The sequence below is a fragment of the Mirounga angustirostris genome, unplaced genomic scaffold, assembly GCF_029215605.1.
Source record: "Mirounga angustirostris isolate CCGP_5_RB_7025 unplaced genomic scaffold, mMirAng1.0.hap1 SCAF_7, whole genome shotgun sequence".
In the NCBI taxonomy this organism is placed as follows: domain Eukaryota; kingdom Metazoa; phylum Chordata; class Mammalia; order Carnivora; family Phocidae; genus Mirounga; species Mirounga angustirostris.
The window spans coordinates 108,787,429-108,859,517 of NW_026991715.1; the positions used below are offsets into that span (position 1 = coordinate 108,787,429).

Here is a 72,089-nt window from a genome sequence, read left to right on the forward strand (position 1 = left end):
AAAATATTTTTAAGTCTAGCAAAGCAAAACCCACATATAAGCCCACAGCCCAGGGGAAATCACTGGCAACATGTTGGTGTATTTTCTTCTAGTCTTTTTTCTATGTATGTTTTACATAATTGAGATCATATTGCACATTCAGCAGTTTTATTTTTTGTTTCCCCACCTTAACACTGTATTATGAGCACTGTCTCCACATCATTGCAAATTCCCTTCCCACAGTAAGTTGTGTCATCTAGTGAGCACCTACGGTTTGCCTTACTTCACAGCTGCCCACATTCTGTTTGTGCTATATTGCATTTCCCAAAGGACTTTCATGGAGAAGGACAGATGTGATGATCCCCAGTTGGCAGCTGAAGAACTGAGGCTCCCAGTTCAGTTAATTGCTCCAGGATGCCGGGGCAACAGAATCAAGGTGAGAACCCAGGTCATACCCCTCCCATTCCAGACCCTTCTACCACCCCACAGGAGACACAGCACACTTTGAAATGCAACCCTCCACCCCCTGCTCCACCAGTCTGACAAACTCAGACAACTATGTTCAATCATTCCAGGGTCTGGAAACATCCAAGTTCATGGAGAGAGGTGGAAATTAGCAGCCAAAACGAAGGCAGAAGGCAATTTTCCTGGCAACATGACTGTCATCAGTCACAAGTACTGAGCTCCCAGAACAAAAGGACCCTGACCTGGGGACTAGAGTGGAAACAATAAAGGACAAGACATGTTCTCTGTCCCAGGGAACAAAACTCCCTACACTAGCAGTGTTCTCATCACAGACCACTTGCCTGTCCTTTACCTATAGCACAGGTAAAAAGGGTAAAGGGTTTGAGGTCAAAAGAGTTAGGTTCAGATTCAGGTTTGCCTACTTCCTAGCTGTGTGATGTTATGCAAGTTACTTCACTTATCTGAGCTTTACTGTCTCCATCTATAAAATCGTGAAAGGAAAATACTTGCCTGAGAAAATTCATTATGCCTTTGAGAAAGTTCCTTTGCCTCTCTCTGTGTCGGTTTTCTCATCTGTAAAATGGAGATGATAACAGCACTGACCGTTAGGGTTATTGTGAGGATTAAGTGAGTAAATGCACACAAAGTGCTTAGAACAGTGCCTGACAAATAGTACACACTGAATAAACGTTTGCTATTATTATCATTGGCACAGAATCAAGAGAAACACTCTTCGAATCCCACACACAAAACGAAGAACAAATGATACCCTAATCTAGAGATGAGGAAACCAACTCTCAGAAAGATGAGGTGTTTATCTGGAACCCTGATGCTAGCTGATGGCAGCTCCCGGACCGCTATTCCAAAAGCAAACCTTCCCTCTCCGGGTCATATTCTAGCTGTCGCAAGCTATCAGCCTTCTGGCCAATTTCAGCCCACAGGCGTGTTTTGTTTGGCCCACACAGTATTTTTTTTAACTGAATTTAAGTGTGATTAGATGGGCCTAGCACACACTTGTGAGGGTCAGGCCTAAGCCCTCCTCTGGTGTTTGTTACTCACAGCCAAGCAGCCAACTACCCTCATGAGCATAGGCTCATATGGCGCCAGTCACACAACACATGGTATAGACAAGTTCTGGAGACTAAAGATGAGCACAGGCCAGAAGGGCAGGGGAGAGGTAATCAGGGAAGCCTTCCTGCAGGTGGCTGTACATGAGCTAAAACTTAGAATTAGGGAGTGGGCTTTGTCCAGAATGGAAGGGAGGGTATGAGGTAGGGCAGATTACTTTAGCATTTGGGGACTTTCAGGGATGATGAGTTTCCTTGGCAGCGCTTCCCCAGGCTTTTCCCTTAGTCAAGAAGAGAAAAGAAATAAGCTGCCCCTTATTTCAGATGAGGCCATGTGACTCAGGAGGTCCAGAGTCAATACGCATTGTCAGTGTTTGTTGATGAATTGATCTGTGTCATCATCCCTGAGTACTCAGCACCATGCAAGGCACCTGGAAAGAGATGTGATCACATGAGCCGAAGTATGAACTAGGGCTCCTGCCCTCGGTGATAATAGCAAGAATAATAAGGATAATGGCAGGGTCTGTAACAGGCTTTTGTTGTTGTTGTTGTTGTTGTTGTTTAGGGTGGCACTTCCCAAGGTAAATTCTCCAGAATGTGAATAGGTAGTCTACCAGGATGGAATCTGTCACCAAACCATTTGGGAAGACATTGGGTTTAAGCAATGTAAAATAAACGTTTTGCTGTGGGATAGCTCGGGGTTTTTACCATTCATGGTGAATCTCTCAGAAAGAGAACATTCCCCAAACTCATATAATACAGAGCAGATCTGAGCTGGGTATTTGTGGAACTCCCTTTGAGAAACACTGACTCCCTTTCTGGGAGTGGTATAGACAAAGGGATGTAGGAAGAGGTCTGCCTCCCCGCTCTGGCTCTGCTGCTACTTCCTATGGAAACAAGAAAAGTCTCTTTTCTTCTCTGGACTTTAGTTTTCCATTTAAAAAAAGAAGTCTGAATGTTCAGGAAGGTTCTTCGTATCCTGGCAGTTTCTAACATTTTATTGATTTATTTGAAAGAGAGAGAGAGCACAAGCAGGGGGAGCAGCAGGTAGAGGGAGAGGGAGAAGCAGACTCCCCGCTGAGCGGGAGCCCGATTCAGGGCTCGATCCCAGGACCCTGAGATCATGACCCGAGCTGAAGGCAGACGCTTAACCAACTGAGCCACCCAGGCATCCAGGTGCCCCAGTTTCTCACATTTCATACCTCTCTGACAGAGGATGAGTGCTGGTCACAGGAATGAGGTGGGAAAAGGCCATGGCAAGCTGATGAAGATGCCTGACTATGTGTCCCAGCAACAGTCACTAGATCAGAGAGGTTTGCCAACTCCCACAGGGTCCCACAGCACTTGAGTTTCTAGATCTGCAACACATGGTAGGAAGAGAGAACCTCAAATAATGTGAGTGGCCTCATTACTTAATGTGGATAAAGTGCATAGAGATCAGTAGATAAAGATGAGGAATAGCCAGGCTCATTTTGTGTGAGTAGCAATGCCTGATGTGTTTTCTGCCAGCCTCTAGGGTGATGGGGCTCCCGGGGGGCCCCTCAACCAAGAAAAGCAGGAAATGTTCCGGCATGCCTGCCACTCTCCTGCAAGAGACCCTCCGGCGACTCTGTAACACAACAGGAATAAACTCCAGACCTGTCACCTCAGCCCGCAAGACCCCATGTGCTCCAGACTCCATCCACCTCTGACTCTTCCTCTCTGCTCCCCTACCCTGCCCTTGCCCTGCACCAGCTTCTCAAACACATGGAGCTCTCCCCAGCCTGGGGGCTCTAGGGCACAATTCCCATGGCCTAGACCATGTGGCCCCCAACACACACACACACACACACACAAACACCATACACTTCCCATCCTTCAAGCCTCAGTTTAAGCTGCACCCCCTTCTCAGAGAGACCGCCCTAGATCGACTTGGCTGGAGTACTCCATGTTCTTCATACCACAGATCACAATCTCTGACTTTATGTGCTTATCTCCTTTTGCCCATTTTCTCCAATAATGTATAAACTCCATGGGACTGGAGCTTGTGGCTGTTTTGTTCACCCTGAATTCCCAGTCCCAAGTAGAGTGCTTCACACGGTAGGCACTTAAAGTTTGGTTGAACGAATGCTATGTGGCCTCTGGCAAGTCGCTTCCCCTCTCTGGGCCGCTGTCTCCCCACGTGTGAAAAGCAGTGCTTGAATGAGGTGCTGCTGAGAACCTCTGCAGTTCTGACGGTGGTTCTGTGACTAATATCTGGGCCCTGGGCCCAGGAGTGAGTCTGGTATGCTGCATTTACCACAGCGCTGCACACGGCGCGCTGCTTTAATCAGGCGGCAGACACCCTGTAATTTCATGTTTGCTGTCCCTCCTCCCCAGTCCCTGGGCTGGGAACAATGCTGTCAGATTTCCAGGATGATCCCTGCACAGCCAAGTGGGAGAGGATGTTCAGTCTGAAAACTCAAGGGCCAAGAAGACTTGTCACTGTCGTGATAGGAAAGACTGGACTCTTTGGGAGTGTTCAACAAATCCTATAATCTCTGGGTAGAAGGGACCCTCCAGGACGCTTGGCCTGGCCATCTGCCTTAAAAGTAACTGCCCTCTAAACCTTGCTCAGTAGTGATCATGATCACCCAGATTCCACTTGAAGTGCTGGGAACAGGGCCCTCACTGACTCTTAGGGCCGCTCATCTCACCAATGAATAGTTTTAGGAAGCCCTTTCAGCAGCATGGTGGAACATGAGGCAGTGTAGCATTAGGGGCAAAAGTCTGGGCCTGACGGGCCCGGGAAGAATCCCCGCTCTGGCACCTCCTTGCTGTGTGAGCTTGAGCAAGCCATGAACTGTCTCTGTGCCTCCATTCATCTTCTGCAAAATAGGGAGAACCCTCGTTGGGCTGTTGGGAAAATTACAAGCATTAATGCGATTATGGCGATACAAGCATTAAAGGCGATACATGTCTGTTTTTATTAACTACTACCTATGAGAGTTCTCCTTGTTATTATTGTTTTTAGATCTTCTTGGACTCTGTTCTTGGGATTGGTAGATTTGTTTGCAAAAGAGACAGCGGGGCCCAGTCGAAAGACACAGGGCTGGGAATCCAGAGGGGTGGGCTCGCTGGTAATTATGAGAATATTTACTGTATTTACTTTTCCAGGCTTCGGGACCTCACCTGAAAAAGGGAAAGAGAATAATCCTTGTCCTGCTTCCTGTCGTAGAACTGATGTATAGGTCAAATGAGAAATAAATACGAAGGCTTTGGGAAGTGAAAAAATGCTCTGTGGATGTGAGGGATTTGTCTAATGTTGTTGGAGAGCACTTTTGTCTTTTAGCAAGGCACATCAGCTCCCAAACAGCAAAATTGGCTAAACTCAACCTATTTGGCAAACAGTGTGTTTTTGATACTTGTTGTGAATTTGAAGCTAATCCCTTCAGAATCTTCCTTCATTAATGCACTGGAGCAAACAAATTTGAGAAGGATTTATTTATAAGCATTTGGTACATTCCTACAGGATGCAGGGCTCGGTTTGGCAGATTTCTGACATCTTTGTTTATTGTTGTAATTATTATTTCTTCAGTTTCTCTTCTTCTGGAATCTGATCGGAAGGATCCAGGTGGGGTGCACTCACTTTGCAAATGTAGGCAGGACACAGCAGCTCTCCATAATTTCAGGAAGTCTGGTGTGACCTCTTTCAACACCTGTCATGTCAGTGGGCCTACAGCGGGAAGAAGCCCCCTAGAATCGGTCTTACTGTACAGATCAGAAACAGAGGCTCAGAGAAGGGAAGGTACTTGCCCAAAGTCACACAGCTGGTTCATGGCAGAGGCTTGACCAGGTAACCAGGTCTCTTGACTCCAAACCCCATACTCCTTCCAACAGTTCTATGGAATCTTGTGATTTCTCTAAATTAGCTGATTGTGTACCAAAATCTTACAATTCACGGGGGTTCACATTTGTCAAAACTCATTGAACTGGGGGTGCCTAGCTGGCATGGTAGGTGGAGCATGTGACTCTTGATCTCAGGGTTGGGATTCAGGCCCTGCTTTGGATGTAGAGATTACTTAGAAATAAAACCTTAAAAAAAAAAACACCCAAATCCTCATTCAACTGTACACTTAAAACCTGAACAGGGGGCGCCTGGGTGGCCCAGTTGGTTAAGCGACTGCCTTCGGCTCGGGTCATGATCCTGGAGTCCCGGGATCGAGTCCCGCATCGGGCTCCCTGCTCGGCGGGGAGTCTGCTTCTCCCTCTGACCCTCCCCCCTCTCATGTGCTCTCTCTCTCTCTCTCATTCTCTCTCTCAGATAAATAAATAAAACCTTTAAAAACAAAACAAAACAAAACCTGAACAGGATTTGGGGTTAAATTTAACTCAATTTTTAAAAATGATAACATGGTGTAGCAGAGTCCTATTTCATGAGGGAGTCGGTGTCTAAGGCCAGCATTAAGGCAAAATTAAGCCCTTCGGCTGGAGCAGCATGGTGTCTTAGCTGGTGTTTCTGCAAGCATTGTTAACAGCCTGCTGCTGCTTCAGAAGGTCCAGATGAGAGGCTGACTGCCGTGGGGGGGGCAGGCTGTGACCGAAAGAATGTAGCTCTACAAAAGGAGGATACGGGGTGTGGGGAGAGGCACAAGTGGGAACCAAGACTGTGAAGGGAATGGTAGTTTGGGGTACTGCACGCACACACGCACACACACGGGCCTCCCTGAGCAGGTCCTGCTGCAAGTTAACAGAGGGCCTCAAGCTGGGGACAAGGATCCGAGGGAACCTGGGACCCAGCATGTGAGTTAAGTCAGGAGAATTTCGGGGCCTCTGAGGGGCAGGGCTGAGGGGACGAGGTTGGAGCAGGGCTGGAAAAAGCTGGCACAATGGAGAACCCCTCATTCAAGAAGTGAGGGCTGCGATGGGGAACCAAGGAAGAAGGAGATAAACAGCTGGAGGACGTTGAAGAGAGACTGTTTGGAGGTAGCCTGGTTTTTGAGGAGAAAGCAAGTAGCCTCAGTTGACCTGCCGCAGTGTGGCAAAACTAGTAACTATCTTTTAATAAGTAAACAACCTAGGGGCGCCTGGGTGGCTCAGTTGGTTAAGCGGCTGCCTTCGGCTCGGGTCATGATCCTGGAGTCCCGGGATCGAGTCCCGCATCGGGCTCCCTGCTCGGCAGGGAGTCTGCTTCTCCCTCTGACCCTCCCCCCTCTCATGTGCTCTCTCATTCTCTCTCTCTCAAATAAATAAATAAAATCTTAAAAAAATAAAAATTAAAAAAAATAAGTAAACAACCTAAAATGTGGAGTGATGGAGTTGGAGGTTAATCCACAAAGCAGAATATGTTTAATGAGATTAGATCTGATACGTTTCAGAACAATTTGTTAGTTGTTTCTGTATAAAAAGGAAGATTCCAGGCTGCTCAGTGTCCAAAGGGTTTGTTCTTTTGAGGACTTGAAATATTTTTCCTAGAGCTGTATTCAAATGATACATTTGTTCACCTCACACCCCTTTGGATGGCTACTATCAAAGAAGGAAGGAAGGAAGGAAGGAAGGAAGGAAGGAAGGAAGGAAGGAAGGAAGGACGGACAACTGTTGGTGAGGATGTGGAGAAATTGGAGCCCTTGTGCACTGCTGGTGGGAATGCAAAATGGTGTGATTGCTATGGAAAACCGTATGTAGCTTTCTCAAAAAATTAAAAATAGAGCTACTATATGACCCAGCAATTCCACTTTTGGGTATTTATCCAAAGGAATTGAAAGCAGGGCCTTGAAGAGATATTTGTACACCCATGTCCATAGCAGCCATATTCAAAATGGCCCCGAGGTGGAAACAACCCATGTGTCCAGCAATGGATGAATGGACACACAAACGTGGTATTTACCTACAAAAGAATATTTTTCAGCCTGAAAAAGGAAGGAAGTTCTGCCACATGGATGAACCTTGAGGACCCCCTGCTAAATGAAGTAAGCCAGTCACAAAACAACAGATAGGTATGATTCCATTTATATGAGGTATCTAACGTAGTCAAATTCAGGGGCGCTTGGCTGGCTCAGTCGGTGGAGCATGAGACTCCTGGGGTCGTGAGTTTGAGCTCCATGTTGGGCATAGGCACTGAACAAAAATAATGATAAAATGGTCAAATTCATAGAAACAGAAAGTAGCCTGGTGTGTACCGGGACTGGGGAAACAGGGAGGGGGGAGTTGTTTCATGGGTATAGAGTTTCAGATTTGCGAGATGGAAAAGCTCTGAAGATCTGTTTTACAACAATGTGAATATACATAACACTACTGAACTATACACTTTAAAATGGTAAATTTTATGTCAGATGTCTTTTATTACAACAAATAAACAAGAAACCAATACATTTGCCTGTAGACCTCCCATTACTCACTGAAAAACTGCTGGTTATAAAACAGCCTGTTCAGTGTGATCCTATTTTTGTCAAATATCCCTTTCCATTCTAATATATAGTCATTATTATCATAAGAATATATACCAAATGATTAACAATGACTACTTCTGAGTACTGATTTTGTTCTTTTTACCATCTGTATTTTCTAACTTTTTTTAAGGAAGCATTTTGTTCCTTACTAAAACACCAACAAAAACTTCATCCCATTCCAGCCCCTGTCTTTATGTCCACAAAATTTACATAAGCAAAACTCATATTCCTGAGGTTTTATGGTATATATATAATTAGAAAGCATTGCTAATAATTTTAAGAAAACAATAGCAATAGTAATATTTCCTATGTAGGGCAAACTTAATCTGTGCTCAACACTTGGGCTTTTCATGAATTATCTCATACAATCACCCTTCAAAGTAGGTACCACTATTAAATCCATTCTGCAGATGAGGAAGCAGAGGTTAAGGAGCTGGTACAAACTCATTTATAAACATCAGGGCTGTGTTGAAACCCACAACAGTCTGATCCCAAAGCCTGTGTTTCTGATAGCCTGGCTATTCTGCTAGAGACACATTACGTACTCACCTGGCATCCTGTGCATGGGTCCCTTCAGCAGTCATGAACATACAATTTGTGTTATTTACATTGTTCAGTCAGCATCCCTACCACTCTCCTGATGGTTGTAGGATATTTGTTTCTCAGATAAGGCAAAGGTCAACCTCCCTCCAGAAATCCCAAGCCACATTACATTCCAGATGGGTCCACAAAGAGCAAATGAATGAGCCAATCCTGGGGATTCTGAGTGGTTTGAGATTGTGGGACTGTATCCAGGACATTCACCTTATTCATGTAGATACTAACTCTACTACCCATTACAGCCAAGCAGGACACACACACACACCTCCCAAGACCAACTTCAACCTGAGGAGGGCAATGGGCAGACAGGAAAGAAAGGCTGTCAAAGATGGTAATTGTAATGATATGATTTCAAAAGAATGATTATGATTATGTAATTAACACATTGTATTCAAACATTTTCATCTCCAAGGCTCTCTGAGAGTCTTACAAATTGTTTAAATATATATCACATACATTGTTGAAGACAAAATCTATAGTTTTATTTTTTATTCATTTTAATTTTTTGAGAGAGAGAGATTATGGGGGATGGGGAGGGGCAGAGGGAGAAGGAGAGGGAGAATCTTAAGCAGACTCCTCGCCCAGGGTGGAGCCCAACATGGGGCTTGATCTCACGATCCTGAGATTCTGACCTTAGCCAAAATCAAGAGTCGGATGCTTAACTGACTGAGCCATCCAGGCACCCTGAAGTCTAGAGTTTTAGAAGATAATTAAAATTCCTTTGCCTTTGGAATTAAGAGAATTGCCTATGGGATGAATATAATGCCCACCAGACACTTAAATAGATCTAAACTCGGGAACACTGAAAATAGGGCTGGAAAGGATCTTGACAAGCAGTTTGTTCAAAAAAGACAAATAAATATGTAATAAACATAATACCAATTTCAAATTCCCTGCTCATGGTGGAAATTATTAATGAATCACAGCACTCTTTTTCACTAAGCCCGGACTTTTCCTCAGAATCTTTCTCAACATAGCACTTCAGGCAGCCACCACCACCTAATCAGAGTCAAACCCTATTTGCCATCCTGGAAATTGGTCCATTCCCATCCCTCCCACGTGACAGAGAGGGGACTGGAGTTCAGAGAGGTAAATTAACTTGCTCAGAGTTACACAGCTGGTAATGCAAAGCTGAGGTTTCCATATTTTTGCTTTTTTCTTCATCTCCACCCCTGCCTTTTTGCTCTGTTCAGAATATACTTAGTAGATCATATGTTTTGCACCAGATTCCTCTTTCCTGCTTGAGCTGTTAAGAATGCCCCTACCAGTGATTTGCCCAGCAGCAGCAAGCCTATTGCTTAAAATCTTTGTGTGTTGGGTGTTTTCTTTTTTCTTTTTTTTAAGATTTTATTTATTTGACAGAGAGAGACATAGCAAGAGAGGGAACACAAGCAGGGGGACTGGTAGAGGGAGAAGCAGGCCTCCCACAGAGCAGGGAGCCTGATGTGGGGCTCGATCCCAGGACCCTGGGATCATGACCTGAGCTGAAGGCAGATGCTTAACGACTGAGCCACCCAGGCACCCCATGTGTTGGGTGTTTTCAAGTTGAAAATGGAGACAGTCATGTGGATTCATATTCCTGCCTCTCTTACTGGCAAGCTGGGGTGCTCTTTTGAGAAATGTGAGCTGGTGTTGAAATTTCTGTGACTGTAGGGAAAGGGTCAGATATGTTGAGAGCATCTTCTCTAGGTAAGGTGTTGTGCTCCTACTGCAAGGTGGTTTTGCTCCAGAGTATAAAAATGAAGTAAGACATTGGCTGACTACAGGGATATGGCCATGGTGAGGCTACTTGGAAGGAGGTGGCATTTGAGCAAGATTTTGGAGATCAAATGACTAAACGTTTCTTTGACTATAAAAGTAATATATGGTCATTTTACAATTATTTGGAAAGACAGAATATTGAGAGGTAAAAATCACTCCTATTTCCTTTACCCATAAGCTATGTCAACATTTTATTTTTCTCTTCCAATATCTTTTTACTCTATGCATAGATATTTGTTTTTTTCCTCCTTTCTCATGGTTGTTAATCTATGTGTGTCATTTTATATTTTGATTTTTATAAAGTTCTTTTTTTAATGGAACATGGAGGCCAATGCAGAGCTTGAACCCACAACTCTTAGATTAAGACCTGAGCTGAGACAAGAGTCAGACGCTTAACTGACTGAGCCACCTTGATTTTTTAAGTTTTAATATACTATGAGAGTGCTCCATAACCCATTAATTATAAGAATAACCAAAAGAAATGTGAATGTACCCATGTTCACCCAAAGGCATGTGCAAGCAGCACTTTTCAAAACAGCCCCAAACTGGAAACAACCTGAATATCCATCAATAGAATAGATACATAAATTGTACTATATTTCCCAAATTGAAAAGTATACAGTGATAAAAATGAACTATAGCTACACATAGCAATATGGATGGATCTCACAAATACAATGTTGAGCAAAAGAAGCCAGGCACAAAGGAGAACATACTGTATGATCCGGTGATATAAAGTACAAAACTAACCGTTATATAAGAGGTCAGAACAATGTGATGTGATGAGCACTGGGTGTTATACGCAACTGATAAATTTTTGGACACTACATCTGAAACTAATGATGTACTATAAGTTGGTTCATTGAATTTAAATTAAAAAAATATGTCAGAACACTGTTTACCCTTGGGGACATGGCTAGTGACTGGAAGGTACCATGGGGGTAGGCATCTGACTGTAGGTAATACCAGATAAGCCCTTGGTAAAATGTATTGAGCATTTCTGACTGTGTGCTTTTCTACATATGTTCTACAAGTTAATAAAACATTAATTAATTAAGTAGCTGCAGGTAAATACATCCATCAGGTAGAGAAGGCCAAGGGTATTACTTCAGGCAGAGGAAATAGCACAAAGAAATTTGCCAGAGTGGGGCACAATCCAGCTTGCTTGCAACATTGGTATTACAATATTTTGCCATAAACAAATGACCCCAAAACTTAGGGCTTAAAAACAATGACATTTACTCATAATTCTGAAAGTTGGCAGTTTGGGCTGGGCTTAGCTAGACAGTGCTGTCTCCTCTAAGGTCACTCAAAAGACTGTAGTCAGAGAGATAGCCTGGGGCTAGCTAGCCTAAGATGGTCTATGCTGTTTACCCTTTTTGCCTGCTGCAGGAAAATGAATCTGGGCCCTTTCTAGATTTGTTTTCTTTGCCGGCTGGCAGGATGCTCCCTCTTGTCGGTAGTAGAGGGAGCAGGGGAGACATTAAAGTAAGAAAGCGTTTTGCTTCCTGGTGTTAGTATGCCAGCTCACCAGCCTCCTGCGGCGTGCATGGGTCCCCCATGGCCAGCTCCTGCAGAGCATGGCTTCTGCAGCATCAGGCTCTGGCAATACACGTGGCCGGCAGCACCTGGCAGCCAACAGCTTCCCCAGGAATCTCTCTTAAGTGATTTTGTAGCAGAGTGTCCCTGGAGAGACATTTCCCTATGAATGGCTTTCCTGGAATAAGAGAGGACACAATTCCAGCAACTTTCAGAGGATGGCCTGGCATGGTACCACAGTGACCTCTCTGCCATTTGGAGGCCACAGCCATGTCCTCTGTGATGAGATCTGGATCTCAGCCCTGGGGGCAGTGGGGGAGGCTCTTCTTCAGGTGCTCTATGTCCACCCTAGGGATAATAGGGGCTCCTTATATTTGCTATTCTTGTATTCTTTAGAGTTCTCTTTACTTATTAGTCAGTCCTAATTCTTTAAACTTTTCCTGTTCAATGTACTATATGGTTTCTCTCTCCTGGTTGGACCCATGCCTCACTCATCTGTCTGGTTGTTGGTGCTGGCTATTGACTGTGCCTTTCTCTCCAAACGTCTCCAGCAGGATAGTCTTGATTTTTTTTTTTTTTAACATGGCAGCTGTGTCCCAGAAGGTGAATGCTGAAAATATAAGGCTTCTTGAGGCCAAGGCTTGATGTAATGGGACATTACATCAGGTTAACTGATACCTATCAGTCAAAATAAGCCATAGAGCAAGCCCATATTTAAAAGGAGGAAAAATAAACTCTATCGTGGCAAAGTCACATTGCAAATGGGCATGGGCACAGGAATGGTGGGAATGTTGCAGCCATCATTGCAAACAATCTACCACAGCCCAACAGCATCAGAAACAGCAGAATACTTCTTGAAAGTCTATTCCTTGACTCTGCTCCAGAGCTGCTAAATCCAAATATCTAGGATAGGATTTGGGAGCCTAAAATTTTAACACTCCTCCTCTCCTCCCACTCCAGCCCAGGTGATTCATACACATAATAAAGCCTGAGAACCATTAATCTATGCTCATGCAATATCTGGTCTCATTCATCACTTTGAAGATATTGTTCCGTTGCCTTCTGGCTTTCATTATTTCTGTTGAGAAGCTGTCAGTTTCATTATTACCGCCTTCAAGACTTCCCCTTATTTTTGGTTTTCAGCAGTTATACCATAATAGACCCTAGTTTAGTTTTCTCTTTATTTATTCTGTGTGGGGTTTAAAGTGATTCTTAAATCTGTGGCTTGATGTCTTTCATCAGGTTTGGAAAATTATTGACCATCATAAAATATTGCTTCCAGTATCACTTCATTTCTCTGAGTCTCTCTTCACTTCTTCCCCCTCTCTTCTCCTTTCCTTTCTTTTCTTTTTTTCCTACCCCTGTCCCCACTTTGCTCCCACTCTCCCTTGGGACTTCAATTATACATAATTAGACATTTTCATCATGGTCCATATGACTCTCTTCTTTATTATATGTGCTGTAGTCTGGGTACTTTCTACTGACCTATCTTTCTGTTCACTAATTTTATCTTCAGCTGTGCTTAAGATACTGTACTGTTATATCCATCTAGTGACTTCTTAATTTCAGTTATTGTATTTCAGGCTTAGAATTTTCATTTGATCAAATTTTATTTGAAGTTTCCTTGGTAGATTCTAGTTCTCTGCTGAAATTCTCCATCTTGTCAATTAATTTCTTGAATATATAAATCACATTTTAAAGTCCATATCTTAAAAAAAAGTCCATATCTTATAATGCCAATATCTGGATCTTCTGTGGACTTATTTCTATTGTCTATTTTTTCTTCTGGTTTTTGGCCATTTGATTTGCCTAATGAGATTTTTTGAAATTTCTCATTGAATGTTAGATATCGTGTATAAAAAATTATAGGAAAATTTGAGACCCTAAATCTTCCTTCAGAGAAATTTTTACTTTTGGCCAGCAAGGGTCTTCTAAGTTTTATAAGGGACTGAGTTGATTATATGCTAGTCTCCAGTTTTGTGGGGCTGGTCTATTTCTGATTTGCCTCTAGTCCTAGGGTGGAACCCTTTAGGAGTTCCATTTGAAAGCTTGGGGTGTCTATTAGGGACACTTCTATTTGGTGGACCCTGAAATCCATTTTTTATATCTTAGTTTTATGACACCTTCAGATGTTCAGCTTCTGCTTAGCTTCTTAGTCCAACCACAAATCTGACGGCATATGAGAAATGGCCTTTGCCTTGAAGGGCAAAGTGGCAGCTGAATATGGACCGTACCTCTGTGCATTTCTTTTATCTCTGGAATCTTGAACCCTCAGGTCCTTGTTGCTTTGGTAGCTCTCTAATGCCTTCAAACACACACACACACACACACACACACACACACACACACACTTATTTGTTCAGCGCATTTAACAATTCTCGGTGGAAGGGTTGGTCTTCAACAAGCTATCCCATAATTATTAGAAATACAAAATCCTTGCTCATCTAACATTTATGTTATATTTTTAAGTGGGAAGAAACTATGCTTTACTCCTCTCTATAGTACCAGGATAGAACCTGTGTCTTTAGACTCTCCCTTTCCCCACCTTTGCCCACACCACCCCTAAAATTTCTCCTGCTCTAGGGTTAAAGCATTACTTCCCGACTTTTCCTATCATGTACATGATAACATTTGGATACCACTTGGGCTGTGCTAATGAGGTTGTTAGAGGCCTGCAGGTGACTGTCTCATCAGGTTTGGGGACTCTGGCTGCCTTAGGCTCCACCTGGCCACTCAAGACCTGAGGGCTCTCTATTTCAGCATACTTATAACCTGTCTGGGGCCCTTTGGGTTAAGATGTTGACAGCCCCAGGTAAGAGCCAACATTGCACTGCCCAAAAGTGACACATTAACGCATTGTTGGTAAATCAGTCCTGGACCAGTTATTCAGTCTTCTGGTAGGAGTCCAGAGGCCAGAGCCCAGAACATGGAGATTGGGAAGAAAATCAGATGTCGGCTCCAGTCCAGGCTCTGCCTCAAACTCATGGGACTTTGGGCAAGCCATCACTCTTTTCTGGGCCTTACTTTTCCATCTGAAGCAAAAAAGAATTAGACTAGAGGAAAGAGCTACATGGTCCCTTTTGGCTCTGACATTCTAAGAATCAGGGATTCTGTGAATTCCCCATCCCTCAGCAGTATTCTTTTCCTGGTGACCTGGTTCCTGCCTCTGGTTCAGATAAGTGTAGCAAATAGTAGATTCTCTCTGACTGTGCAGGTGCTCCCAGCTCTCCCCACACATTCCTGGCTGGTCTCTGAAATTAGCCTCTGCCGGCTCCTGACAGGGGGCAGAGCCACACCTGCCCCAGGCCCCCATCAATCGAACTCCTCTGAGTCCTGTGCATGTTCAGCTTCCTCCTGCCCTCCAGATCAGCCTCTGGGAGAGAAGCACTCCTGGTTTTCTGAATCATCTCTTCTTCCCACAGCTCCCAGGGCTTGGGAGAATCAGGTGGAAAAGGCAGGGAAGACTCCAGCAGCAGGGCCACAGCAGCCTCCTTGCAAGAGGAGGGAGGGGGGACTGGGGGGGAAAGAGAGCGTGGGGAGCCTGGAGGCAGATCCTGAGGAACCTGGGCTATGATGCTCTGGAGGCTGGAGTTGGCCTGGTGTGCGGGGAGGAGACATCATGGGCCTTGAAGCAGAAGAAACTTACAGTCACAAAGTACTTGGGCTCCATGGAAGGCAGACTGGGGCAGAGAGAGAGAGAGAGATGGGGGGGCTGTTCGAGAATGCAGGCCAGAGACCATGACATGGCAGTAGGGCCAGCAAGAAGGAAGAACTGAGGAGGTCAGTTGGCAGACTGGATGACTCCTGATTGGCGGTCCAACCACAAATCTGACTGTGCCACGTGCTGGGCAGCCGGGGTTACACCGCCCTGGGTCAGCGGGACTATCTGCTTTGTCAGTATGGGGAACAAGACCTCGAGGAAGAGCAGAGAAAAGGGTCTCAGGCTTAGAGACAGATACATTAAAATCCCTTCAATAGCTCTTTATGACTTTTTCTTAAGGAAATGTTTTCTCATTTGGCCCTCCCAACACTTGTCGGTTTTGCAAATGAGAAATTTAAGGTAATGGCACAATTAGAACCTCGAATTCAGGTCTCCTGACTCTTGGCCCCACGCTTGGCCACAAAAATGGCTTCCCTGAACTGACTGGCAGGCAGAGAGGTGGTGGGAAGTTTGCCCCTGCCTGGCTGCTTCCCACTGCCTCCCCTGCACTCCACAGCCCCAAGCCTGCCACCAAAAGGCAGCGTGCCTCCAGCACCTTCCTGCCCCTGCTCCAGGCTTTGCTCCCTGTTGTATAAAGAGGTGGGTGGAGCCAAGTGAAGGTTCTTGACATTCATACACAAACAGGTGAACCCATTCTTATTTTAACAAAGGAATCTTACGAATCACTAACGTGAACTCAAATAAGAACCTTCTCGGGCTGAGGCAAAGGTGGCTACCTGGTTGGCTGGTTGTCTTGACTGCCCCCACCATCTGACAGCCTCCGTGACACTATCAGAATCCCCAGGGTTCCACGGCCCACAGTTTGTAAACCACTGGACAGGAGGACTCCTACTTGAGCATCCTAGAGTGAGGGATTCTCCACCTGGGTCCACAAATAGAATTGTCTGAACTTGGAAGGAAAAAATTCCATCTTTATTTTCACTAACCTTTAACTCAAGTTAAATACTTTGTTCCATTACAAATGTCAGCAATGACCACAGTAATACTGACAGTTCCTGTGGCTGAGTCACTAAGAGAACTCAGATATTTCTGTATCACATAGTTGTCAAAGATCTTTCAAAATATCATTTATGCTCATTACTTTAAAATGACAATAGTTATTATATCTGCTGCCAGATCTCATTTTTAAGTTATTAATAAAGAAGTACATATTATTGGGACACCTGGGTGGCTCAGTCAGTTAAGCATCTGCCTTCGGCTCAGGTCCTGATCCCAGGGTCCTGGGATCGAGCCCCGCATCGGGCTCCCTGCTCGTCGGGAAGCCTGCTTCTCCCTCTCCCTCTGCCCCTGCTTGCACTCTCTCTCTCTCACACTCTATCTCAAATAAATAAATACAATCTTTTTTTAAAAAGTACATATTATTATGTCATACAATTTTGATATGTATTTTGATAACTGTATTTTGATAGGATTGGTTTTCTTTACAGTCCTATGTGTTTTCTTTTGTGCATTTAAAAACATTCTGAAAAGGGGTCCTTCCGGCTTCACAGATTGCCAGAGGAGTCCATGGCATCAGTAGGTTACAAGCGCCTGTCCTAGGACTTCTCTTCCAGAATGGAGGGGGCTGGGAGCTTGTTGAAGGCTCTGCCAAAAGAGGGCATGTAGGACCCAGGATCCCCGGAGGCCCCATGCTCCAACGTGCACACTCTGAGCCCGAGGAAAGTGAAACAGGAAAGTGGGGCAGGAGCAAAGGGACTCTGAGAAGTAGAGCAGAAGGCATCAGGCCCAGGCTGGCAGGGCTCGGTCTAGTGGCACAGAACTGAATTCCTCAGCCCCAACCCCAGCCAGGCTTCCGGCACTGGTCCGAGCCCTGTTTCTCATTTCCCCACCCAGTTTCAATTGTCTTCTCTGAGCTAATACAGTGGAATCCACAGTGGCCTCAAGGTGAAGAGAGACCCTGCTTCCGGATCGGACTCTTCCTTGCCTTGCTGAGTGACTTTGGGCAAGTCACCTCGGTTCCCCAGTTTTTGTGTTGGTATAATTGCTGGCATAAGTCCTGCTACAAGCCTTTGTCAAGTCCACAGTAGACATCGCTGATAGATCTCAGCATTGATGGTTCCATGCTCATATGCAGCTTCAGAAGCCTTTTCAACCCTCTACCAGTTGACTGTAATTAGCAAATGAAGTGAACGTATCTGCTATTGTTGGACTAGATGATCTACACATTTCCATCTGTACTAGTCCGTCCGTGTCTCTAAAGATCTGATCCCAGGAACTCGAGTAAGACTAGATAGAAGTACAGACTTCTAAAGCGCGGCTATTTCTCACTCAGAGGTGTGTGCGTGTGTAACAGGAAAGAGAGAACATTCTTAGCTGGGCTGTAGATTTTCTCTTGTACACTCTAGAGCAAAAATGGGGTCAGAACAGGACACTCGGATGTTGAAATCTCAATCAGGCTTCCCAGAAGAGATGAGCCAAGGCACATGGAAGTCGAACTCTGAGCAGTGTTGGGAATGGGCATCATGCCAGGCCCTACCTGCCCCCAAATGTCTCCTGTCACAAGAAGCATCAGATATACAGTGCAGCAGAATGATGGTGACAAAGAGTGAATAACACCCACCACTCCTAGTGTCACTTACATGGCCATACATCACGCACAGCCACGTGGTCAGGACGTGGAGATGCCGGAGACGTGTTGTTTCTCTCCCAAACGGCACAGAAAGCCACTTAGAAAGTTATTTCAGAGTGTTCACTATCCCAGGTTACAGCTAAACCCCAGACAAGTGTTATAACTTACTTAAGGTCACAGAGTTCAAGCGCTAGGACCAGGGCCCAGGTCTCTGCAGACCTGTGGGGCTGGGCCAGCAACATAAATGAGAGAGTGCAGGGTAGATAGTAGGGAGTGATGGGAACTGTGGCAAACTAGGTCACGTGTTCTGTTGCAAGGCAGCAGTTGATTATCAATTTAAGTTGATGGTTGGCATGGGAAGGTGTGGACCTAGAGGGCCCCATTCTCCTGATTTTTAAAGAGAAGTTTGAATCGAGATTTTTTATATTAAACAGCTCCATTTTCAAATGTTGGCATCTAAATTTTAAGAGGTTAAAACAAAACACTGTGTAGACCAAACAAATTGGATCTGGGGACTTTCGTATTTGGCCTGATTTGCAACTTCTGGTGGAACAGGTGAGAGCTAAGCCTCTTGATTCAGCTGTACAAAGACCCGAGTCATGGTTCAGCCATTTGTCAGCTGAGCAATCTTACTCAAGATCTGTAGCCTCTCTGAGCCCTGCAGCTTTCATATGTAAAATGGGAATACTAAAATGGACTGCTGTACGGATTAAGTGAGATCATGAATTTTAAACAATTAGCACAATCATTCGATCATAGTAGGTGCTCAATAGATGTAGCTCCTCCACCAAAGTGCCTCTAAGCTTCACAGTGACCAGATGAATACCCAATCCCCAAGGCACCCCAGTCCATCCACCTCAAGCTTATTTTTCTGCATGGTCTCGGTGCTCAGTGTCCATGGAACTCTAACGTAGATACGCAAGGCCCTCAAACATGCTCACACATACCCTGCATACACCCTCGGGAGGATTTAGAGATGGCAAGTTTGGTTACCAAGGAAAGATGTTTAGGAGACTTCCCTGGGGTGCAGCCACAACCTTCTAGTGTTGTTTAGAAGAGAGGACTGCACAGTGCAGGGCGTTGGCCAACATGACCTGTTGGGGGCCTTCACAGCATTAGAATTTTTCAACTTGAATTTTGTTAGCTCATGTGCACAAATACGCATGCACATACATGCTCTCACACACCATCTGCCCAGAGCCTGGGCAAGAGGGGCTGCCTTTCCCGTTCCTGGGAAACTTCTATTCTAGCTCTCACTCCACTCATTCTCCTGCAGCCTCACTGGGAAGGGAGGTACCATCAAGACCCTGAACCAGCATTCCCTGAGACTGATTTGCTCATCAGGGAGCTGTGGGAAAAGGGACAGGGCAAAGAAGCTCAGATGACTGAATAGAAGGACCTTGGTACCTTATCTGGGCCCCTGAAGCAAAAAGTGACAACAGCCCCCTGGACTCAGGGGAATGGACTGGTTCCAAAGACCTGCTCATCCAATGTCTCCAGGAGTCTCCTGCCACCCCCAGATGATGGCAGGGCTGTGAGGGGCTCCATTTCATGGATGGGGAGACAGACTCAAATGTTTTGCTCTGAATCAGTTTACCCAGTCCACTCTAAGGATCAGGAGTCCTCCCGATTTCGGACTCTCTAATGGAACAACTTTGTGGGTTCTGAGTCCTTGTCCTAAGCTGAACCTCAACTTAACACCACCACCACTACCACTTAGCCAGCCAACACTTTTGATATTCCTCTACTTCTACCTCAATTTAGAATTTAGAAGACACTGAGGCAGGAAAAATGACTTACACCCAAGGTCACCAGTAGGTCTTAAAGTCTGTATTTGAACTCGAGATTGACTCCAAAGTGCACGTTCCAACCACATATTACACCGCCTCATGCATTAGGGCCACATTCCCAGCCTGGGGTTCAGTTCCAGGAGTCAATACCATGACTCAGTGAGCTGTTTTCCCCTGCTTTGTGTTTATATGAGTCTGTATTTCAAAAAAGTCCCAATAAATGGTATTGTAAAAAAGTAAAAGAACTTAACAAGCAACAACAATCCCATCATAATTGGAATAATTCTTTATCGTGGAGGTCACATTTTATAAAACATCCATTACTCTATTTTGTCAATTCTAAAATGCATGTCTATGGGTTTTTTGTTTTCAATCTTTGAATTTGGGAAGCATTTTAAAATCTGTGGGCTCTGAGCTTCCAGGATATACACAATTTTATTTGGTCCTAAGAATAATCCTGGTAGGCAAGCATTGCAAAGATTACAATCCCCACTTTACAGCTGGGAAAACTGAGGTTCAAAGAGGTTAGGCAACTTGCCTGAGGTTACAAAGCCAGTCAATGCAGATTAGCCCTGTGTCCTGATTCTCAGCACAAGTTGGGTCCACCATAAGCTCCTGGACTCCAGATACTGTGCTCACACCTATCTGTTTACATCACCCCACTGGCCAACCCCTAGCAGAGGACTGAAGGACACCTCAGCTCTCCCATCCAGGGTTTTCCAACCTCAGGCAGAGGGGTATGAACCCAGTGTAGGGTCCCCTAGGAGCAGTCCGGCCCCAAATAGGAAATTTTCAGGCCACAGGATCCCACTTTCAAGAACACATCCCATATATTGTAGAGACCAAAGCCGGGTTGGGGTGTAACAAGGCAGTATTTCTGCCTGGTGCCCTTATAAACCACACAAGCTAGATCTAGGGGCTCTCACCTAGGATCCCCATTCTCTGAAAATTGCCCTATTTCTCATATTTCAAAAGGCCAAATGAAAAGCCAATATTGACTCTAGATAAGCTCACACAGGCAGACTAAAACACCACATTTCTTTGCTTTTGGTTTAACTTACATCAGCTCAATGGTATCACTGCGGTTTGTTCCTGCTGACCAGGAAACACTGATTGGCTAGTATAGGGTCCCAATTAACAAAGAAGGGGAAAAACAATTAATGATATTATGTAACAGGTACAGCTTGGCAGACAAAAGTCTTTCAAAACAAGGGGTATGACAGGGGAAAATAAGAAAAGGAGAAAGCTGACATGAAAATTAGAGCTCCTCATTCTCCCAGATGGAGCACCTGAGGCTCAGAAAGCTGGAGTGACTCGCTCAAGGTCACACAGCAGGGCTGGAACCAGCACCCAAGGTTTCTGCCCTTCTGGAGAAGCATCTTCCCACCAGACCCTGCTGGGCTGAGGTTCAAGAAGCCCAGATTGTCAGGACTCACCAGGGTTGCTGCAGGGGGTCAGGACAGGGAAATGGCTTCTCCTTCACACCTGTGGGCTCCTTCCTGGTGGGCAGTTGCCAAAGCCACGCTGTCTTTCCTCCCTCTGCCAGGGCAGCGAGGCATGGGAGCCTCCTGGAAAGCCAGCTCTGGGCAAGGTGAAGGAGGCCTCTCTGAAGAAAGCACCCTCCAGGACATCAGATGACCAGATCCTGGGGTCCCGGGGTGGTCACGGAGGGCTGCATTACAAGCTGCCTCTGGCCCCCACCGGGGAGCTCTCCAGGTGGTATGGCTGGTTTTCCTGCTAGGGACTGGGTGCCTTTAAGAGAATGACTGCAGTTCATTGGCTGAGCAAGGCTCGCCCTACCTCTTTACCTGAGCAGGTGAGAGAAGCAAGGCTAGGGGAGGGCTGGGGACTCAGGTGAGAAAACAAACCATGGCAACCAGCTGGCTCTCCCTTCCTCCACAGACAGCCCTTCCTCCCTGGGCTTCCTTCCTCATCCCCGCCCCAACCACAGGACCAGCTGGAGGTAAAGAAAGGGCAAACATTCTGCAAAGTGCCTAGTGCCATTCAGTTCTCAAAGCTTCACTATCTCACAGTAACCCTAGACCAGAGTTATTTGTATGTCTTCTCTGTCGATGGAGAAACTGTCCTTGGAGATATGAAATGGCTTGTCCAGCTCACGCAGCTCTTAGAAAGAAGGCTGATGGAGTAGGAGGGTGTGAGGACCCAAACCTGAGTCTCCTGCTTTTGACTTTCCATACACTGCTCCTGGACCACACCACCTCCCTCTTGGTGAGGCCTCTGGCAAGCCACTCACTGCCTCAGTTTCCACATCTGTAAGATGGTACAGTCATGCTTGTATGTGAGTCTCCACTCAATTTATTGAGTGTATCATAGACGTAGAGCTAAAAAGGACTTGGGGGATTATCTAGCTCATCCATTCACGTGGGAGGCATACCTTCATTCTGCAGGCATTATTCTTCAGCAATTATTATGTGCCATACCTGTTTGAAGTCCTAGGGCTACATCAGTGAACAGGAAAGTCAAGGACCTTATTGAGTTTGCATTCTAGAGAGAGGAAAGATAGACATAAACAAGTAAACAGGTTAGATAGGTTAAAGTACCATGAAGAAATAAAATAGGCTGATATGATAAAGTAATGGAGGGGCTATTTTAGATTATGTAGTCATAATGATATTATGTAACAGGTACAGCTTGGCAGACAAAAGTCTTTCAAAACAAGGGGTATGACAGGGGAAAATAAGAAAAGGAGAAAGCTGACATGAAAATTAGAGCTCCTCATTCTCCCAGATGGAGCACCTGAGGCTCAGAAAGCTGGAGTGACTCGCTCAAGGTCACACAGCAGGGCTGGAACCAGCACCCAAGGTTTCTGCCCTTCTGGAGAAGCATCTTCCCACCAGACCCTGCTGGGCTGAGGTTCAAGAAGCCCAGACTGAATAATAACAAGGTACCAGTCATTAAAAGAGCTGGAGCAAGAGTGTTCCAGACACTGGGAACTGCAAGTGCAAAGGCCCTGAGGCAGGTGTATTTGGAGGCTCATTCATTATGGAGGGAAACTGAAGTCTGGAGTTCATCAGCACACTTGAGTTACCAATAAAGCAATCATTCCACGAGCCTACACTGCTTTTACCTCATGTTTCTTCCACTCTGTAGACATGTGTAAATTCCCAAAGGGCAAGGGCTATAATTTCAGTAGTTTCCTACATTGAGGAATCAAATCCTGACCAACAACATAGGACTAAAAATCACAGCAGCAATGCAAACTGCCATATGGTGACACGGGGTCAGCACAGACCCTTCCTGTTCAATTCCTTTCCATTTTTGTTTTCAGAATTTTTTACTCTGATTTTTAAAAAGGGCTGCCTGTTTTCAGCCATCATGTTGGTGGGAACACTGGGATTGTTATTCTGAAACTGTCGGATGGGTAGTGTGGGGTAAAGCAAGTGAGTTTCCTGTTGGTGGTGTTGAGAACCAGGACTTTTGGTGTGAGAGAAAGGAGAGGCAAATGAAAGACAAAAGGGCTGAAGTAAAAATTTTACAATCCCGGATTTCAATCAGAAGTCCCAGTGTGAATTTTTGATGTAGCCGATCTGAAAACAAGCACCAGGTTTCCTCTTGTTGTCAGGTCTGGAAACAACAACCAACACTTGAGTGAGCACCTTTAGTCCCAGATTGTGGTCCCTAAATACAATTTTCTGTAAAGGAACCCAGGCTCCTCCAAAAAACAAATAGCTGATTCCAGCTTTGGGGCAGAAAATGTACAACACATACCTAGACTTTTAATGCCACAAATCAAGGAAACTAGAGTTGTGGCAAAGGGACTCGGGAGACAACCGGAAGAGACTCCCATTTGCCAAAGTCCAGACAATTTCAGCATTGGTAAGGAAAAGAACTGCAATGAGTAGAAAACATTGAATATATTTCAATCCATGAGTTCATAATGATATTTTAAAAATAAACAAGAAACCTCAGTGATCATCTCTGAAAGATATTAGGAAATCAACTCACTGCATTTTGAAACCTGGTAAATAAAGGGAGACAATTAAGCATTTATTCTGTCTTTTCTGTAAGAACTGTGCCTCAGGCAACCAAAGAGTAGATGAGAGGAAGGTGCTTTTTCTGTAAGCATTCCCACAAATTAACTGAAACAGGAATGAAGAAGGATTAATTTAGAATATCACCATTTTGCAACTCCTTATGAATTAGCTGATCTGATAATCCTACAAAAAGAGAAACGAGTAAATGTAATGCACCTCTAGGTGGAATTAACCACCACCTCCTTTGAAGAAATCATGCCCCAAGAATCAAGCAGGGGTCTGATCAAGCCTTTGGAGGAGGTGTGGGTCAACTTTGTCTCAGTGGGCCAGGTAATTTAACCTTACAGGCTACAGTGTCTGGTCTCTGTGGCACCTACTTTGCTGTTGCAGCACAAAATGCAGCTATGGACAATAGTAAACAAATGGGCGGAGCTGTGTTCCAACAAAATCCCGTTTCCAAAAAAGGGTAGTTGCTAGATTTGGCCCATGGACCATAGTTTGCTAACTCCTGCTCTTAGCCCCACTACCGGTTTATAGGAAATAAGGGACTGAGGAATACATGAAATGACACCGTGGGGACACAACACGCAAAAGCCGAACTGGGGGAAAGCCTAACAGGAAAATCAGCCTGATTTCTTTAACAAATGAATGTCAAGATATTAAAAATAGAGAGAGAGGGGCGCCTGGGTGGCTCAGTCGTTAAGCGTCTACCTTTGGCTCAGGTCATGATCCCAGGGTCCTGGGATGGAGCCCCGCTTTGGACTCCCTGCTGAGTGGGAAGCCTGCTTCTCCCTCTCCCACTCCCCCTGCTTGTGTTCCCTCTCTCGCGGTGTCTCTCTCTGTCAAATAAATAAATAAATTATTAAAAATAAATAAATAAATAAAAATAGAGAGAGAGAGGGGTACCTCTAGATTAAAAGAAACTTAAGAAATATTAGCCAATCACATTGTATGGACTTTGACTCTTAATTCAAGCAATTATTTTTAAAAATATGGGATGATTGGATAAATGTGGACACTGACCTGAATATTTGATAATATAGAGGAATTATTGTTGACATTTGGAAATGTTTGATGATACACTGTGGTTATGGTTAAAAGGGGGAGTCCCAGGGTGTGTGGGCAGCTCAGTCATTAAGCATCTGCCTTCCGCTCGGGTCATGATCCCGGGGTCCTGGGATTGAGCCCCGCTTTGGACTCCCTGCTGAGTGGGAAGCCTGCTTCTCCCTCTCCCACTCCCCCTGCTTGTGTTCCCTCTCTCACTGTGTCTCTTTCTGTCAAATAAATAAAATAAAATCTTTAAAAAAGAAATTTAAAAAATAAAAAAATTAAAGGAGGAGTCCTCATCTTTTAGAGATATTTGCTGAAACATTTAGAGATGAAATGGAATGATTACTCGGATTTGGTTAAAAAGAATGGGTGGTGAAATTTTTTTTTTAAGATTTTATTTATTTATTTGACGGAGAGAGATAGCGAAAGCAGGAACACAAGCAGGGGGAGTAGAAGAGGGAGAAGCAGGCCTACAGATCAGCAGGGAGCCCGATGTGGGGCTCGATCCCAGGACCCATGGATCATGACCTGAGCCGAAGGCAGACACTTAATGACTGAGCCACTCAGGCGCCCCTGGGTGGTGAAATCTAAAGGAAACAAAATTAGAAAGGGGTTGGACGGTGGGTAACAGGTAGATAGAAATTCATTACCCTATTCCTCTGTTATTTTGTAAATACTTGAAAAATTCTGCAATGAAAAGTTAAAATACATTTATAACATTTCACACTCAACCAATTGACAAAATTTTTTAAATCTGACAAACTCGAAGTTTGGAAAGAATACAGGGAAAAGGTAGCTCTCACAGTTGGTGGGAATGTAAATTCCTACAATTTTTGAGAGTGATTTGTTTGTGTATACCCCATGATCCAAAAATTCCCCATCCAGATCTATACTCAAGAGAAACTTTAGTCCATTAAGAGACATATAGAAGCATTTTTAAAATAGGAAAAATGGAAAACAACCAAAATGGATAATTTCTGGCATCTTTGGACCACAAGAGGTAAGGGGAGGCTAAGATATATAGAGAAATGGCAAGTTCATGCGGACAGAGGAGCCAGGTCCCCATTAGGATAGACTTGGCTCAACATATGTCAACTTGGTACCCACTCCCAGCCAAGCCCTTTTCTGAGTGCTAGGAATACAGAGGTGATGTCCCTCAAGGGCTTTAAAGTCTAGATATCAGAGCTAGAGAGGGGTTGACCCTGACATATCATTGAGCCCAACCTACCCATTTTACAGATGCAGAGAAAGAGGCCCAGAGAAGTTAAATGACTTGCCAAGGCACACGGTTGGTCTGTGGAGGAACCAGAAATTGAAAGAGGTCTCTGATGCTCAGCAGAATCAGATCTTGGAGCCATACATTCTTAAGCTGAATCCTGGCTCTGTAACTTACTAGCTGTGACCTTGGCCAAGTTATTCTCTTTTCTCAGAAGTATAGTAATACTTACTTCATAGGCCTGATATGAAGATTAAATGAAATGATATACATAAAGCACTTGACTCTGGGACTGTAAAGGAGTCAGACCTCAGTGGGTAGGTTATTTACTTTTATTATTATCGATAGAAGGAAAGGCATTGGCAAAAGGACAAAATGCTACATTCTATGTTGCTCTCAAATGGTAAAATCTGTGTGGCTCTTGCGCCACCCCCCTGAGCCCCAGCTCCTTGTAAAATGAGGATACTAGTAGAACCTACATTATGGGGGCGCCTGGTGTCTCAGTCGTTTGTGTCCAACCCTTGGTTTTGGCTCAGGTCATGATCTCAGGGTCATGAGATCGAGCCCCACGTTGGGCTCTGCACTCAGGGCAGAGTCTGCTTGAGATTCTTACCCCTCCCTCACCTACCCCCTTTGCTTCTCCCCCCTGCTCGCCCTCTCTCTCTCTCTCAAATAAGTAAATAAAATCTTAAAAGTAAATAAAATCTTAAAAATAAAATCTTAAAAAAAAAAAAAAGAACCTACGTCATGGGGTTGTTGTCAGGATTAGATGAACTAATGCCTAGCATATAGTAAGCCCTCAATATAAGGGAGCAATGCTGCTGATGATGAAAGACATCTATCCCAGGGTGTCAGGCTCAGGAGACACAAAAAAGAATCAACTGCATTTCCTGCCCTCAGAGTGCTTCAGTCCAGTGGGGGATATAGTCAGAGGCCACTCCCTCCTTTCCATTTCTCCCCATGCTGTCACATTTCAGGCCTGGATCAGGGCCAGGCGGCCAAGTGATTCTGACTATTTTATCCTGCTGGGAAGCTGGCTCTAAAAATGACCAGGCCAGACCTGCTAGGTCTGAACACACACACACACACACACACACACACGCTCACCTCTGCTGGTGAGAACCGCATTCCCAGCTCTGCAGAATCCCTGACTGCCTCAGGCTGCTGGAGCCAAAGCATCACATGCTCTGAATAATCAAGCCATCCAGAAAGTTCCCTGTGGTGAGCTGGGCACCACACTCTGGTCTGCACCCTTGGGGCCAGGCAGCCAGAAATATCACAAAAAGCCTGCCCTCTCAGCTGAGCTCCTGTCCCCAGCTTGCTGGAGCCACAGGGCACAGGCAGTTTAAAAACCCAGCTCCCTCCCTTTCCTGATGCCTTCTCCTCTCCATGAAACCATGTGTATTTCTCACCCAAGACCTATTTTTGCAGAGCCCAACAAAACATTCTCAGTTGGCTCAGTGACCATGGTCCCAATTTCTCTGACCTTAGAGAGTAAAAACCACTGAGGGTCAGAGAAAGACACAGTGGGAGGTGAATGGAACCGGTTAAATACACTCGGTTCTGTGGAAGCAGGAGTGAAGGTGTTCTCTCAAACGGATGTCAAAGCTGTCACCTTGCAGCTGCTCCCCGGCTGCAGGCTGGAGACACACAGCCTGTCCGATGCTGTGTGTGTTGTGCACAGTGATGGGGGCCATGCCTGGTTCCCCGTTCTGCCCAGCACTCAGCACCAAACACAGCGCCACAATGAACGCTCCATCATGGCAATCCTAACAGCCTGAACTGCTCCCGCTCAGTGCTTGCCATGCTTGTAATTAAATAACTGCATGTGAAATTATTTGTTTAATGCGTGCCTCTCTGACAAGACTGTCAGCAACCTGGGGGGAGAGACTGCCCCCGGTGTTGTTCATGATTGCATCCCCGGTGCTTAGAATGGGATCTGGCATGTACCTGGCACTCAATAAATGTTTGTTGAATGAACAGATGAGCACAGATGGCAAAGATGGCCAATGGGTCAGCCCACCTGCCAATCTTGAAAGCCTACACTGCTCTAGATCCTGAGCACACTACCAGGCCAAAGGAAGCTGCCCTTAGGCCCTTCACTTCAGATGCAGACAGTGTTATGGGAAAGGGTGGGGGGAGGGGTTTGTTAATACCTAAGAGTCTGCCTCCTAGAAAGTCTACCCATTGACAAAAGAGACTAAATGGAGTGGGAAGCAGGCTTGTCTGCTGGTTAACTAGGGCCTTCTCTTTGCCTCTAGTTGTTGATTTGGGACAGTTGGTCTGGGAGTAGATGGATGATTTCAGCCTGGAGTTCATGGAATGGACTTTATAGAACTGTTACAGTACACAAGGAGTAAATTGATGTGTACATATTTACTACAGGACCTGACAGTGCACCAGTGCTCAGGAATGCTCTGTCGGGCGCCTGGGTGGCTCAGTTGGTTAAGCGACTGCTTTCGGCTCAGGTCATGATCCTGGAGTCCTGGGATCGAGTCCCGCATCGGGCTCCCTGCTCGGCAGGGAGTCTGCTTCTCCCTCTGACCCTCCCCCCTCTCATGTACTCTTTCTCATTCCTGCTCTCTCAAATAAATAAATAAAATCTTTAAAAAAAAGAAAAAAGGGAGCAAATATATTTTAAGACAGGATCAGAGTTGTGCACTCAACTAAAAGTCAAACACTAACAAGAACATGTTTTCCTAGTTTACTAAGAAATCTGTCATGTGGGCGCCTGGGTGGCTCAGTTGGTTAAGCGACTGCCTTCGGCTCAGGTCATGATCCTGGAGTCCCTGGATCGAGTCCCGCATCGGGCTCCCTGCTCGGCAGGGAGTCTGCTTCTCCCTCTGACCCTCCCCCCTCTCATGCTCTCTCTATCTCATTCTCTCTCTCAAATAAATAAATAAAATCTTAAAAAAAAAAAAAAAAGGAATGCTCTGTCGAATTACTGTGGTTTCTATCAATCCTCTGCCCTCCAAGGCTGCCCAGGGGCGAGACACCTTGGATGGAGACCTTCAGGGCGCAAGTCCAGCGCTAGGTGCCCGGCTTCCCCAAGGCATCTCCTGGGGCCAGCCTGGCCAGACCACAGGCAAGAGGAAGTGAACCATCTAAGTGGCAGAAACACAACTCAAACTGACTTAGGTTAAAGTTGGCCCACACATCCCTTAAGTTCAGACAGCAGACTTGCTTTGTGCACAACCGGATCCAGGAGCTCAAACACTATCAGGATGTCTCCTCCTTGACTCCATCACCCTATTCTGTCTTCTGTGTGAGCGCCAGTCTCAGGGAGGCTCAAGTCCCCATGGCGGCTTCCATGCTACCTCACGCTCCCACAGAAAAGAGAAAGGGCCCCTTCCCCAGAGTTCCGGTCAAACCCCCAGAACTGAGTCTCATTGGCTGTAATTGAGTCACATGACCTCTCCAAAGCAATCACTGTGGCCAGGGTTTGCAAGGCTCTGATTGGCGGAACGGAGTCACATGCCCACCTCTGGGCTACCCGCTGGAGTCCCGCTCTGCAGACAGGGAGGGGAGGGTCCTCAAGCCGCACAGAGTTGATGTTGCCAGAGAAGGGAGAATGTTGCTGGGGCAGCAAAATAAATATGCACTGCAGATTGCAAACCTCTCTTCAGGTCAGATGACAAGAGCAATGTTACAGTGAGGCCAATGTTACAGTGAGGCCAAACAAACGTCAATTCTGTCAGACAAATAGAGTGATAGGACCTGGAAGGATTCCCAGAGGGCAATGGGGCATTAGTCAGCCATGTGCCCAAAACCTTGTTTTATCGGGCCCATATCAGGGTGTCTCCAGCACTAAAATAAGGGAGGCCCCCAACACTTAGTAAGCTAGAAAAATAATACTCGAATGCAATATTCTAAAAACCAAAATTAATGCAAAAAATCCACGACAAAATTAGGGGCTTAGATGAAAGTTTGCCATGATCATTTTTCATTCTGGAAATTCCTAAGCATAAGTTTACTGATGAATCATGCACTACAGCAATAGCACAGTCTTCATTCATTCGACAAATGTTTAATGAGTATTTATTATAAATCTGGCACCATGAGAGAAATACAGTTGATCTGGTTCCTACCCCTGGGGAGTTCATAATCTGTAATCTGAATGGCAAGACCCACTGGTATACATCACCTCTATATATTGTGATTCATGTTTTAATGAAGGCCCAAAAACTTGCTGTGGGAGCCCAAGAAAAGCATTTAAATTTTTTTTTTTTTTTTTTTTTTTTTTTTAATTCATGAGAGACAGAGCGAGAGAGAAAGGCAGAGGGAGAAGCAGGCTCCCAAGGAGCAGGGAGCCCGATGCGGGACTCGATCCCAGGACCCTGAGATCATGACCTGAGCCGAAGGCAGACGCTTAACCATCTGAGCCACCCAGGCGCCCTAAGAAAAGCATTTAAAAAACGTTTTTATAAAATAAAATAAGTCCTGGGGATATATCGTACAGCATGGTGACTGTAGTTACAGTACTGTATGTTTGAAAGTTGCTAAGAAAGTTAAAAGTTCTCATCACAAGAAAAAAAATTGTAACTGTGTTGGTGATGAATGGTAATTAGACTTATTGTGGTGATCATTTTGCAATATATGCATAGATCAAATTATTGGTTGTACACCTGAAACCAATATAATGTTATCTGTCAATTACATCTCAATGAAGAATCTTTTTATTATGAAAATGTTGAAGCATACAGAAAAGTAGAAAGGACTGTAAACTGAATACCTACATATAGATCACACAGATTCAACAATTGTAAACATTTTACCATATTTACTTCATCTCACTATATGTTAAATTTGTGGCTAAAACATTGGAAAGTTAATTACAGATATTCCAGCACTTGAGCCCTAAACGCTTCAGCATGCATTTCCCACCCCCCAAAAATAAGAGTTCTCCTCCATAACCACAATACACTTACCTCAACTCACAAAATTAACAATCATTTCCTACATCATCTGATACCCAGTTCATAGATTTCCCCCATTGTCCAAAAACATGGTCTCAATAGCTTAAAAAAAAAAAAAAGAACCAAGATACAATCAAGAATCATATCTTATATTTAGTTGTTAAGACTCTTTGATCTCTTGGGGCGCCTGGGTGGCTCAGTTGGTTAAGCGACTGCCTTCGGCTCAGGTCATGATCCTGGAGTCCCTGGATCGAGTCCCGCATAGGGCTCCCTGCTCGGCAGGGAGCCTGCTTCTGCCTCTGACCCTCCCCCCTCTCATGTGCTCTCTCTCTCTCATTCTCTCTGTCTCAAATAAATTAAAAAAAAAAAAAAATCTTAAAAAAAAAAAAAGACTCTTCAATCTCTTTAAATCTAGAAACTCCTCTCCCATTGCTTTTGCTTTTGTTTTGTTTTCAGGACATTGACTTTTAAGAGATCATGCCTGTTGTCTTATAAACTGTCCCACCTTCTGGATTTGTCTGGCTGCTTTCCTGGGTGTTATTCCGTGTGTTCCTCTACCCCTGAAATTCCTATAAACTGAAGCTAGCTTTAAAGACCTGATTAGATTTAGGCTCAACATTTTTGGCAAAAGCCAAAACAGATGGAGCTGTGGAGTCTACTGCATCCTATTAGAAGGCACAGAAAGCTGGTTGTCCCATCATTGGCAATGCTGTGTGGTCCCTGGGTTAAGGTGGTAACAGACAGAGGAGAAAGGAACTGGGAAGGATGGTAAAGTCTTCACAGTGACATTTGGATAGGGCTTTAAAGAGTGTGTAGGAGCCTATTGGGTGGAGAAAAAGGAAGAGGAAGGGTTTTCCAGGCATAGATGGAGACACAGTGTTGGGAAAGAGCATGACCAGCTTTAGGAAGTCGGAGGTGGTAGCTGAATGTGGTTGAGAATTGTTATAATGACACCAAGCACTTAAGGCGAGTTTATTGTGTTCCAGGAACTATGCTAAGTGACTCATTTAATTCTTCACACAGTCCTATGGAATGGGTGCTACCACCCCCATTTTAAGGGTGTGGAGTCAAGGTTGAGTGGTATGTGGTAACTTGTCAAAGGTTACATAGCTAGAAACAGGCAGACTCAGGATTTGAATCTGGTTGCCTGACTGCTGAGCCTCTGCGTTTAAGAATCACCAAGCTCGGGGCGCCTGGGTGGCTCAGTCGCTAAGCATCTGCCTTCGGCTCAGGTCATGATCCCAGGGTCCTGGGATCGAGTCCCACATCGGGCTCCCTGCTCAGCAGGAAGCCTGCTTCTCCCTCTCCCACTCCCCCTGCTTGTGTTCCTGCTCTCGCTATATCTCTCTCTGTCAAATAAATAAATAAAATCTTTAAAAAAAAAAAAAAGAATCACCAAGCTCTATGTTAAGGTGACAGGGCAAAGGAGTTGGGGAGGCAGGTTGGGGGCAGGTGGAGACAGGCCTTCTCAGTCATTCTGAGTTTGGACGTTACTCCAGCGGCAGTGGGGAGCAAGTGAAGGTTTCCTGGTCTGGGCGGCAGGGCTGCCTGGGAACGTGCACCAGGGAACTCAGGCCTGTGAAGGATGAGTGGACAGCCACTGGGGTGAGCTCTTAGGGGGCAAGCCAGGCATTCCTTCAGGCCAGCAGGACCTGGCAAGCAGAGATGGAGGGAGGAATTCAAGTGCTTCCCAGGCTTGTGAGCTGACCCTTACTCCCCCAGGCATGGGGGTGGGGGAAGGATTTAGGGGCGGGGTGGGCTGGGAGCAGGGCAGACACCGGGTTGGCCCCGCACTCTGGGCCCCCAGAGCCCTGCAGGCCGCTGGGGATCCACCGCATCATCCCAGAGACCCAGCAACCTGTGGGCCACATCCCAGTGAGACGTGAGCAGCAAGACCGGCCGGAAGGACCAGCCTTAACCTCCAAGAACCAGAGAGGGGAAGCGACTGGCCCAAGATCACACAGTCAGATCTCGGCAGAGACAGGACTAGTTGTGTCGTGTCTCTTAATTCCAAATCTGCTACTCTTTAAGGATGGAGTCTATTTCAAAATCAAAGAGGGACCAAGACACAACCGCTTTGGACTAGCCACCGGGTTGCCCAATACTCTGGGGAATACTTCGTTTTTTAATCTATATTTTCCCACTTTGGGAATCCTCTCTGAGGGATAGGGTATCCTCCCCGGTTGGTTCTTGTCGCACAGCCTCTCAGCCATTGGGTTATCCCCTATCCTCACCCCCCACCCCAGTCTGGGGTGGAGAGTCCCCGCTTCCTGGGCCCTTGCAGTCCATCCTTCAGCCTAGGCAGGGAAGGTGCACAGATGGAGACAGGAACTGCTTTCAGGCCAAGCTGCCTGGTTCAAATCTCTGCCCTCACTCACCAGCTCTGCAGCCTTGAGCTGGTCACATCCCCTTTCTGTGCTTCTGTTTTTTCATTTTTATTTATTTATTTTTTAAAGTTTTTATTTATTTATTTGACAGAAAGAGAGATAGGGAGAGCAGGAACAGAAGCAGGGGGAGTGGGAGAGGGAGAAGCAGGCTCCCCGCTGAGCAGGGAGCCCGATGCAGGGCTCAATCCCAGGACCCTGGGATCATGACCTGAGCTGAAGGCAGATGCTTAACAACTGAACCACCCAGGCGCCCCTGTTTTTTCATTTTTAAATTGGTGAAAATAACAGTGCTTCATAGGGTTCGGGATGAGGATTAAATAACATAAGTAGTATTTAAGGACCTAGTAAGGCACTTGCCACATGATAAAGGCTGGTTATTATTATTAACCTGGGAGTCAGGAGGCTTGGGTGTCTGCCACTAATTTACCTATGAATTGGACAAACCTTCCAGATCTGGAATAAAACCTGCCTCCTTCACAAAGTGCACCCAGATTAACTGCACTCAATTTAAAGCCTTCCTTGATTTCCAGTATTTAAAGCACAGCTTATGTAATCTAAACTAAGATTGGGGTGGGGAAGGGCATCCTGTGTCCCCCCCCACCCCGCCCCACAGCACTAACTTAGACTCAGAAGGCCTGGGGCTTGCAGTTCAGGCACACCGCCACCCCCACCGCTCCCCGCCCCAGCTACTCACTTGGGTAAATCACTTCATCTCTGTGATTCAGTATCCTCTGTCAAATGGGGGTAATAATCCCTCTTTTATCTGTTTTGAAAGATGAAAAATGCAGATTCCTCACTACTTTGAGAATGGAAGGAAACAAACATACGAAGTGTTTTTTCAAAGCATATTTAATAACCTGGAAAAGTGATGCCAACATATAACGTTTACTTCCCTATTGTGAATTTCTTGTTTAAGGATTTTGCAGAAAGATGCATTAATATATTCTCATGGTAACACATTCATGGTATAATGTTCATCAGAAAAGGGCAGTCAATTGTATATGAAATATGACCCTTACTTCATTTTTAAGGAGTATAAATACACTGAAAACAAAAATAAATAAAGGTAAGGAAATCCACCAACGTGTTACCTCTGGGTGGTAGGATTACTGATAACTATTGTCTTCCTCTCTATTTTTCTCTATTTCCCTTTTTCTAACAAGTATACTATTTTTATAAACAGAAGACAATGACACTGATTTTTAAAGAAAAATAATGTGTTTGAAAATATTCAAGGCTAAGCCGAAGCAAGTTAGAGGTCACCTGTGTATGAGTAATCAGAAACCTTTAAGATGAAAATTCTGCCTTTAGGGAGCACCCTGTCCCCTAGCCCTGGGTAAGTCCATGTTTTATTTTCTTTGAAAGCCCCACGCAGAGCTCCCCACTCCTTCGGCTTCCAGAATTTCCCTAGCTTCCTTGGCCCAGAGTTCCTGCTTCTGAAGTCAGGCTTGGCCAGGGAAGCTGTGGGCTGTGCCCTGGGCAGCTGGAGAAGACCCCCAAATCCCTGCAGTTACCAGCTTACTACTTAGTGAGCTGAGGAGGCCTGTTATTTACCAGTCTAAAAAAACCCACTGGGGCACTGGTGCTCCCTCACTCTGGGTTATTATGCCTCTTCTGCATGTTCTTTACAGGCCTCGAGGACCTTCTTGGGAGTCCCCCACAGCTTTACCATGATTTACAATAAAGGTTTGCAGCTCACAATCCTTCAGTGGCTCCTCATTTCCTTCAGGGTGGGTATCTGCCAATTTCCTTAGTCTGGCATTTAAGTGCCTGTACCTTCTGAACCAACTTCTCTCGCATCTCCCATGGGTGCATCAAATGGTCTGCTAGCCAGCTGCACAGCAGGCCAGGAAGGAACAGCAAGGAGCAAGGAGAGCCGGGTGTACGAACACAGCTGGGAAAGTAGTCTGAGCAAGCACAGACGTTCTAAAGGGCCTGTCACTTCTCAGGGCCAGGCAATTATTCCTTGGTGGTATCTTCCAATTTCTTTTAGAGAAAATCCGGAACTCTGGATCTTTATGTGAAATCTCCTGATTTTTTTTTTTTTTAATATTGGCAGCTAATTCACAAGACACATTTGGCCAGTCGGCTGATTGTAATTTGTGACTTCTCATAGGAACACATTGAACTTTTCTCCCTCTGTACCTTTGCTTTTGCTCTTTCCACTGCCAAGAACACCCTCCCACTCATCTGGGTCTGGTGAACTCCACCTATTCTGTCAGACCCAGCTGAACACCACCTCTTCCGCGAGCATCCCTGGATGACCTTGGCTGGAAGTGACCTCTCCCTCCTTGGGGCTGCACCAGGCTCCATGCCTGCCCATCTCATGCCACAGCTAATTTCAATGAGTCCCATCTCCCCTGGTAGACAGTGAGCTCCTGGAATATTCAACAAGTATTTAAGAAGGACCTGCTTTGTTGCAGGCATCAAGCTAAGAATGCGGCCTAGAACAAGATGGATAGACTTTGCCTTGATGGAATAGAGAGTCTACTGCAGGGGACAGAGCTTAAATAAATCATTCCCAAGATACCTAATTCCAATTGCGATGAGTTTTATGGAGTTAAGAAAGTTTATAAAAGGAGCTTAATCCAGGCAGGAGGATTAAGCAGGTCACAAGGCAGCTTGGGGGAAGCATTAGCCCTCCGGGCTGCCACATAAGGTTGCACAGTCTGTATACCGCACAAAGGTAACCAGCTGAGAAGGCAGATGAGAGCTGAAGCCCAGTTCCTGCTTGCTTGCCCAAGCTGTGCCCTTTTCTATTTTGCAGAAAGGCAGGGGCAGTGTTTAGTTTCTCTGACCACCCCCCCACAATCTCCCTCTCAAAAGCTGCTCTAAATGTAGGCTCTAAGTAAGAATGGTGACCTCCCTATATATACACGCAGCCTCAAGAGATGTCCCCGCTTTCCCTTTCTACCAGAATATACTCCCTAAATCCTTACTTGAGAGATTCTGGGGATCAAGGTGGGCATCTCTGAGAAAGTGATATAGGAGCTAGAGACTGAAGGATAAGGGGCCAGGCAGATAGAAGTATGAAGAACAACAGCATGTACGAGGCCTCTGAGGAGAGAAAGTACCATGGCTGAAGGACCCGTAAGGGGCTAGCGCGGCTGAAGCGTGGACAAAATGGGGAAGAGCAGCAAGGGGTGGGCCGGGTAGTGACCATGCCATGCAAGGCCTGGAAGGCCATATTAGGGGGTTTGATTCTTATCCTGAAATGTCTTCTATATCCCCCTCCCTAACCAGGTTGCTGATGGGTGTCACTGCTTATGGGCAGGCCCACAGAGCACACGGTAACAGAAACTACCTTTACAGAGCACCCACCACAAGCCACACACTGTGCTGGGGCCACACATCTAGTTCATTCTTCCTTTCCCATCCTCCTAAGGGAGTAAGTATCCTTTGATTCCAACTGAACAGATGAGAAAATTGAGGCACACAGAAGATGAGTGGCCTGCCCAATGTTACCTGGCTACTCAGGGGTGGGCAGGGACTCACGCCCAGGTCTGTGGGATTCTGAGCCCCTCCTTTTGGTTGCCATGTAACAATGACCCTTAGGAATGAACTAGAAGGCACAAGGAGTCCAGAGCCTTGCCACTCAGAGTGGGGTCTGGGGGCCTGCGGTATTGGTATCACCTGGAAACTTGTCAGAAATACAGGCTTTCAAGTTCCATCCCAGTCCTACTGACTTCGAATCTGCACTTTACCAGACTCATCATGTACACATCACAGGCTGAGAAGCACCAGAGAATAATCCAAGCAATAACTGCTTTTGCAACCCCTTACACAACAGTCTTGTGTCTCACGGGCCAAGTCTCCAGGGACTTGAAAACAGCTTATTCTAACCAAATTTGCCAGAATTGTTAGCTCCTCCATCCATCCACCTGCCCCAGTTTTGCCTTCTGTTGTGACCCCAAGAGAAAGACCCAGAATGTACCATCAACTCCAGGGAGGCGCTGGAGGCGCTCTGCTTCTGCTCAATTTCTTAGTATGATCTGCTCTCATCCAGGAATAAATGTAAAGCTATTTGACCCTTCTCCTGGTTAATTACTGCTCCAAGTCATCTCCCATTTGGGGCGCACTCTGACCCCCAGATCATGTTCTGGGACCCACCTTTCTCAAGACAATTCCCTTTCTTAGTCCGCATACCAAAGGAGGCAAGATGGTTTGCTGGAAAAGATGAGTGGGTGAGAAAAGGCTGGCTTCTCTTTCAGCGTTAAGGCCACATGTTCTGTGACTCTAGGAAACTCCCACCTCCACTTCCCCACTGACATCTGAGAAATGGGTACGATGGACAGGACTAGTAATCACTAGATCAAGGGCTTGGCAGGTAGCCTCAAGGAAGTTCAGTGGCCTAGGTGAAAAAGGAAGGTGTCGTGGGGACTGTGGCGAAAGAGAAAGATGTACTGCCCTAAAAAAGGCGGCCGCACTCAGCATTAGGCTATTGTTGTCCTGGGAAATATGGGTCCGGTGTGGCCATGTTATTCTAATTTTTCAAGGGTTGGGAATCTGATGTTCCCCCTACGGAATATCATATGGTGTTTAAATACCGGTATCTGCTTAAACTTAAACAACACTCCGTGGGTCAAACACAAACCAGGTGCAGGGAAGATCTGCCCGTGGGCCGCCAGCTGCCTGGCCTGGATGCCATCCTAATGGTGTAAGTTTATGACTCCATCCTACGTGCCGCTCTTTCAGAATGCCGAAAAGCGGCCGCTGCAAGGGCGGCGGAATCTGCGCCCGCCGGGGCCGCCCGACCCTCCCCGCCGCGGCCCGGGCGCCCATCGGTGCCCCCTCCCAGGCCTCTGCCGCAGAGGGCCGTGCGCAGGCACGCAGCCCCGTCCGTGGTGGCGGCGACGGGCGCACGTCGCTTTCTTCGCACCCTCCCTACCTGCTCGCCCGCCGTGCCCGCCGCGCCGCAGCGGTGACTCAGCCTCTGGCGTCCCGGGCGCGGCGGGGGGAGGGGCGAGGGCGGGGAGGGGAGGGGAGGGAGGAGGAAGGAGGAAAGACGCGAAAGGGAGGGGGCCGAGAAGTGGCCGCGGAGGGAGGAGAGAAGAGGAGAGGGAGGGCTGGAGAGGAGGGAGGGCGGAGAGGAGGGGCCTGAGGGGGGGAGGGGTTCGGGAGGGAGGAGGAAGGAGGGGAGGGGCTCGGGGGAGGCCGAAGCCCCGCCCCCTGCCCCTGGGGACCTCCCGAGGTCAGGCTGGCTGGGTGCGGGAAGCCGGGTGGAGAAGAGCGGAGCGGCGCGGCTGAAGCGGAGAAGGGAGGGTCGTATGCTCCCCGCAGCTGATCCCCGCTCCCGGATGAGCGTGTGGACGCGCGCTTCCTAGCTACACCGACAGGCCCACCCTTCCCTTGTTGGACTAGCGGAAGGGAATGCACCTTTAGCCGTGGACTTTTAGTGAGCACCTCCCGGTGGGGGGCTTGGGTCCCGGGCGGAGACCGAGACGAAGGAGCCTGAGCCCTGCGTCCGGGGCAGGGGGGGGAGGGGGGGCTTGCGGGCGGGCTAGAGATAGCCCGCACCTCCTATCCTACAAGTGCAAGTTTGAGGGGAGAAATGATGTGCTGGTGCATTTTGCTGGGCTTACACAAATAGCTGTAACACAAGGTTGACTTTGGAAGGTGCCCCAAAGAAGTTTCCTTAGCAACTTTTTGATAATATAAATGAATCTATGAATGAACGAAATGTGCAATGGGAGCATATATGTGTGTATATGAGGGCACAGTTTTTTTTTTTTTAATGTCTTTTTGTACGTGTGTTCATATATGTTTGGGAGGATGTATAGGAGTGTGTGTGTATGTGTCTTGAATGATATGTCTATGTATGCTTATACATGTAAGCATATTGATAGCTGTGTATGAATTTGTGTGCCTATAATGTGTCTCTGTGGATATGCACAGGTGTTTATGTGCCTCAATGTTAAACGTGTGTGTACGTATGAGATCTACGAGCATGCCTGAGTTTGTATGTAAGTATGCATACGTACGTGAATTTGTAGGTTTGTGTATGTGACTACATGTCCTTGGGTATGTATTGCTTTTATGTGCCAATGTTATATATGTGTGTGTGTATGGGGGACTGCGTGTGTCTTGGTGAGATTGTGTTATGCGTGTGTGTGTGTGTGTGTGTGTAGGAGAATACATTTGTGAGCCGGTGACCAGTGCATGTGTGTGTCTGTATGTATAAGTGAGAACATATGTGTTTTTCAGAGTCTGAATGGATACAACTGTGTATGTGTCTTGATGTATCTCTGTAGTCATTCTGCTGATTCAGTCTGAGATAAGGACATGTGCTTCTTTCCAGTTTTATTGAAAAATAACATACATCATTGTCTGTTTCAGGTGTACAGCATGATTTACGTCTATTGTGAAATAATTACCACAATAGGTTCAGCCAACATCTATCTTCTTATATAGATACAAGATACAACAAAGAGAAAGAAGAAAAAAGGGGAAAAAATTCTCCTTGTGATGAGAACTCTTAGGATTTACTCTTAACAACTTTCCGACGTATCCTACAGGAGTGTTAGCCGTAGTCATCATGTTGTGCCCAACATCTCTAGTACTTACTTATTTCTCACTGGAAGTTTGTGTTTTCTGACCACCTTCCTCCATTTTCCCTTCCGCTCTCCCTCTGGGAACCACAAGTCTGATCTCTTTTTCTATCACTTGTTTTTTGTTTGTTTTTGTTTTTAGATTCCACATTTAAGTGAGATTCTACAGTACTTCTGTTTCTCTGACTTACTCCACTTAGCGTAAGGCCTACAAGATCCATCCATATTGTGGCAAATGATAGGATTTCCTTGTTTTTTTAGGGCCATGTGATTCTTAAGGGTTGGGCTGGTGGAGGTGCTTCTTGGAGGAAGAGGCCCTTGGTGGGGGGGGGGGGGTCCGTGGAAGGGGTAAAAAGCCCTGGTTGTGCTGGCCCAGGGACCATCCGGAGCAGTGGGGGGCTGGGCGAACAAGGTAAGTTAAAGCAAGACCTTGAACGCCAGCACCAGTCTTTGTCGCCTCCTCTGGCTTCCTGGGCCCTCTCAGGTGCTCGGTCTGTTTCTCTCGTGGCCTCGTCACGGTTCATCTTGCCCGTGCTGGTCAAGTGCCTGTTCCTGTTTTCACTGCTAGGAAGGGTGCCTCGGACTCCGGAGGCTGCATGCCTTCTCAACCGCCAGAGCAGGGGCTTGCCGCCTCAGCACTCTTAACATTGGAGGCCAGATAAGTCAGTGACATGGGGCTGCCCTGGGCACTGTAGGATGTTTGGCAGCCTCCTTGGTCTCTATACTGGATGCCAGTCACACTTCCCTCCCCAATTGTGACAACCAAAATGTCTCTAGACAGGTCCAAATGTCCCCTGGGGACAGAATCCTCCCCTGCTTGAGAACCACTGCGCTAGACTATCCTGCCTCCCTGGGGAAATGTTTCTTGAGGGGCTGCACCATGCCATCTCCACCTGGTCCGGTGGCTTCAGCTGTCCCCTCTTCTTCCACAGGGATCCTCACTTTCATTCCAGTAGCCCCTTGCTTCTGCCACAAACAGAAGGTTGACCAGCTGGGCCACCTTGCTCAGCAACTCAACCCCCCTGAACCCCAGCCACAGAAAGCTTGGCACCTGATACATCGACAGCTCTTATTCTTATCATTCAAGTCACAGGGGATCCCTGGGGTCAGAACGTGGAGAAAGAGGGCCCCAAGCCAGCCAACTCTCTCTGGCCCAGAGCTGTGGACGCTGCTGGTTCTGCGAGTTTGCTTTCCTGCTTCAGTGGGAATACAATGCTATAGTGCTGAGCCAAAGCTGGTCCCATTTGATGCTATCATAATTATGCTATTTTGTTTTTGCAAATAAAACAGCCTGACTTTCCCACCATCAGGGCCTGATTTTAATGTGCAGAGCTGCCTCGTAGCCAGAGCAGGTGCTCAGGAGGGGCAAGGTGGAGCCATGAGCAGGGCTCTCGACATGTCCAGGCCTGGGCAGGGTGTCCGCGCTGCTGGGCAGGCCCTGGGTGGCAGGTGGAGGAGAGAGCTTGTGCAGCTCTGCCACACAAGCAGGAGGCCTCAGGTTCCTGCTACAACAGCCGCAGAGGACCTCCACACCACCCCTGTCTCTGCCGCTCTGGAAGCTCCTTCTCCTGATGTGTGTTCCTTTGCCGCACCAGCTCTCCTTCTGCTCCTTCTATTCTCCCGCAGCCTGTGCGGTGTGCCTGTGTTTGCAGGGCCTCGTTCCCTTTCTTCTTGGGAGGCTGCAGAGCAAAGCAGTTAAAGGTGGGGGGTTCTGGCACCTTATCACCTGAGTCTGTGTGATCTCGGGCAAGGCCCTTCTCTCAGTGCCTCAGCTTCCTCATTGCTAAAGTGGGGATACTGAGAGGCACGGTCTGGCAGGACTAAATGAGATAGTGTGTGTAAAGGATGCAAGGCCTCTAGGGGCCCCTAATGACGAGCAGCTACCACTATTACCCATTATTCTTTAGGAACAAGGAAAGGCACATGAACACTTGTTAATTGCCAGGCCCTGTGCTCAGCCCTGAACAATTTTTTTTTTCTCATTTGATCCCTTCAACAGCTCTGTAAGGAAAGCGCTATTATTAGTCTCACAGCGGAGAAGAGGAAGTTCAGATGTGATGATGCTAAGTGACTTACTCAGGGTGACGGAGCTAAGAGGAGTCGGAACCCAAGTGTTGTCCCTGCAAAGCCTAATCACCCCGATCTTCTCTGCTGAAAGCAGATTTCACCATAGGAAGCGGGGCTCTTCTCCAACTGGGGTGGGCAGGGGAAATGTGGGAGACAGGGAGAAGGCGGTGGGGGGGGAGGAGGTCCCTGGGCAGAGGAGGGATTTGGCTTAAAAGGGATCAGGGCGTCTGGGTGGCTCAGCCAGTTGGGCATCCTACTCTTGATTTCAGCTCAGGTCATGATCTCAAGGTCATTGGATGGAGCCCCACATCGGGCTCCATGCTGGGTGTGGAGCCTGCTTAAGATTCTCTCTCCCTCTCCCTCTGCCGCTCGCACTCTCCTCTCTCTCTTAAGAAAAAAAGTTAAGGGGCGCCTGGGTGGCTCAGTCGGTTGGGCGTCCACCTTCAGCTCAGGTCATGATCCCGGGGTCCTGGGATCGAGTGCCGCGTCGGGCTCCCTTTTCAGTGGGGAGCCTGCTTCTCACTCTCCCTCTGCCTGCCTCTCTCTCTCTGTCAAATAAATAAAATCTTCAAAGAAAAAAAAGTTAAAAAAATAAAGGGATGAAGTTGCCCTTTTTCAGCTTTTGATGAAATCCCTAGCACAGTAGGCTGTGGTCTCATGACCTCCAAGAGGTGTTGCCAAGTTTTTATTAGTGCATTAAGTTTATTTTTATTCCGAGCCAGGGTATATATTGTCCCAGTGTTTTGTTTGAGTTGGGTTGTAGGAAAGGTACGGAAGGCATTCAGTCACAGGAACAGATGGAAGGCCCATTGTAGAGCTAATGCCAGAGAAAGATGGTGCTCTTATCAGGAGCTGTGAGAACGTGGCCAGGTGAGTGTATAAGAGAGGTTGGTCTGTGTGCAAGTGTTAGTTCTTCCAACACTTGGCCAAAGGGGACAAAGAGAGTCATGTGGTAACTGTCTTGTTTTCTTTCAAAGATATTCAAGGCATTGTTTTTCCTTGTACTGTGATTGTGTAGTTGTATTAGTTACTTATTGCTATGGAGCAAATAACCCTAAAGCGTAGTGGCTTAAAACAAATATTTATTATCTCGCAGTTCCTGTGGATCAGGAATTCGGGAGTGATTTAGCTGCATAGGGCTCTGGTGTGGAATCTCTCAGGAAGTACTAAGGTAGGTGTTAATGTAGGTCTTTTGTAAAAGCAAGTGGCATAACGCAACCTTTCCAAAAGCAAGGAACACCTATGTATGGACATGCCATAATTAGTTAACTGTTTCCCTTATCGTTGTACACTTACCTTCCAAGTTTTTCCTATTTACAATGAGGTTTCAGTGAGCATTGTTGGAGCCCAGAGCTCATCGCACGCCAGGGGCTGTCCTTGATGCTTATGTACCTCATTTAATCCTCCACCGGCCAAAGGAAACTCAGCTAGAAAATGACACTTTTAGGCTCTTGTCTAACACAGAGTGCCTTTTAAGGATGGATAATTCCTTGCTTTCTCGGTCCTAAAGTTCTTTATTCCAATAGGGCCCCTGAGGAGTACTTACTTGTCTTGGCTCAGCGGCAGGTTCGTGAGAGGCATTGGACTTGAAAGAGGCATCGGTTTAAAAGAAGGTCAGGTCTTGGTAGCTTATCACCAGGCTCCTGGCAGCCTGGGCCCAGCAGACATGGCCCCGTAACAGACAGGATAGTCCAAGTTCTGTTGCCGTGACAAACAACCCCAAGATAGGGGCTTAAAACACTCATTGTGGGGTTGCAACGGGTTCTGTTGTGTGTTCAGCCACCCACCTGAGCACTGCCAGTTGCCATTCCAGGATGCAAGAGAGAACGCAGGCAATGGCGCATTGGCTCTTCAAGCTTCACTTGGAAGTGACTTGTTACTTTCTCTATTTTTTTTTTTTTTTTTTGACAAAGCAAATCACAAAGGCACGCTTAACTCTAAAGGGGAAAGGACATGTTTTCTTCCAGGTGCCCCAAGTGGGGAGAACTGGAATATTTGGTGAACAGCACTGATGTCCACCACAGGCCTTGTCATCTGCTGACCACTTAGAAACAGTCTGACAAACCTAACCACATTATGGAACCATTAAGTCCAGGTCAGAAGTGCTTGGGTGTGTCTCAGCATTCTGTCTCTGAGGAAAGACCCTTGTCTCTAAACCCCCTCTTGCCCAAAACATGAAGCCCGGCTGCCTTGAATCTCTGGGCCCAGGATATAAGGAGAACAGAGGAGTGTGGATCCAGGGAGACAACTGGATCCTGCCCGTGACCATGGGTGACCTTGGTGGAACTCTGAATTCTGAACTGTATCTGCCCCAGAGTGACTATGCATCTGTGCCATTGGGCATTTGACTCCTGTGTGACTTGGGAAAAGTCATCGGGAAACAACCTCAATGTACCTCAGAGGGGAATGGATATACCAGCCAGAATACTAAATAGTAAGGAGAAATGATTCAGAGTTTATATGCAGATATCCTAGAAAACATAATGTTGAGAGGGGAGAAAAAAAGCAAGTGACAGAATGACATGTGTAGTTTGGTACCATTTATGTAATTTCAAAATACATACACTAAACAATACTACACTATTGTCCTTTGCATATGATAGTGGATGGTGGTGGTGGGGGCTGCACAGGGTGGGGGAGAAGTGGGGAGGAGGGGATGGGAGAGAGATGGAGGCCAATGGGGCTTTGATTCTATTTGTAATTAAAAAAGTGAAAACACAGGATAGAGCAAATATAACCACCTCTTACCAGTTGTCAATTCTGAATAGAAGGACTTGGTTGTTTGTGATCTTACTGCTTGTATTGTTTGTGTTTTTAGAATGAAAGCTTGCTCAGTTTTTCTTAGGCCTCAGTTTCTCCATCTCTAAAATAAGGTAGTTCATCTAGAATGATGGGTGGTTATCAGATACCAGGACTTCACAGACCAATGAAATTTCAGGAAAAAAAAAATTGGAAACAGGGATGTCTATTTTAAATTTTGCCCAGAGGGATGCTTGGGTGGCTCAGTCAGTGAAGTATCTGCCTTCAGCTCAGGTCATGATCCTAGGATCCTGGGATCAAGCCCCACGTTGGGCTTCCTGCTCAGCAAGGAGCCAACTTCTCCCTCTCCCTCTGCGGCTCCCCCTGCTTGTGCTTTCTCTCATTCTCTCTCTCTCTCTCTGTCAAATAAATAAAATCTTAAAAAAGTAAAATAAAATAAAAATAAATTTTGCCCAAAATAGGTTTTTAAAAAATGAATTATTGGGGAAGGGGAGGGCACTAGCAAAATAGATAAATAATAAAAAATGAATTATCTATTCTGATCATGATTTCAGAAAAAGAAAGAACATTTTAACATGAAATTAGTGAGAAGGACACAAGCATAGAATAGAGAGTTGAATAAAATTTTATTCCTGTTTTCCAGTAACTTAGTGAAAGAAACACATACTCGTTGCAAAACATTTGGGAAATTTATCACGAACAGAATAAAAATTACCCACCCTTATTCTCAGCACCCAGAGGGGTAATTACCATTAACATTTCAGCCCTTTCTTCACAGCATTTATTAAACATATATAGTGTGTGTATTTCTAATTTATATATGACTTCTGTTCCTTTTTTCTTATTGTTAAAGTAATACATTAATGGAAATGTAGGAAAAAAATAGAGGAAAATGGAGACATTAATATTAATTAGGCTTTCTCCCCTATTAATTTTTCTCATTTTACTTTGAATCAAAGAAAACTTCCACAGACTGGTATTTGGAAATAATAAGTAGAAGGAATAATAATAAATGGTATTTGTTGAGCCTTCCCACGTGCCAAGCCTTGCGCTAAATGCTCTACAGGGCTTATCCCACTTAGTCCTCACCGCAAGTCTGTGAAATGCAAACTTTTATTGCCCCATCCACAGATGATGTGGAAGTTGAGGTTCAGAAAGGTGAAGTAGAATTTACATATTTGGATGCCAACCTCCACAGAGGTTAAGTAAACTGTGTGAGCTCCCACTTTACTTCCAGGTAATTTGCTCTCTGCCCACCCTGTGCCCTGAGAACCAGTGGGTAGCCTGCCCTGAGTTTGAAGTTCAGTCCAAGGTCAGGGGACAAAGGGGCAGATCCCAGTGACTTGCAGTCAGGGGTGTGGTGGCCTGACTAGAGAGGTCTTCTCTGAGAGGTGCTCTTGTGGCTTAGTAATGGGTGTGGAACTTGTTCTCATCAGCCAAGGCCTCGTGCAGTCCTCCCTCTGAATCAGCACCCCCAGCCCCCCACCCTGGGCCGTTGGTCCAGGGCCAGCCCCCCCACCCCCTCACCCCACGGAGCCCCTGGGAAAGCTCAGGCTAGCCTGCTTCTGCACTGTCCTGCCTTCAGGTTTGGTCTCCAGTGCCTGTCTCCCCCAAACCAGGCCATAGCACCCATCATTCCTTCATGTTCATCCATTCACCGCCTCTGGACTGCAGGCCCACCCCGTGCCAGGTGCTGTGTGAAGGTTGGGGGTTTGGTGGGGGTCAAGAAGGTGAGATCCTGGGGCACCTGGGCGACTGCCTTCGGCTCAGGTCATGATCCTGGAGTCCAGGGACTGAGTCCCTCATCGGGCTCCCTGCTCAGCGGGAGTCTGCTTCTCCCTCTGACCCTCTCCCCTCTCATGCTCTCTCTCTCTCATTCTCTCTCTCAAATAAATAAATCTTTTTTTTTTTTTAAGATTTTATTTATTTATTTGAGACAGAGAGAATGAGAGAGAGAGAGCACATGAGAGGGGAGAGGGTCAGAGGGAGAAGCAGGCTCCCTGCCGAGCAGGGAGCCCGATGTGGGACTCGATCCCGGGACTCCAGGATCATGACCTGAGCCGAAAGCAGTCGCTTAACCAACTGAGCCACCCAGGCACCCTCAAATAAATAAATCTTAAAAAAAAAAAAAGAAGAAGAAGGAGAGATCCCCGCCCTCAGAGAGTTCAGTCCTGGGGAGAGAGTTTGCAGGTAGCAAGAGAAAAGGCCGTAAACATCTGCTGTTTGTTCAGTGCACTGGCTCCAGATCAGGTAGGCCGCTAGCAACGTGCCCTTCCATCCATTGGGGAGCAGATGAGGACAGTGCATGGCCCTGGGCCCATGGGTGCAGGTGTGGGGACGCCTGAAGCTCACGCAACCTTCGGAGACTTCCTTAGGAAGAGGAGTACAAAATGCAAAATTCTAAATAGGGTGTGAAAAGAAAGCACAGCAAATAACACATTTTTATTTTTTTTTAAGATTTTATTTATTTATTTGAGAGACAGAGTGAGGGAGAGAGAGTACAGGAGCAGGGGCAGAGAGAGAGGGAGAAGCAGACTCCCCTGCTGAGCAGGGAGCCCGACGCAGGGCTCAATCCCAGGACCCTGGGGTCACGGCCTGAGCTGAAGGCAGACGCCCAACCGACTGAGCCACCCAGGCACCCCAAATAACGCATTTTAAAAAATGACCAATTCCATAAAAATGACAAAATCCAGATAACGAAAATAACACTTTTATTAATTTTTTTAAAAGATTTTATTTATTTATTTGACAGAGAGAGACACAGCGAGAAAGGGAACACAAGCAGGGGGAGTGGGAGAGGGAGAAGCAGGCTTCCTGCCAAGCAGGGAGCCCAATGTGGGGCTCGATCCCAGGACCCTGGGACCATGACCTGAGCCGAAGGCAGACGCTTAACGGCTGAGCCACCCAGGCGCCCCCACTTTTATTAATTTATTTAATTTTAATTTTATTAATTTAATTAACTGCCTGACACACCCCTATTGTATTTCAGCTTAGGTTTTTGGCCCCTCACCCTCCAGATCACTCTGTGAATACATTTTGAGGGCCCCTCTCAGGGGAAGCGTTAGGGCAAGTGAGGGCCTCTGAAAGGTTTAAGTTTCTCACTAAATCTACCCTTAGATTTAATTCTCTACCTCATTGAATCCTCAAAACAATTCTATCTTGTAGGCACTGTTACTACCCCATTTCATAGATGGAGCAACTGAAACTTAGAAAGTAAATGGGTTGTCCAAGGTCATCTCTTCTCCACTGTGACCTTCACACTACCCTGCCCTACACATCCATGACTCGTGGGTTTGGTAAATAAACTCAGACACATCCCCAGCCCAAAGGGCTCCTAAGCTAGAAGAAGGTAAGACCTGAAACCTAGAAAAAAAATGAAATGCTATCATAAGGCCAAATGTGTTATGTGCCCCCCAAGCCCCTTCCCTTTCTCTATCTAGATCTTATCAACTTCTCCTCCAGGAAGCCCCTCAGGACCCCATGGGCCCACTCTGGCCTCTTCCTATTTGCATCATTAGATATTTATGTCCCTCCTCTGCTCTTCTTTCACTGTGGGGTGGGCAAGTATAATTCCCTCTCTGGGATGCAGTTTCCCCAAATGGGAAATGATCTCTAAGTCTCTTTGAACTATAGAATTACAAGATGCTGGGGTTTTTGAGAGAGCCTTGAATCCTATGGCTCAGCATCAAGGGTCCAGCAGGTCTACCCCATCCAATCTGTCACTAACCCTTGTGCCCTCCCTGACCACTGCTCCCAGCCCCCAATCAGGCCCGGCCAAGCTGCCATTCTCCCTCCCCTGGATTACGGCAGCAGCCTCAGTCTCCGAATGGCTGCCTGAGTGATCTTCTAAAGATAGAACAGGAGCACCCGGCTGGGTCAGTTGGAAGAGCATTATGACCCTTGAGCTCAGGATTGTGAGTTCAAGCCTCATGTTGGGTGTAGAGATTACTAAAAAAAAATCCCAAAAAACAAACAAAAAGACCCAAACCAAAAACTTAAAAAAAGAATAAAAATAAAGACAAAGAGCCCACCATGGCTTCCGGGCTTTTGGACTCTAGCTCATCTTTCTCTACCGCCCTCCACCCTCACCAGTTCCACTGGCCACATGGCCAGCTCTTCGTCACCTCAGGCCTTCACACAGGCTGTTCCCTCTGTCTGGGACATGCTTCCCCACTCCTCCCCAGGCTAACTCCCATGCATCGTTTCCAACTCAGGGGCAGCATCTCTTCTTCAGAGACCCCTCAGTTTAAATGAAGTCCCAGGGAATAGAAACTGATGTTCCCTACTGTAGAAGGCTGATAAATGGCCCCCAAAGCTATCAGGCCCTAGGGGTGCCTGGGTGGCACAGTCGGTTAAGCACCCAACTCTTGGTTTCGGCTCAGGTCGTGATCTCAGGGTCACGAGATCAAGCCCCATGTTGGGCCCTGCGCTCAGCGTAGAGCCTGCTTGAGGTTCTCTCTCCCTCTCCTTCAGCTCCTCCCCCAGCTCTCTCTCTGAAATAAATAATCTTTTTTTTTTCTTTTTAAGTTTAGCTCTTAAATTTAGGTCTTCGATTTTTTTTTTTTAAGATTTTATTTATTTATTTGACAGAGAGACAGCGAGACAGGGAACACAAGCAGGGGGAGTGGGAGAGGGAGAAGCAGGCTTCCCACTGAGCAGGGAGCCTGATCTGGGGCTCGATCCCAGGACCCTGGGATCATGACCTGAGCCGAAGGCAGACGCTTAATGACTGAGTCACCCAGGCGCCCATAAATAAATAAATCTTTAAAAAAAAAACCCAACACTATTAGGCCCTAATCCCTGGGACTTGTTACCTTGCTTAGATAAAGGGTAACATTTGCAGATGTGATTAAATTAAGGACTGGAGGTGGGGAGATTACCCTGGACTATCTGGCGGGGGGAGCGGGGGTAAATTCAATCACATGTATCCTTGTAAGAGAGACACAGGGGCAGACTGGACACGTGTATGGAGGAGAAGCAGCACAAAGATGAAGCAGCGAGAGATGTGAGGATGTTGGCCTTGGACACTGGAGTCATGTGGCCACAAGCCAAGGAACGTGAGCAGGCACCAGAAGCTGGAAAAGGCAAGGAACAGATTCTCCTGTAGAACCTCCAGAGGGAGTGGGGCCCTGCGAACCCCTTCATTTTAGCCCAGTGATACTGATTTTGAACTTCTGGCCTCCCGGACCGTGAGAGGATAAATGTCCGTTGTTTTAGGCCACCCAGACTATAGTCATTTTTTATGGTGGCAATAGGGAACAAATACACCTACTCAATATTCTTTCTCCCTTTCACTCTTCTTACAGAATTCTTATTTCATTAAGGATGCCCAGCTCATTTCTGCATTTACCAGCCTCTTTCCAGCCACGTGTGGCTATATGACTAGGTTCTGGCCAATGAGATATAAGCAGAGGTTGTGTGGATTTTTGTGAAGGTTCCTTAAAAGGGGGATAGAGAACCAAGGTGTACCTTTTTGATCTCCCATCTTTCCAGCTTTCTGTCTGGAATACAAACGTGAAGGCCGACACTCCAGCAACTATCTTGGGAACATGAGGTAAAACAGGGACTTCTGTTCCTGAATTGCTGAACTAATACCAGCAGCTGCTACCTCCAGATTCTTATGTACTTGTGTTACTGTGCTTTTAAGGCGTTACTAATAGCTGTTCACAATCCCCACTAAAAAATCTTCCCTATTATTCCATCTCATGCCGTTCAGGTAAGTCATCAGAATGCATGATAATACCTGTACTTGTGTGTTTATTTATTTAATGTCTACTCCTCTACTAAACTATAATTTCCATGAGGGCAGGACCCGTGTCTGTTTTGTTCATAGCACAGGACGTGGCACAGAGTAGGCGCTCAGTATGTATTTGATGAATGAATGAATGAATGAATGCCTCTCTTAGTGAGGTCCCAGGCTCATTATAAGACAAAGACCACAGTTCACTCCTCTCTTATCTCTAGCCCAGCCCTGGGCCCCAAGTGAATGTTTCTGGAGTACTGATTAAGTAGACTGGAATACAAGTAATTGAAAATATCCAGGCTCCAACCTGCCCTGTGGCTTGGTGACAACAAGTGCTGAATAAAGTTGTGTTGAGTGACTCAGGAACAGACTGGCCCTCTGGAGAAAGCCAAGGATGTTTGGGGATGGCATCTCAGTCTGGGATGTGAGGCCCTGAGAAAGGAGTGTCTGCTGAACCCCCAACCAGCCATCCGATTTGCAGGGCAGGCAGAAGCCAACTCAGTTCCACCAGGCTGTGCCCATGTTAAATTCCTGGGAACTGAGGCTCAGATGAGGACACGGACTTGCCTGAGGTCATCCAGGAGGCTGGCAGGGCTGGATAAGGCTGCACAGCTTCCAATCCAGCCCCTCCCTCTGTTCAGTGTTCTCTCCTCTGCACCCTGCCACCTTCTAGGTGACAAAACAAAGGAGCTGCACACGACTGGGGCTTCCCAAGCCCCAGCTAGAACATCGTCAAGCTGGTGTTCAATCTTCCCATTCACAGGTGCCATTGCTGAGGTGCTGTGAGGCTGCGGGTCCTGCACCGCAAAGAGTTTGCAAAGGCTGGAAACGAGGACTAGGAGACCCCACTGTGGAGTTTTTCCCACACTGGCATCCTGTCTCTTGACCCAGCCATGGCAAATGTCACCTCCGAGGCTGGGGGCAAACGGCTGCATTCCTACTGGTGTTCGCAAGCTCCAGCCTTGAGGCTGGCAGATTTAGGATTTATTGTTCACACTTTCTCCACATGTTAGCAGTTCAAGGTGCCCAAGAAATCTGCTTGGCTGACCATGCCTGCCCTTCAGGTGAGGAAAGGGAAAGCTAAGAGCATCCCAGGGTCTAGTCCAGGGTCACATACATAGCAATCAACCATGGGGGATCCAGGGCCAAGGTCTGACATGTGTCTCTTGGCCAGTGTTCAGTCACCTGCGGTTTAGTAATGACCTCCAGCAGGGCAGGCAGAGGAGGGGAGACACAGCCCTGGTGAAAAAGAACGATGAGTTTTCGCAAGCCCAAGGTCAAAGGTGTCTCCCTCCACAGATGTAGCCAGCGCCTTGCACTCCCAGAGCCGTTCTAAAAATTTTTGGTCTCAGAACCCCTTTATACTCTTAAAAATTATTGATGACCCCAAAGATCTTCTTTTTGTGGTCATTATACCCACCAACATTCACTGTATTAAAAATTAAAACTAAGATATTTAATAAGTATTCATTAATTAGTGTAAAAATAACAAACATTCTAATATAAAGAATCTATTTTATGAAAAATAATCATATTTTTGAAAACAAAAAAAAATTGCGAAGAGTAGCATTGTTTTACATTTTTCCAAATCTCTTTAATGCCTGGCTTAAAAGAAGACAGCTGGGTTCTCATACCTGCTTCTGTATTTAGTCTGTTGTGAGATATGACACATAGCCTCTGGAAAACCCCATTGTACACTCATGAAAGAATGAGAGTAAAAAGGCAAATAGCACCTTAGTCTTATAGTGCAAACAATTTTGACCTCATGGATCCCCTGAAAGGGTCTCAGGGAACTTAGAGGAGTTCCCAGGGACCGTACTTTGGAACCACTGGTCTACACTACTGATTTAATTTTCACCACACCGTGGGAGGTGCATCCTGTTGTTATTTCCATTTTGTAGATGAGCAAAATGAGGCTCAGAGAGGTTATGAGGCTTGCTCAAAGACACACAGCCAGTGAGCAGTGGTATCAAGATGGGAACCCAAGATAATCGACTCTGGGGAAGTGAGTTCCTAACAGCAACATTGTATTTCAGCCCCTAGCTGATGGACAGATGTTGTAGGAGGGAGCCAGAGGTTCTGGGGTACTTAAGGGGGGAGACGTAGTGTGGTGGTTAAGATAATGGGCTTGGGAACAGTGCCTGGATGCACATCCTGGCTGTGCCCTGTACATGCTGTGTGACCAGGGGTAAAGTGCTCAACTCCTCTGAGCCGCAGATACTCCCTCTATAAACTGTGATATTATATTTACATCACAAGGTCATGGGGAGGATTCAATGTTAATTCATGTAAATTATAACAGTGCTCAATAAATGTGATATATAATACACATCTTTTAGTTGGTATAGATTTGAGAACAGGGCCAAGGACGTGGTTTCACCGAAGCTGGAGAGAGGCAGGGGGCAGCTCTAGCATGGATCCTGAGGCAGGGCCAAGGCAGGCAGAAGATGGGGGGCCTGGAGGGTGAAGGAGGGGCTTGCCAGCAGAGAGATGCGGTGTGAAGGGAGGGCCAGCCTCCCCCGCCCCGGGGCACAGAGGCCGGATCCGCTGCCCTCAGGGCCAGCTGGACACTGGGGACTGAGACCAGCCTTCCAATTTCGTGCCCAGAAGAGCCACCAGACCACCTCCTCTCCTGACCCCCTTCAAGGTGGGAAGCCTCCAGCTCCCTGTTTCTCTCATCATCCCCGCTCTAGAACATAGTCTAAACCACACTGTCAAAGGATCCGAGAACCATCTGCCAAACTGCTCCCTTTCCCTGTTGGTAAGTGAAGAACCTGAGTCCCAGAGGGGGAAGCAGACTGCCCACATGACACAGCAAGTTGGGGACAAAAGGCCCAGGCCTCATGGCGTCTGACTCAGGCTGTGTCCACTCTGCCATGCCACCCTCCTTGCTCTGCAGGGACTCGTGAGCCCTGGAGCTTGACTGCCTGGTGCCAGTCTCAGCCCTGCCACTTCCAGGCTGTGTGACCTCAGGCAAGAGGCTTAACCTCTCTGTGCCTCAGTTTCCTTAACTGTAGACTGGAAATCACAATTTTGCCTCCTTTATTGGGATATTGTGTGGATTAAAGTGAGTCGATCCCCACAAAGCACTCAGAACACTCCCTAGCATTCAATACTGGTACTTAACCCTGGGAGCACATCACCACCGTCATCATCATCATCGTCAGGACTGAGATCTTGCATGTCACTAGGGGATACACTGGGGGTGTTCCTTATAAAGCAAATGCCCTGCTTTGTTCAAGGCCCTGGGGAAGAGTTGCATTCTGTCTTCTGCATGGAAACTGATTCACAGGGTGGTTTTGGCACAGTTTGCCATGTCTGGGCCTCTGTGTCCCCAGCTGGAATGGGGGGGTAGGGGGCGGTGGGGGGGTGGTAGAGGGTCCATTTTTAAAAAGAGTTCTATTGTACCTCTAGCATCATGACATTCCCCTGGCAATAATGACCATGAAAATGTGCATGGCTATTTATTGCAGTATCATTTATAAGGTAACAGTAAACATTTAGAAGCCATCTCAATGTCCTTCCTCATTGGGATTTTAAACACATGGGAATAATAGCCCCACACTGGAAATAATCCAGATGTTCACCAGCAGGTGCACAGATACACAAACTAGGTACATCCACACGGTGGAATGCTTCTCAGCAATGAAAAGCAATCATCTCTCCGTCACACAACAACATGGGTCAAAAGCTCAAGAACACTGTGGGAGGCGAAGAAGCCCCAGTCAGTGCCTCCTTATGAATCCATTGAAATGAAATTCTGGAAAAAGGAAATCTAAGCGATGGGTGCAGGAAACAGTCCAGAGGTTGTTTAAGGGGGATTAAGGAACTTTCTGAGTGACAGAAATATTCTAGATTTTGATTATGGTTGGTGGTTACATGACTGTATAATTTCTGAAAGTCATTGAAAAGTACTCTTAAAATGGGTGTATTTTACTGTATGCAAATTATACCATAATAAAATTGATTTAAAAAACAAATTTTGGGGGGCACCTAGGTGGCTCAGTCGTTAAGCGTCTGCCTTCGGCTCAGGTCATGGTCCCAGGGTCCTGGGATGGAGTCCCACATCGGGTTCCCTGCTCAGCCTGCTTCTCCCTTTCCCTCTGCTGCTCCCCCTGCTTGTGTTCCCTCTCTCGCTGTGTCTCTCTCTGTCAAATAAATAAATAAATTCTTAAAAACAAACAAACAACAAATGTTGGGGCACCTGGGTGGCTCAGTCAGTGAATCTTCTGCCTTTGGCTCAGATCATGATCCCGGGGTCCTGGGATCAAGCCCCGCATTGGGCTCCCCGCTCAGTGGGAAGCCTGCTTCTCCCTCTGCCCCTCCCTCCCTCTCCCTCTCTGTCTTCCATGAATAAATGAATAAAATCTTAAAAAATACCCCAAGAAACCCAAAACAAATGATGATTCACACACACAAGGAAAGCTCTGGATTTGTCAAAAAGAGAGGGCTACAACTTTGGCATCAATATGGAGAGATGTGCACGTTGTGTTCTTAAGTGAAAAAAAAAAAGGCAAATTATGGGACCACCCTGGGGACACTGACAGTTGTCGAGAGCTCAGTGTGGGCCAGGGTCAGGCTAAGTGCCTCACATGTATTACTCTGTTTAACCTTGACAAGGTCCACGTGAGGTTTTATAGAAGAGAAAACTGAGGTTCAAAGAGATGAAGTCACATGCCTAGGTATGAAGCCAAGGAGCCACACGCCTGGGACCCTGGACACACTCGGAGCCACCACACTGAGCTCTATTGACTGATTCCAATCTAGCAAATAATTGGCAATATTAGTCTATGTGCAGACAAAATCTGGAGAGATGACCCCAGTCTTGGCCCAGGGATTATGTCTGGGAGGTGGATTTATAGGCACTTTCATTTTCAAAACCATCTACTTCTGTCATGTTGAACTTACTGTAACTTGCCTAAATTACATTCCTAATCAGAGAAAGCAGTATTGATTAAAAAAAAAATTACTGAAAAACATCCCTGTCCTGTATCTCATCTGCTCAGGATCAGGGCACCCTCTCCCCACTGCTCCCTCTTTTAGATGGGGCCACATGCCTGCTCAGAGCCCAAGTTCCACTGATAAAGACCAGGGCCCACTGAGCCCCGTATCAGGCCTGAGCAGCCCTGACGGTCCCATCCATCTAGTCCCCACAGGGAGGGAGGGCCCTGTTCCAGAAATCAGCAGGCTCCAGGGCCCTGGAGATAACAGGAGCTTCGGGCTTGTTGGTGAGGACCAGCAGCGTGAGGATCTATAGCAGGAAGGTGGGCTGGGAAGTCAGAGGGGTTGGCAGATGTCTCCCCACTGGGCAGACAAGGCTGCTGGGACCCAGAGACGGTGTGACCTGCCTTGGCTCTGTCTGCTCTACGGCCCTGGGCACATTTCATGCCCTCTCTGATCCTCAGTTTCCCTTGGATTCTTTGGTTCCAGCTTGGTCCTCTTTTAGGAAGTAACCTGGACCCTGAAGCCACTCCTTGACGGTCCCCAGTGTACGGACAGACGGCAGGATAAACATGATGTCTTCGGCCCCCAGCTTCAACTCTGAGTGGACGTATGGAGACTCCAAGGCACCCTCGGGACGCTGAGCACGTGTGCACCTGCGTGTCAGCATACCCACGTCTGCAGGCCCAAGGACGCCGAGCCGGGCCATCCTGGGCCAGGCCAAGGCTTGTTTACACGTCCAAAGGTCGGAGGCGGAATGCCAGGGCGGGCCTCAGCTGGTGAGAGTCTGCAGCTGTGTGCCCAGGACGCAGATAACGCCGGCCCCGGGGAGGGGTGGGCAGCCTGGGGAGAGGGCGGGACAAGAGTGGCCCCCAGGCTGCCCTCCCTGGTCGAGCCCCCGCTGGCTCTGCTCCTGCGGACCCTGCCTGGGAGAGCTCCCCTCGCCTGCCTGCGGGCTTAGGAGCACCCTCAAGACCACTTAGCTCCGTTTCCTGAGCCTCTCTGCCTGCTTGGTACCACCCACCACTTCTCCACGCTGCTCGGTGCCTTCGCCTCCTGGAGCCTCAGCTTCTTCATCTGTGCAGTGGGGACAATCACAGCTCTTTCCTGATAGGGTGCAGAGTGGAACGCGGGGGCTGAGGCCCGGGGGTGCCAGATGAGTGGGAGGGGCTTCGCCCACCGGTCTCTAATTTTAGCCATAGCTCCATATTCTGGAAGCCCCTGCTGCACTGTAAGGAGGCTTAGGGGTCTCCCGTCTGAGCCTGAAGTCACAGGGTGGGACCTAGAAGTCCTTGTCTGTCCCTTTCCACGTTCTCCCCAACTGCCTGCAAATCCTACCTCCTCCCCGGCACCCATTCACCCCTCTCATCGCCACGGCCACTATACGCAGTCACTCAGCTTCTGTCACCGAAAGCACAAACGCAACCTACGGGGCTTCCGGGCTGGCTGTGGTGTTGGGCTTTGCACACTGCAACTTAAAAGACCAGCACCCCATGCACACACAGAACGTGTGCACTCAGCGGCAGTCTCTGCCCGGGAGGGGACATCTTCTCTCCGCTCTCCCCCGGGACAGTCTTGCTTACACAAACTCTCACTACTCACCTGCAAGGAAGGAGGAGGCTCAAATATTGACCAACAATTCCTTGTATTAAACTGGCAAAAAGTGTGAACACGGACCACTTTCAGGGTTGGCGGGGCCACAGGAGACAGGCTCTCCCACTGACCGTGGGTGAGAATGACAATGAGCACAGCCCCGAGGTGGGTGACTAGCATCTCTACCAACACACAACCACACACACAACCCACAACCAGGGGCCACACTCCTGGGAATCCACGGGACAGAAACGCACCCGAAAGAGCCATCTGTTCATGCATGTTTGCGAAAGCTTTTGTGTGTGTGTGTGGGGGGAAGCATAACAATATTGGAAGTATTTCACATGACTGTCCACAGACGGTTATTACCCACACATCATGTGACCCGACCACGCTATGGAATACTAAGGTGTGGATTCCCTTGGAAATGTTTCTAAAATTCACTGCCCGTGAAAGAAGCAAGTTGAATATGTAGGAACAGAACTCTGAAAACCATACATAACACAAAACTACTCTCCCTTTCTCAACAAACGTATATGGCAACTCAAGTATATTGCCACGGAAAGTTCTGGAAGGAGTCACAACAAATGACTGATTCGTGCCATTTCTAGCTGTGTGACAATTCAGCCTCAGTTTCCCCTTTTTTAAAGTTGGTAACAACAAACCTCATAGGGTTATAATGAGCATTAGTATAACTAATTATTGTAAATCACTTGGCACATAACAAGCCGCCCATAAATATTTAGGGAAGTAAAGCAGGAATCAATTTTCAGCCAAACAATTGCATTTCCAGCTCAGCTTTCCGTGCTGGAGGCTCGTCTGCCTGTCTTTGCTGCCACCTAGTGGTCACAGTAAGAAAGCACACATTGAAATGCTTTCTTCTCCCTGCCTTTATTCATTCAAGTCCCCGTTTATCAAGGGCCTAGAAGTCTTCAGGCACACACAGGCCCTGGGCCTTAGCGTTGGAGATGGTCAGGTTCTAGAACGGTCCCAGGCCTCCATGAGTCTCAGTTTTCTCATCTCAGGAAGGGGAGTAATAGCAACGTACATCATACCTTTGTGAGGATAAAATGCAACAATGCATGTAAAGCATTTAACACTGGCCCCGACACAAAAGAATGTCCTAGAAATGGTAATTATTGGTATTTACACACACATCTCCTTGCTGCTTAGGAAAGCAGTATTATACCCATTTCACAGATGAGGAATTCAAGACTCAGAAAAGTCAGGGTAACTTGCCCAAAGCTACTTGGCTAAGACAGTAAGAGCTAAGACGAGAATCCTGGTCTGCCCAAGAGGAGCTGTCTCCCCACCCTTAGGATACCATTTCACATGCTCATCTGAAAAAGAGTTGTGGGGAGTTTTTCTTTTTTCTTTTACCACCACTGGTGCCTGAATTTTGGATTCCACATACCAGGAACATTAAAAAAATACCCAAATGTATATTGACTATTGCTGCAAAACAAATTGCTTTAAAAAAACCCTATTTTGAATGCAATATATGTTAAGGAAAAAAAAAAAAGAAGAAGAAGGTAGCGGGAGGGGAAGAATGAAGCGGGGGAAATCGGAGGGGTAGATGAACCATGAGAGATGATGGACTCTGAAAAACAAACAGGGTTCTAGAGGGGAGGGGGGTGGGAGGATGGGTTAGCCTGGTGGTGGGTATTGAGGAGGGCACATTCTGCATGGAGCACTGGGTATTGTGCACAAACAATGAATCATGAACACTTCATCTAAAACTAATGATGTAATGTATGGGGATTAACATAAGAATAAAAAAATTTAAAAAAATGCAAAAAAAACCCAAAAAACCTATTTTGTAGCCCAGATGCCCCAGCTGTCCCTAGTCCAGCCCACAGCTGAGCTCTAGTAATCTCAAGGGAACTAACTGGGAAACTATCGGCTTCCAAGGTCACGTGGCTGCTGGCAAGATTCATTCTCGCTGTTGGACTGACGTCTTCCCAGCTGATGGCCAGAGGCCACGCTCAGCTCCTGGCCACACCACCAATCTCTCCTACGTGGGAGTTTGCTTCATCAAAGTGTAAAGCAGGGCATGAAGGCAAGAAGGAAGTCACAGTCCCTTGTAGCCTAATCACGGAAGTGATTCTTGCTGTATTCCGTTTGTTAGAAGCGAGTCACTGGGGCCAGCCCATCTTCCAAAGGAGGAGAGAACACAGGGGCTTGAATATCAGGAAGAGGGGATCACAGGGGGCCATTCTAGAACCTCTCTGCCACACCAGTCACCCACTTAGAAAATCACCCCCCACCTCTGGCTACTATAATTTCATAAACAAAATAGACCTTTCTACAATTTGTCTAGGTACCGAGAGAGAATTTCAGAATAAACGGTAGTTCTTGTGGGAGAATCCACGTAGCCCCGTGTGAAATGTCCACATGGTCCTGAGTTTCCTCGCTCTGCTGAGCTCTGGTGCCTGGCCCAGCACTGGGAACCTCCTGCCCGGAGCGGGCTAGCACACCAGCTCAGGGGAAGTGAAGAGAGGAGGGGATGGGGTTGGCACTGGGGCCCACACAGTACCCAGCACCCCAAAAAACTGGCTGGCTAAATGAGTGAAAACATCAGTGCAAAACCTCATGGAAGTGTCACATTTGCCTTCAAATCCCAGACAAGGAAACCCAGTCCTGCAAGGCTAAGTGACAGCTGGGTCTAAGGTTTAAGGCTAGAAAGGACATTGTATTTGCAGGGTGTTTTATTCACCACAAATCCCCTCCGCATCCATTTGCTAAAGGGATAGTCTCAACAGCCCCTTGCTGTAGGATGAAGATTGCTATTTCCCATGTTAGCCCTGAGCAAACAGGTCCAGAGAGGTTAAGCACCCTGCATGGGGTGACTCAGTGTGGCTATGGGAAATGGACCCAGAGGAGGCCCAGGGAAGTTAAAAAAAAAAAAAGCAGCAAGGGGTTATTGAGCAGGGCGGGTCTGGCCTGGGATCATTTGGCCAGTCTCCCAGATTGGAGGGGGGGGGGTCAATCCCAGGGGGGGCTACTCTGGTGCTGGTGCTCTTTGCCACTCAGCCAAGGCCACCAGGCATTCTCACATGCAGCAGGGGGCAGGCTGGGGACACTTGAGTCAGATGGCCCCAGTGCAAAGGCAAGACTCCCTTGAACAAGCAGCCAAGTCAGCCCCAGAAACACAGAGCTTTTTCCACTGCCCCTTTGCTTGGGCCAAACCTCCCCCATCCTGGCCCCTCTTCAGCCCGGTCCTGCATGTGCCTCTCTACACGGAGCGCCACTTTACCACTTGGCCCTTTTTATTTTTATTTTTTTTTTAAAGAGTTTATTTATTTATTTGACAGAGAGAGAGAGTACAGGCAGGGGGAGCGGCAGGCAGAGAAAGAGAAGCAGGCTTCCTGCTGATGTGGGGCTCTGGGGCTCCATCCCAGGACCCAGGGATCATGACCTGAGCTGAAGGCAGCCGCTTAACCAACTGAGCCACCCAGGTGTCCCCCCACTTGACCCTTTTAACTGCATATTACCTGGTTTAGTTATCCCCTCCCTTCTTTTTTTTTTTTTTTTTAAAGATTTTATTTATTTATTTGACAGAGAGATAGAGAGCACAAGTAGGCAGTGGCAAGCAGAGGGAGAGGGAGAAGCAGGCTCTCCGCTGAGCAGGGAGCCGGACATGGGGCTCGATCCCCGGACCCCAGGGTCATGACCTGAGCCGAAGGCAGCCGCTTAACCGACTGAGCCACCCAGGCGCCCCTATGCCCTCCCTTCTTGAGGAGCACCCCCCTGGGGCTTCTCTCTGCATCCCCCAGCCCCCAGCTAAGCACCTGACCAGTGACATCCCTGGAGGAAAATGGCCACTGCTGTCTGGTATTTACTGTACCCAGGGGTATCCACTCTCAACCCACATACAAAATCCTGAGGTGGGATGCTACAGTCAGCCCTTTCTACAAAAGAGAAAACCCCCAGGAACCAAAAAGTTGATGAACATGGTGGAATCACACAGCTAGCAATGTCACGGCTGAAAGGTGGAAAGGCCACATTTTAAAATCCCGATTACCGCATGCGAGGCACTGGGCTAACACATTTACAGGCATCATCTCTCTGAATTGCCAGCACGCGGTGGCCCCTATCATTAAATCCATTTTACCTGCAAAGAAACTAAAGCTTAGCTGGGCCAAGAGCCCTGCCTGGGGCGTGCTGGGGTGGAGCGGGGATGGAGCCCGCGGCTGGCCCTCTTCAGCACAACTCTCCACTGCCTGCAAACCTGCGGGCAGGTGCACGTGGTTAGTACACCGTCAGAAGCCGGCTCCTGCTTTTCAGCTCTCCTTTGGTGGCTGTTCTCATTGCTCCCCTGGCCATGTGCTGTCGCTGAGGATGTGAACCCCAGAGTCACCTTTATAAAGGCAATTAGAAAACTTTAATGAAGGATGCAAAACAAAACAAAAAATTCTGATATACGGCAAGATCTGTCACCATCATCGATGAAAGATGTCAACTCTTTCCAGTTTAGAAGTGCAAAGCAATACAATCAAAACACCACTGAGGTCTTCTGCAGAAAGAATTTAATACACTTATTCTAGAATGACATGGAAGAGTGAACAACCATCAAGAATTTCATGAAACTGGAAGATCTGAAAGGGATACTTATCAAATAGCATCGCTGAGTATAATGGCTTGTTATCTATAATTAAGAGAGTACTGCTCCAGGAATACAGATGAAGAAAAGCAAAAGCATCAGGAAAACCAGTCTTCTTCTTTCACCACTTTGGTCATGAAAAGAAACACAAATTAAAACAAGATCACCTTTCATACCTATCAGACTGGCAAAGATAAAGAATGACAGTTTCCAGTGGTGGGGGGTGAGTAGGGAGACAGACCCTCTCTACACTGCTGTATGCGTTGTGTATGTGGAGGAGTGGGGGTGGTGGGGTGGGGGGTGGGGAAGGGGGTGGAAGTGAGAATGAGTCAAACCTTCCTGGGCAGAGGTTTGGTAATATCAAAATGTAAGGTGCCATGCTCTCCGACTTGGAGGCTGCTCCTCCAGAGTTTATCCTTATGTAATAAAAGATGTCTCTCACAGCATTGTTTTTTTTTTTTTTTAAGATTTTATTTATTTATTTGAGAGAGAGAGAATGAGAGACAGAGAGCATGAGAGGGAGGAAGGTCAGAGGGAGAAGCAGACTCCCTGCTAAGCAGGGAGCCCGATGCGAGACTCGATCCCGGGACTCCAGGATCATGACCTGAGCCGAAGGCAGTGGCTTAACCAACTGAGCCACCCAGGCGCCCTCACAGCATTGTTTATAATAGGAAAATGTTGGAAGCTGCTTACATGTCCATCAGTAAAGTGAATTTGGTGAAATAAATTATGGTTTGCCCATACAACACCAGATCATAAACGATTAAAAATAAAAATATAGACCTATAGCACTGACATAAGATTATTGAGTAAGTAACAAAGATGACCTTAACCCTACCACTCAGAAATAACGATTGGTAAACATTTTGTTTATCTTTTCCTAGCCTTTTTTCTGTGCATGCACACACGTTATTTAAAGATATGGAATCAGACCATATGTATTACTTCACAACTAGCATTTTACATAACTATATATTGAATACTGTAATTTTTTTTCAAAAAGCATAACCGTATGCTAAAAAAGCTACTTTCATTAATTTTTAATTTCACAAAGTGCATTCTCACGTAACAATGCACACATTACAGGTAAAGCAAAATCTCCGTCCCTTTCTCCCCAGAAATCACTGCGTTCAGTGTTCATTTTCGCAGATCTTCTCCCAAACTTTTCAGGCTATTTATATTCATATACATGTACATGCACACATGGAGTTATGTGTTTATATTATTCCATAACTTGGTTTTGTAGATTAACTATATGACTTGGAACTCTGCGAGGAACCAGATAAATTTTACTATTTCATTTGTTGTCTTATACTCCATTTTCTTACTGTTGGCCATTTAATAGTAAAAAAAGAAAGAAACAAAAGCATAAAGCTATGGTAAGGAAGGAAGGGGGAAGGGAAGGAGAGAAAAGGAAAACAAAAAAGGAATCTTCCGGATGAAAAAGATTTTAAAGCTCCCTTGATTTCCACTAGAGGGAGACAAAGAAACACAGATGAGAAGTGTCCGCCTGTGCCTTAATCGCAGCCTTCCCCGATATTCCAGCATTTTCTAGCCCCCTCCTCCCACCGTGCCAGCTTTTCACACACGCGCCATCTCTTCCTTAGGATTCGGGACTACGAGTCTTCGCGGGGCGTTCCCCCTGTTCCCCCACATTCACCCAGACTCTGGGGAGCGCGCCCGGAAGAGCCGCAGTGGGTCAGCGGAGGTCGGTCAGCGGAGGCGCGGTCCAAGTCCGCTGGGGGCGGGTCGAGTGCTCAAAGATGCACGTAATCTCGGGGACCCTGAGCTCCCCGGGCCCCAGCTTCAGGTTTTGGGGGTTTATCGTCCCCTCGTGGCGGGATCCGTTAGCGCGCCCCGCTCACCCCTGCGCCCGGAGTTGGTGCCGCAGGTGCCACCTGCCCGAGAACAGCTGAGGTCACGGTGATCGTGGCGCTCCCAACACACTGGCTCCGAGCAATCCCCCCACCTTCCAGGGTTTCCCAAAGTGGGTGGGCGGGGATAGGGGAGATACCGAACTCCGCCTGCCAGGCATGGTGGAGCTTCCTGTCTTAGCCAGAGAACAAGTTCGTCAGCACGCATTTAATTTCCACCTGTTGCACGTGCCCAGCTCCGTGCTGAGTCTACGGGTGTGTGTCTGTGGGGGAGGGGGAGTACGAAATAAGATCAGACCCCACGTCTGTGCTCCACCTGCCCAGCTTGTGGGCCCTCTGATCCCGGGCCTGGCTGGCTAATCCCGCCCCCCGCGGGGACAGAGAGCAGCAGAAGTCCTCTGTGAGGTGTCCTAGGAGAGCGGAAATGCCCTGGGCAGGGATGCCCGCAGGCTGGTTCTCACGCCAGCCTGACAGTTCCTTGCTGTAGGACCTTGCTTGGGTCTGGCCTCCATCTGGATCTGTGTCTCTGGCTCCCTGGGAGATTCCCTTCAAACTTTCACACGCGCACGTTGCTGCTCACCTGGATGGCGATCTCTGAAAGCAACTTTGGTCCCTCCTTGGACTCAGTGTTCCTCCTGGTGAGGGGTCTGAGCTGGCCCGTCGTCCCAGGGGGCGTCTGTTCCAGGAGGGAAGGGGGAGGAGGGCCAGAACCTTCGGCCTTGCTGTTCTGAGCGAAACCCAGGGGCCTGCGTCAGGCCCCACCTCTGGGGAGGACACCCCCGCCCCTCCCTAGGCCGATAGGCTTCCCCCTGAGAAATTCTCACTCAGCGCTTCAGTTCTCAGCTTAAACTAATTTCTGAATTAGAGGCCCACATTTAAGAATAAGGAGAGTTACATGCACATTCCCAGCTCCCGTGTGAATCTCCAAGCTCCGCCTCCCTCGACCTGACTTCCTAGGGGTGGGGCTGAGGACTGGCTGCCCCGGCACGTGGGGCTCCGGCTGCCGGTTTGCTGCGGCGCCCACCCCCCAGCCCTGGACACCGTCCGTGTGAGCTGCCTGGCCCTGTGGGCGCTGGTCAGGCCAGGGGACTTCTCGGGGCAGGGACAGTGTCTGTATCCCCAGTGCCAGCACCCGGCCTGGAGCACGGTCGCAACGCAGCGACCAGTCGCGGAACAAACGAATGACGAAACACACGTTTCTGACTTTAAATCTCAACGTGCATCCCTCACCCTGGCTTTCAAAGCCTCCTGGATCCTGTCCCAAGCTACCGATGACCAGGACAGTGACAGAGATGGGATAGGATCGCAGTGGCCTGTATGTGACTTTGTAGCCCTTTATAAAATCCCACTTAACTCCTGTCAGCAGCCCTTTGGGGTCTGTTCTATTTCTTCCCATTTCGCAAATGAGGAAGGCAAGGCTTAGGTGAAGAGATCTGCCAGGGATCGTAGGAACCGTGTGAGGTGCTTGCTAAAATGCAGCTTCCCAGCACTCCTCCTTCAGGCTTTCCGGCTGAGGAGCCTGGGGACCTGCCTTGCCACAGGTGCCCAAGGAGACCTGATGTGCCAGCACCTTTGGGATCCTTGCCTGTTAGAAGCCCCAACAGGGGCCCTAGAAGAGCCTCTGTCCCACCAGGCACCTGGGAGCCTTCAGGCAGAGAGGGGACATTCATCCCCTTGTGAATTGATCCATCCACAGACCCCGTGCTGGGCACGCAACATGAGCAGAGCAGACCCTGCCACTGCCCTGGAACCTTCGAGCCCAGTGGGGGAGATGGAAAGTCATCAGTACACCGTGCAAAATGTGCTATGAAAGAGATCTGGAGAGGCATGAGAAGGGAAGCTGAACTCCAAGAGGGGAAGAAGTAGGAGCTGGGGGATCCCCTCCACAGGCTAGGGTGTGTGGGTCGGAGAAGGAGGGCACCAAGGATGGTGTGTTCCCTGTCGTTTATACTGGCTTTCGGACCCCTGGAGCAAGTCATGTCCAGTCTCTGGGCCTCACTCTCTGTACCTGTGAAATGGGTGCCATGGGTGATGTGAGGAGACTGGACAAGACTTCATCATCTCTTATCGATGTAGAAAGGGAATCAAGCTGGGGAGGGGCTGCCTTTGTGCCTTTCCCCCTCTTTCCTGGCTGGGCAAGGCTTAACACACTGCAGGCCCAAAGCAGGCGGGTTCTCTAGTTACCGCCATAAATCTCTCCCTGATCTGGCGACGCTGATTAGCACTCCCAGCTGGGAGTTCCCTCCGGTTTTCTTCCAGCCCCTGCCAGGCTGTGCCAGAGAAGCTGCTCCCAGATAAGCTGCTTAGGCCAGCCTGGCTCAGGGTGCTGCCCTCAGCCAGACCACGGAGAAAACCTGACCACTCCCAAGCCCCTCCTGACATTTACGAGGTGCTGCTGAAGGGGGGTGCGCCCCAAACCCCAAAGGAATGTTAATTGGCTAAAGCTGTTGTCTATGCAATGGCTGGGGCCCAAGTTATTACTGGTTTATTTTTTTTGTTTTCCCCGCGGCGCCTGGGTTGGGCTGGCCGGCTGGCCAGCTGCCTCTCCACACTGGAGCCAGAGATGGGAAGGGGCTAGGGGTGTGGTGGGGTGCAGAGGACCCTCAACGTGTCCCCAGCTCCCACCCAGCTTCTTCCTCTTGTTGGGGTCTCAACTCAGGGACACGGTGAAGAGGAAGTTCTGGAAAGGGAATGAAATGCAGAGCTGACAGCATAGTTTGGGTGTCCTACCCACGAGGGTCTAAAAGCTGGCTCTACCCTCCTGGTTGTGTGGGCCCAGAAGGTATAACCTGTCTGATAAAATAATATGAAGCTTTCTTTAAGTGCTGGCCTGAGGAATAAAGGAGAAAAGGAGCCTACTCAGAACACAGTGGTTACAATTATAAGAAAGGCCATCTAGGGTGGGGACAAGACAGCTTACTGAGTGAGTCACAGCTGGAGAGACCCTTCCAGAGGTGCTGCCTTACCGTCCAGATGGAGAAACAAGCCCAGGCAGGGAAGGAGACGCGCGTGGAGTCCTTTGCAGCAGACGTGACTTGGGGGCCAGGCCTTTCCTCAATGTCCACTAGAGTCTGAGGGAGTCAGCCCCCAGAACCTGGGGGGGTCACATTGAAAAAATGGCACCACTGGCTTCTCCCCAGAGGATGCTGTACAAGTATCTTCATGCTACAGAGAAGAAACTGAAGCTCAGGAATTATAAGAGCAATACTACTACTACTAAAAAGAATAGCTATAATTTATTGAGCACTTACTATGTATCACACCAGGGGCCAAGCCCTTTTCATGCATCCATCCAGTATATACTTACTCAGGGGTCCATCACTGGGCTGGGTGCTGGGCTGGGTGCTGGCGATGAGATGGCAGATTAAACAGAGCACAACCACCCGGAGCTTACAATTGGAGAGTGGGCTTGGGAAGGGACATAGGAAATAAGCAAGTCAGTGTGTGATTGCAAACTGGGGAAGCACAGGGGCAGGAACAGAGAGCAAGTGCGACCGCTTCTGGAGGGACCCTCTTCTGGAGGGACCCTGACATGATCAGACCCAGAAAGATCTGCTTCCTCATCTGATAAACTAGGAAACTGAAGCTCCGACAGGTAAAGTAGGTGGCCAAAGGTCACCTAGCTAGTGAGCAGAGGTGCCCGGACATCAATTTTGCTCCCAACGGTTTGCACCTGCTCTGTGCCCGGTCGGTGGGATTCTGTGGGCTCCTCCATCCCTACACTGAGTACTTCATCTTCAAGTACATCACAAGAAGGCTGCAGAGTCAGGACTGGGGCTTGGGCTCTGACTGCCCACCCAGTGCCGTGTTTCTTCCTCAAGATCTAGCCAGGAGCTCTCCAGCGGCAGTCCGGGGACCCCAGTGACCCAGAAAGATCCTCTGCGTGACCGAGGTAAATTTCTCAGACATCAGCTGCTTCTGACATGACCACAAATTCTAGACGCCATCCTAAACAACAGCTTCACAATGGGGCTCTAGCCTGAATAATAATTTACTTAGGACATTTAATCAAAACCAGCCCTCATTTAATCAGGAGTATCATCAAAAGCAGCCCTGGTTCTCTCCCTACTCCTCGGGCCAGTTTTGTGTGTGTGAGAGTGGGTGCAATAGGGGGTCTGTGGGGTCTTCTGTCAGCCTGTGCAGCTCCCAAATGGGAAATGTCCCACCAGGAACCCAGGCTCCCAGGAGGGGCATGGCTGAGCACCCCTGGTCCTTGGGGTTCCCCATTTTGGAGTTTACAACATTCAACTTGACTGAAGCCTGGGTCTTAGTGCTCATGCTGGGAGACCTGAGTTCCTGGACAAGGGTATAGCCCACCTTGCTCTTGGAAGGCTTGCAGTCAAGTTAACTCATTTCTTTGTTTTTCATCGTGAAAATTTCCAAACATACACAAAAGTAGAGAGAGCAGTTGGCATCTAGGTACCATCACCCAGCTTCAACAACTCTCTACACTTTGTATACTTCCTCTCTCCATCCTTCTCCGCCTTTAATGTTCTTTTGTGTGGAGCGTTACAAAGCAAATCTCAGGAGTCATGTGTTTCACTTCTAGATTCCTCAGTATGCATCTGAAAAAACAGAGGGACAGTTTCTTATATAATCACAAAGTGGTTATTGCACTCACCAAAATTAAAATATTTCCCATATTCAGTTCCTTTATACAAATGAAGGTCCAAACAAGATCTACTCACCGTATCTATGAATTTCTCTTAAATATTTTAAAAGTCTTTAAAAATATGCCAGTTTCCTTTCCTCCCTTCCCCAATCTTCATGATACTGATTTGAATTTAACTCATTCCAACAAATATTTATTGAGTGCCTGACTGCTCTATACCAGGGGCTCAGCTCAATGTTTTGTTATTAACAACACCAGTGGTTACCCTTTCTGTAGTGTTACTATGTGTCAGGCTTTGTGTTAGCATTTTGTATATTTGGTGTCAAAATCCCCTGAGATAGAGTTTATTGTCTCTATTTTCCCTTTTTTGTAGTTGACCTCATGGAGACCAGAGAAGCAATAACCTGCTCAAGGTCCCACAACTAGCAAGCGGCAGAACTGGGTTTTAAAGCAAGCACCAGTGGCTCCAGAGTTTTCCTTTCCCCTGCTTTCCTGGGATGCACAGAGAGAGATCGCATCCTCAGTCGGAAGGAATTGGGGAGGATGCTTGTGGAAAGGGCTCGTGAAGGGCTCCCCCAGGGCCAGCATGAAAGACTATGCCTTTACTGTGATTTGCTGGAATGAATGTTGCTTCCCCAGACCATGTGAAATGGGGCTTCAGTAAGGGAAAACGAGAAGGGAATGGTGAGACACTGAACTCATTTTATCCTAATGTGACCATCTATATGTATATGGCTATTTGTTTTATTCAGGATCACATGGTAACTGGGAGTTGGAGAATATGGAGCTTTACAACAAAGTTCACTCTGTGAATTAGTTAAACTCTTTGAGCTGTTTAGAACAGAAACCCAAATGTAATGGGCTTAAGCAAAAATTATTTAATTATTTGTTGGCTCAGTTAGCTGAAAAGTTGGGAGGAGCATAGCTTCAGGCACTGCTAGGTCCAGAGGACCAACAAAGTGAGCATCATCATATACCAAACACCAAGCAAACTTTTTTTTTAAGATTTTATTTATTTATTTGACACAGAGAGAAACACCGAGAGAGTGAACACAAGCAGAGGGAGTGGGAGAGGGAAGAAGCAGGCTTCCCGTGGAGCAGGGAGCCCGATATGGGGCTCGATCCCAGAACCCCCCCTTTTTTATTTTTAAATTTTATTTATGCGAGCACCTGGGTGGCTCAGTCAGTTATCATCTGCCTTCGGCTCAGGTTGTGGTCCTGGGGTCCTGGGATGGAGCCCCGTGTCTGGCTCCTTGCTCAGCAGGAAGCCTGTTTCTCCCTCTCCCTCTGCCGACTGTACCCCCTGCTTGTGCTCGCTCTCTCTCACCATTGCTGTGTCAAATAAATTAATAAAATAAAATCTTAAAAAAAGATTTCATTCATGTATTTTGAGAGAGAGAGCACAAGCCGGGGGTACAGTTGGCAGAGGGAGAAGCAGACCCCCTGCTGAGCAAGGAGCCCAATGTGGGGCTCCATCCCAGCACCCTGGGATCACAACCTGAGCTGAAGGCAAACGCTTAACGACTGAGCCACCCAGGCGTCCCAAGGCAAACTCTTTATAGTGATCCTCATAACATCTTCCCAAATAAGCATCGCCACTTTCCCATTTCCCATTCTACAGTTGAAGAAGCTGAGGTTCAGGGAGATTAAGTGACTTCCCCAAGGTCAATGCAACTAGCAAGGGGTAGAGCCAGGACTCGAACCCCGTTCTGTTTGGAATTTGTCCGATTCCAAGACTGGATCTTTTGCCACTAGGCAAACCCTGGCTCCCTGACTTATGGAAGTCCCTACGACTGTGCTAGAGGTGTTACAAAAGCCCATGGCAAGTCCTGCTTAACAGATCTGCATGGTGACCCCAAGCAGCTGCCTCCTAATCCAGCTTCCCAAGCCCCCCAGCTGTGGAAAACAAGCATTCTAATGCCAGCCATTCCTAATCTCTGCTAACCATGGTATTTTTCTTTATTCTCTAGGGGCATGATGTTCTGGGGGATACAAAGGGGCTTGCAGTTTGCTCACTTTCATCTGCTGATACATCTAACAAATATTTATTGAGCACCTACTGTATACCAGGTGCCAGTGCTAGGTGCTTTCTACGTTGTAACTCACATCAGCCCAGTGAGGTGTCAATCCCCGTTGCCCCCACCTTACAGATGAGACAGACAAGCTGGGAGCTTGCCCAAGCTTGCATGGCTGGTAAATAGCAGAACTGCAGTTTGAACCCAGGTGGTCTGACTCAGAGGCTGTGGATTCTGTTCAAAGAGCTGACAATCTAGCAAGAAATTGGAGACATGAAAATACAGTTGTGAAGGGGAAACATTCGTCAGTAGCAGAGTGGTGAAATCAGCTGGGGTATGGCCACAGTCTGCCATGCTGTGCAGGAGTTAAACAGAACGTGTGGGTGCTGATGCGCAGATGGATCTCCTAGGTATGCTACTGGTGAAAAATCAAGTTGCAGAACAATATACACGGTATGATACCACTTATGCAAAACAAAATACTGTAGTCTTAATGCGCTGAAGCACTTCTGGGGAAAAACACACACACCAAACTGTGGGACTGGTTGTCAAGAGGACATAGTGTCTACCCGCAGTGTTTGCAGTTTTTACAAGGAAAATGTGTTCATAATTTAGAAAAGACAGTCAACATGATAATCTTATATATGCTAAGAGAGAGGGAGAAGCTCAGAGTACTATGGGTGGCCAATACAGTTAAGAGGAGGTGGTAATCAGGGAAGCTTCCTGGAGGAAGGGACTCTTGCTTCCTCGCGGAGGAGAGACTGAGTTTCGAGGACTGAGTAGGTCTCATTACATAGAAACTTGGACAGAAAGTGTCCTAAGCAGTGGGAACAGTATGTGCAAAGGCCCAGACAGGAGATTGAACACGATGTCAGAAAGGATCAGGCTAGCCCTTCTTAAAGCATATCACTGGGGATGAGGATTAAAAATGCAGATTTCCAGACCTCACTACAGACTCTATAGAGGTGGGCCTGGGGATCAGACTCTTTAGACACACTGACTTTTGTTTTCAATATGCAAAAATCAATTGTATTTCTATACACTGGCATGGAAAATTTGAAAAGGAGATTAAGAAAAACAATTCCACTTAACAATAGCATCATAAAGGATAAAATACCAGAAGCACATTTAACAAAAGTGTAAAACATCACTGAAGGAAATGGAAGGCCCAAATGGAAAGACAGCCTATGTTCATGGGAAAGACTCCCCCAAATTGTCTGCAAATTCAATGCAATGCCTTCAAAATCAAAGCTGGCTTCTTTTCAGAAATTGACAAGATGATCCCAAAATTCATATGGAAACATGAGGGACCCAGAGTAGCCAAAACAGTCTTGAAAAGTATGAAGTTGGAGGACTCACACCTGCTGATTTTAAGATTTACTACAAAGCTATAGTAAAAGCAGTGTGGTTCCAGGGAAAAGATAGACATTTCCCCAGAAAAAATACGCAAATGGCCAATAAATCCATGAAATGATGCTCAGCATCATTTAGCCACCAAGAAACACAAATCAAAACCACAATGAGGTATCACGTCCCACACAGTAGGACAACTGTAATCAAAAATGGGTTGGAAAGGATGTGGAGGACCCGGAGAGTTCCTCTCATGCAGATGGGAATGGCAAATGGGGCAGCCTCTGTGGAAAACAGTTTGGCGGCTCCTCACAAAATCAAACATAGAATTACCATATGAGAAAGCCATTCCATTTCTGGGTGGATACCCAAGAAACTTGAAAGCACGGACTCGAACGGATATTTGTACACCCGTGTTCACAGCAGCTCAGCGTGAGTCCCTGGGGGGTGCAAATAATAAAAAGCTGCCATTTAGCTATTGAGGCCATTTGATGAGACACTTTCCATGCTTTATCTCAGCT

At 47.2% G+C, this 72,089-nt stretch overlaps 1 long non-coding RNA gene across 1 annotated transcript; it reads right to left on the minus strand.

The window, feature by feature from the left end:
* Positions 1–561: 561 nt before the first annotated feature.
* LOC135365423 (uncharacterized) lies at positions 562–38,406 on the minus strand. Its single transcript, XR_010413246.1, has 4 exons — positions 38,351–38,406; positions 34,157–34,225; positions 22,340–22,403; positions 562–1,017 (listed from the first exon to the last, which is right to left on the minus strand). It is a non-coding gene; the product is annotated as an uncharacterized LOC135365423 (long non-coding RNA).
* Positions 38,407–72,089: the final 33,683 nt, after the last annotated feature.